This window comes from Lactuca serriola, chromosome 5, assembly GCF_051521515.1.
Source record: "Lactuca serriola cultivar US96UC23 chromosome 5, Lser_US96UC23_V15, whole genome shotgun sequence".
Classification (NCBI taxonomy): domain Eukaryota; kingdom Viridiplantae; phylum Streptophyta; class Magnoliopsida; order Asterales; family Asteraceae; genus Lactuca; species Lactuca serriola.
In genome coordinates this window covers 297,306,935-297,379,023 of record NC_136412.1, presented here as the reverse complement: position 1 = coordinate 297,379,023, position 72,089 = coordinate 297,306,935, and the positions used below count along the sequence as shown (strand labels likewise).

The window sequence follows — 72,089 nt, the reverse complement described above, 5'->3', positions numbered from 1 at the left end:
GTTATGGACATAGACACTAATCCAACAATATAATCATCCGAGTAGAAAACAAGTCAAATCATGCAGAACACTGTTGGATGTGGTACAATCACGTCGAGTTCATCCCTTTGGAACCGGAAGTACTTGAAACCATAAGCATAAAACAGTAAGCGTAAAGCTTAGTGAGTTCCCTAAAATACCCCATACCATACATGATCTTGGGCCCTACCCACCCACCAGACCACACCCAACATAATTTGGGCCCCTCTCAATATACATAAAGGGCCCGCCAAGCATACGTAACAGGCCCCGCACAACATGTAAAACGAGCCCAACCCTACATACAGATGAAGGGCCTATCCCATCATACAAATCCAGGGACCAACCTATCATACATATGCAAAATCACAAAGACATCTAGCATCAAACCTAACACAATCCAACGGGTCGGCACTAGTGTCTTCGACCCACGAGTACAGTGAAGAGACTCACATCGATCGGTAGTTAGATAACCTCACACCCAAGTTGCTGCTACGAAAGCTCCTCACACTTAACATATATAACACAATCCTAATTAGCAATTAAGGTGAATCGAAACATCATTATCTTTGTACGGCTTCTTATGATACAAAGAAACTGAGTGGGTCAGATTGGAAAACCTGGTGAGTACATACGATTTTCAACCTACAATAATATAATTAATATGCTTAGTTATCAAACAGTTAACCGGATTAACCATCCCCATTTTCTTCTACTTTTATTCTTAAGGATCTACCCTAAGGATCAGCATAATCATTGTTGCTGACAATAATGTTTCAGGGATTTCTCCACAATACATATCAGAAAGTTTTTTTTTTATTCATTCTTAAGGATCTATCCTAAGGATCATCAAAATCATTGTTGCTAACAATATTGTTTCAGGGATTTCTCAGCAATACAAGTCAGTAGGAAGTAGAGTACATCAAATGGACACATAGTCTATCGTTTATAGGTTATAAACATGCTTGCGTTCCACGAGAATCTCATCAATTGTCTGGTGGTCGTCATATATATTTTGTTAGATGACTACATCGCTTAGTAAAGCAATACTAGTAAGTTAAGGCTTATTATTATTGTTTTCATCTCTCATCATCCATCTCCCTCATTTTGTTATTCATTCTTCGTTACCCATCACTATCCAATATTATATATATATATATATATATATATATATATATGAAAATACATATATGGTATAAATTGTATAAATTTATCTTTATAATATTTCATCTAACATAGAACATTTTTGCATATAAGCGCATATTTCATTCAATTATCTAAACACTTCATATCTATGTGTAATATGAAAATAATTATCAATTCACTTGTTAAAAAGTGGATGACTGGTGAATTTGGCAGCGCTTTGCCTAACACCTTGACTTTTACTTTGACGTGACCTAAGTATGATTTATACTGGGTCTTAGTCTAATATTTCTATTGACTAATGGTAGTCTAGATTGCTTACTAATCCAAATGTTTGCATCAAGATCTATCAAGTAAGGAACAACTAAGTAGGATCATATTAGAGGTCGGGTCCGTTTGGTATATAGAGTATACTGTTTGGAAATCCCACTTTAAACACCTCATTAAATCCAGCCTAGACATCTTCTCGTAAGTAGATCAATCAGTATAATAACTTGGAATCACTAATAACTCTTATTTATATGTTCATAATAACGATTATGATTATAAAGATATGTTACACTGAAAGTGATACAAGTGTAGCTTAACTTACAGAGATTTTCCTGACAAAAGTCTAGAAACTACAGTGGCAAAACTCCGACTCGAGAGCTTCTATTCGTCGGGCTCTCAGAGACTCTCGATAGTTAAAATACCCTGGAATCTAAAGATAAATCGGACCTAAGGTTGAATACATCTAAGGAAAGGTTATGAAGTGATGTGAGGAGGAATGAGGGCCGAGGTGGGTATATTTAAAGGATGCATCTCGACCTTGCACATCGCGCCTGTAGAGGTGCGCATTACACACTCCATCCACGTCGATCCTCATGATTTGCGACACGTGTCATCTTTCTGTTGGTTCATGCCCACTTTTCAGTGTGCGCCATGCACCGCGCATGCTCAGGCTCACTCGAATAAACTTTGAAAATTGTATCTTCTTCATATAAGCTTCATTTTTGGCGTTCTTTATATCCATGTGCAACTATTGAAGAGACCTACAACTATCATTTAAACTCAGCTAATCCTCACTTTATTTTTAACAGTCTTAGAGTGTTAAAGTCCATATAAAAATCATAAGTCTCTCTTATGATATCTGTTCTCAACTATCTTTATATCGACGAATAGATATTGATGAGATCTTCAACTCTCGTTTAGATTGTTTTGTTGTTGGGTCAAAAATGTGGTTTATACTTTGCTTTTCTAGGAAAATATATTTTTGTGTCTTGGACCGTAAACAGGTTGGTGTTTACGGTCGTATACGTGTTTACGATTGTGTTTACGGCCGTAAACCCATTTACGACCCATGTTCACCAAGCCCATATTCCCGTGTATATATATATATATATATATATATATATATATATATATATATATATATATATATATATATATATATATATATATATATAGGTGTTAGGGTTGAGGAGTAGATTGATGAATATAAGAGAATAGAGGAGCTTATGTGTGTGTGTGTGTGTGAATCTCATGTAAAGGAGCATCATTCCAATCTATTTAATACATTGAAGATTCATATTATTCTTCTTCTTCTTCTCTTCTATTTGATGTGACATCATCCGTTTGATTGGGATTCCGCACCATCAAACGGATCTGATTGATACACAAACAAATTAGGGACTTACATTTGGCTAACAATCAACCACAAAATTTTGGTTTCTGTGTTGCGCACTATTGCGTTGAAACTTCGAAAAAAAATCATAACTTTCTCATATGAAGTCAAATTTGGACGTTCTCTATATGAACGCTCTCGGTTTAACAACTACTATGACTTTCGTTTATAATATTTTCCCTAAATAACCTTCCATTGATAATATCTATTTATCACTGTGACAAACAATTATCCTATTTTTTTTAATCATCTACGCCTATCTCGTGGGCATTGCAAACAATGATTTAGTAATTATTTTGTTCGTTATTTCCTTTAATTGTGAGTAATCAGAAGCGGAAACGATTTTCTAATCTAAGCTTAGTTACGATTAGAACAATCATTGACTTGGTCAATTCGTTGGTTCACTCATTCAATGGAGTTTTCTATTGGTCCCATATGAAACTGATGCAAAACGGTCACCGGGTTCTTACATCAGTCGACACAATCGACAATCCGACAACCACCACTCAATTGATTCAGAAATGTGTATCTCCATCCTCTTAATATGTAGGTGTCAACGTCATCTCTCACGTTGTTGCTCCGATCAACACCTCCTTCTTTCGTCTGTCTCCTCTCACATTCTCTATAGATCACCTCTCTCAGTCAATTGATAAATAATCTATTTACTCAATATCAATTAATGAAAAATAGAACTTCAAAAGTTCAATGATGTTTTTGTGAAACAAATAGGAAAAGAAAATCAATGCATCAACCAAATTCATAAGATTCTTTTAAAGTTTACTTGACAAAAAAAACAAAAAACATAGTTTGTTATATGTAATTGTAGTTAGGATGGATTCTTAATCATAATTTGTTATATGTAATTGTACTTATACTACAAGATTAATAAAGAATCATGGTTCAATTTGGACGCTAAGCTCGATTTTTATGTAAAAATACTTTTATAGTACAAAGATAATTTATGTGAATCGAACAAAAGCATAGTTTTGTTTCTTACATATTCAAATTTTGAGTTGAACAATTTGAAACACCAATGAAAATTTTAGATTCAATTTGCATTTCACAACTAGAATAATATTCATATACAAAGATTGGATTAGGTGTTTATGAGAATCATTCCATGTATTTTAATAAACATACGATTTTTATGTATAAAAAATTTATTAAAAAAAAACTTTTACAGTACAAACCCAGTTTTGTTTCTTCTATATTCAAAATTTGAGCTGACCAACTTAAAACACCAAAAAATAAACTTTAGATTCGATTTGCATTTCAAAAAATGCATTTCTATATTCTCTGTGAAGTATATTATTATTTTTCTATATTTTTCTTAAATTTATAGCCCATATTAGTTGTGCAATGAACACTTGTACAGTTACCTGAAAAGAAGTAATTGTGTGCAAAGTCTATATATCCTTTAGTATGAAATACAAAAATTGTCAGGAAGTTCGCACTTATTGCTTATTTAAAACATATGCACAAATCTCATGAATTTTCTATAATTAAAGTTTGAGCTGAACAATTTGAATAGATACATAATTATGTTTCTTTTATGATCAAAGTTTGGGCCGAACAATTTGAAACATCATATGGCATTTTAGATTCAGTTTTCATTTCATAAATTACACTTCTAAGTTGTTGGCGAAGTATATTATTATATTTGTATATTTTTTTCTTAAGTTTATTTCCCATATTAATTGTACATTGAACATTCACCCAATTAATTAAAAATAAGGTAATTGTAATAATCATGTTTAAAACGTGTGTATGCATATGCATTTGAATATTTAAACATCAATATTTATTTCATATATATTGGTACGCATATTAATTTCAATATGTACATATATGCATATGAGTGTATGTACATATATGTATGCAGTTTATTTCAAAATGTGCAAATGCATATGAATTTTATGCTTACATGTGAATATGCATTTCATACCTACATATGCATATCAATATGTGCATACATACATATGTATATGCATTTTCATATGTGTATGAGGATATATTTCAATATGTAACGACCCAATTTTTACCAAGAAATTTTTCATTTTTAATTAATCAAACAATTCCCATAATCCATAGATTTCCAAACCATTTGTTTTCCAATTCACAATTATTACAATTTCATTGTACTTTTAAAAACATCAGAGAGTCCCAACACACAAAAAGAGAGGTAGACGCCACGTCATCACGCCTTGCCTTTGCCCTTAGGCTCTGAAGTACCTGAAACAATCAACAACCTGTAAGCGAAATGCTTAGTGAGTTTCCCAGAGCATACCACATACACACAAACCACATATCGTATATCCTGTTAGCTATAAAAGCCACACACGTATCATGTAAGCCATGCATACATGAGACCTGCCATGGGCTACCCCACATGGTCTTTTCCTAGGACTGCCATGGGCTCCCCCACATGGTCTTACATCCAATGTCATGGGCTACCCCACATGGTCTTCACCTAGGACTGCCATGGGCTACCCCACATGGTCTTACATCCAATGCCACGGGCTCCCCCCGGGGTCTTCATACAAACATGCAATTACAAAACACAGAATGTCTAACACATATATCGTAATCACATAATGGGTCGGCCTTGGTGCCTTAGACCCTTAGGTATGGTGAGAAGACTCACCTGTCACGAATGCTGAACTGACACTCTGCTACCAAATATACCCACGGGCTGCTCCACGCAACTGCCTAAAAAGTGTCATACAATATCCAGTCATTTCCCCAAAGTCCATCCTAGTCAACTACAGCCAGGGTCAAGTCAGCAGTCCATGTTGACCCTAACTCGCCGAGTACAACTAGTGACTCGCCGAGTTTCCCGGGATAACATTTACTCGCCGAGTCATCGAGGTGACTCGTCGAGTTCATACGGTCTTGATTGATAATCTACGGTCATTCGTCGAGTTCCCTTGCTTGACACTCGACACGTCTATGAACATCCAACAATTGGGGGAATCTTACTCGACTCGCCGAGTTGTTCCTTAAACTCGTCGAGTTCTAGGAAATCTTCATCCGGCTCGCCGAGTTGTTCATCCAACTCGTCAAGTTCATAGCAATATGCATCGGGCTCGCCGAGTTGTTCATCCAACTCGTTGAGTCCATGCCTGCCTTCATATGACTCGCCGAGTCTCCCCCTGCGACTCTTCGAGTCCTAACAGATCTCAATCCATACAGACTTTTTGATCCATGCAATGATTCCAAACTACAGATCTAGGCTCCTGAGGCATGCTTTCCACGTAAAGTTGCAAACTTTACGTGCATGCAAGGCTTTAAGGCCTTAAAATAGCAAATCTAAGCTTGGAATGGAGTCATACACTAGAGGGAAGGCACATGCTAAGCTCAACTGATAACTTTATGCATCTTAAGGCCAAAAGGAGTTCAGTTCTGAAGTTACAACTTCAGATCTTGGCTTAAACACAAAAGCCCTAACTTAGAATTCATGCACAAGAGGGTTTTGGGTGAAATGAGCCAAGAGATAACTTAATACCTTCAGAAAGTGTTCCACAGAAGCAAATCTTGAATCCCCACGAGTCCTTTGCTTCTTCTAGCTTGATTCCTCAAGTGATTCCTTCACCAAATCCCTCCTTCAAGCTTTAAATCACCAAGCAACACACTCACACTCAAAACAGGGTTTTTGGGAGGTAAAGAGTTGTAAAGGGGAGGCTTGGGGAGGCTAATGACCCTTTAAATAGGGTGTAAGGCCCCGAAATCTAAGGTTTCATCTGCCAGCATCTACTCGTTGAGTACCATAATGGACTCGGCGAGTAGATCATTAAACTTCGCGGACAAACCCGCTACTACTCGATGAGTAGGGAGGCCAACTCGCCGAGTAGGCTCTCAAAAATCCAAACCAAAATATCATTATTAATACCTGAGGATCAGGGTGTTACACAATATGTATGACTCCATTGTGCGGACGTGTGGACAGTGCTATTCTGTGAGAATGATAAAGAAAATATGTTGTTTGATAATGTGAATATGTTCAATCTTACATAATTATTGTCCTTATCACGTATTCTCACTAATTAAATCGTTTATAAGGTTATTATAGACTTTTTATTATTATTCTCATTCTAACAGAATTTTTATTGAGTCGTATTCTGTAAGAATGAAAATAAGTGAAAAACGATTCGTGAGAACAAAAATGAATAAGAATTAGTAAGAATCCGTGAAAAATAACAATAGTTATATGAGGTTGAACGTATTCACATTACTAGACAACTTATTCTCTTACAAATTCTCATAGAATAGCATTGTCCACACGTCTGCATAATAGTTGTCCATCTATATTATAACCTAGCCATATATATATATATATATATATATATATATATATATATATATATATATATATATATATATATGTGTGTGTGTGTGTGTGTGTGTGTGTGTGTGTCAAATGCTGAATTTTAAGTCGTACAAACCTTCTTGTGATATGTACAATCAATTTATGCATTAAAAAATAATTAATCTTATATGGTCAACAGGTTATTGAATTAAGCACATTTAGACAGGTCTTCATTCTTATCTTCAAATTGGCTGGTAAAATATGAATGGATATTTCTCATGTTCTTCCAATTGAATCGGTCAAAGTGGGAATGCTCTATAAAGCCACCTTCAAGGCTTCAATTGTCGGTCTTCAAGAAACCCTAAAATACTCTCCCCCAAAACTCAACCTCCACTACCACCATTCACCATCACGACGTCACTGTCACAAACTTCTGTAACCACCACCATGATCTATACCTCATTCACCACCCTAAAGTCAATGGTCCTGAAATCCATCACCCTCTTCACCATGCTCCATAGATACCCTTTTATGTCATAGGCTTTTGACCCAGTTAGCATCTATCTTTTCTCCTTATATCGGCCATTTGGTTGCTACGTTCAATTTTGAATTCCAGCTTCCCAATCTTTGCACCTATATCTCGAATTTCACATCTTTCTCTCACCACCCTTATGCTCCCATGTTCTCCAAAAATTGTTCACTCCACCACCACTAGCACTCAATCCTGCCATCATCACGCATATCAACCCTTCGTAACTTTCATTGCCTCAATTTCTCACCCCTTTTTACTTTAATCCATCTTCTAGCGATATGTCATCACTTCACCTGCATATATGTTGAAGCCATGTGTCGATTGTTTTTCTTCATCTTTTATTCTGAAATTGGGGCTTTATAAGGCTAACCACATCATTTATTGCTAATTTGATATGGTTTGTGAAGAATCAACTACAGACTACTGAGCTGAGCTGGACTTTATTGTTGAATTTATGGGCTTAAGGTGTTCAAAATGGGATGGTAAGTCTTATTAAATGTTGCAAAGTTTTCCCAACGGGTGTTTGTTAAAAGCCCTTATTCAACTTTTTAATGTTTACATGTTCTTTCGTCTATTGGTTTCTGACTAAAACTGGGATGAGACTTGGTTTCTCTTACAGATGATGACAGAGAGGATGATGAAAGCTTTCAGTAACGCATTTGATGAAAACGTGGTTGTATAAAGCTTGTATTAGCCCTTTAGCCTGAGAAGGAAGATGAAAATGAGTATTGATCGACTTTTTCCCATTCATGGTACATAATTTTGTTCTTTTTTCCTTTTCTTTTTTATACTTGCACCAACTTTTGTCATGGATTGATTTTTATTTTGCTTTGTATAATATACAATGATTTTAGAACGTGGCACAACTTGAAGACCTTATCATAATTCCTTATCCTAATTTCAAGGCAAGCAATGGTTCTTGTTTGTTCACTATAAAGATTTTGTTCTAGTGGTTTTGGTTTTGAGTCCTCAACATTATACTTTTAAGTTTGAAGTTTTTGTTAGTTTCTGATAATTAATTTTACGGTGACATGTTGAAAGGAACTATTAGCACCCGTCGCTTTGCGCAAGTAAACGGCTAGTGTGTGTGTGTGTGTGTGTGTATATATATATATATATATATATATATATATATATATATATAGGGTTAGGATTAAATATGAATTACAAGTATTGTGTGAACGTATGACCAAATTGAGGCCATTAAATTAAAATAATGAATGGTTGTGATCGTAAAGTACATGTTATTATCATGTAATAGCATTTACTATAAAATTTGACTTAAATAATTATAATAGCAAACTTGACATTTTATTAAGAAAGAGAAATTTAATATTAGCTACATATTAGGAAACTAATTCATATTAATTAATAAAAAGTAAATGAAATCTTTGATTTTATTCAACATATTAAAATTACATCAAATTTTTTAGAATACAATTTCATTCAACACATTCAAATTTGTTTTCCAATTCATTTCACGTAATTTTCTTTCATTAAAGAGATTTTTTTTAAATCAACATTCTTACAGAATACGAATGAATATTTTCAAGAATAACTGTTTTCATCAAAATAACAAATTACAAATGCAAAAATAGACTTTCTTATAGAATAAATCTCAATTGCATTCATTGTCTCCTAAATTACAACCATCCTTAAAAAAATATAATAAGAATCTGTTAAGAATGAATGAGAACATATGAAAAAAAATTAAGAATTATATATAATTTCACAAATCACATGTATTCTTAAAGAATAATACTAAACAATGAACCATTTTTATAACATAAAACAACCATTTTTGTAGCATAAAACAAGAATATATAAAATATTTTGAAGTAACTACACAACCTTATATTCTACATTCTTTAAGAATTTGTTTGAAATATATACTACATTATTTGTAACATACAATCTATAAGAGAATTGCAGAAACAAAAAGACAGTAACATGATAAAAGAATATGAATTCTTAAAGAATATTGCAGTGTACATTCTAAAAGAATATCATATGCATTCTTAAAGAATATCGATGATAGCTCCTTTCAATTAATGAATTGCGTGTCTTATGGTTCAACTTTAAACATCTGAAAAAATAGATTTGAAAATTTAATTTCATGACATAAAATTAATAAAAACTAGAATTTTAGATTATTGCTAATAATTATCTCACATATAAATTATCTCTATAGTTGAACCATGAAACAAGAATGTTGTGTCAGGGAAACCTCTTACTATAAACTATAAACTGGATTACACCAAAGCTCAACAAAATTATTCTAAATTGAACCCACGGAGGAACGATCCCCACTCTTATTTAGTCTGAACACACATATGTATTACTAAGATTAACCACTTGTTAATGAATTGAAAGCAAACACACATGAATCTTGGTTGTTAATGCTACAACAAATACAAGAACCAAAAGAAATTGCACCTGTTAAGCCCAAACAATAAAGAATACACCCAAAAAATAACCTACACAATGACTACCCTTTATGACAACAATAACCTCACGCTAATACCCACCTTCATCCTGATATGAAACAACTAAAAATCATCATCATTTTGAGAAGACGAGTTGTGCTCGATTTATGATCGACTTTGAGAAGATGAACCAACACCAAAAGGAGTTATGCTTGATTTTAAAAGAAGACGATCCGTGACCGAGACATAAAAGGGGCAGAGAATATCACTATTTTTTTCACAATCTCGGACCTGCATTGAGAAAAAGAATGGGAGAGAGTCGAACCTATGTTCGTATCTTCTACCAACCATCATGAAGGATTAAAAGGTTTTCATGGCTAGGATTATCTGGTGTCGATTCATGAAGGGGTGGGAGGAGAAATCGATAGTCATTGATTTAAGGAAGAAAAAAAAGGTACTGTGATTTCATTATTAAGGTTGTATCTCGATTTTTTGAAGCTTTTCTGGATCGATTCCAAAAGGGGAAAGAAAGAGAACTAAGAAGGAGATATTGTGAGCGTAGGAAAAAAAACACCTGCTGGCTATGTTGGCTATGGATGATCCAGTTGATGTCTAGGTTTTCCAGTCTAGTTTAGATGCCATATAATGGATGTTCAGAAGAATAGTGATGAAGAAGAAACGAGAATAACTCTTCCTATTCCAGTATGATTTTGCGTTTACGATGATGAAAAAGAGAGGCATGGTCGATGATTGGTGATCGCATGTAGATTAATAAGGATTACCACCTAAAATTATGGTATTTAAATCAAATCTATCAATTAAGTTTCCAAATTTAAAAGTATTTAATTTTTATAATAATTAATTTAATTAACCAATTTCCTATAATACATTTATCAAACGAGTGGACGATATTTGGTCATACGTTCACACAATACTTATAGGTTATATATGATCCTAACTATCTCTCTCTCTCTCTCTCTCTCTCTCTCTCTATATATATATATATATATATATATATATATATATATATATATATATATATAATCATCTGAGAAACAAAACTTTCGTGAGAAATGTAAGATAAACAATTTGTTCGTGCTTTGACGGAAAAAAATAAATGAATCATTAGATGATACAAAAATAATATGGGTTAGAAAAATCGGTTGAAAATAACGCATTGATGATTCAGTGACTCAAACTATGATTCTTTTTTTGAATTATTTTAATGATAATCTAAAAAAAATGAATCTAGGAACTGTTTTTTCGGGAATTTTTTTCTAAATCATTTTTTACGATCTAACGATTCATGTCTTTGGTTCGAAAAAAGCATATATTTTATTCATTTCTTACAATTTCTTACAAAAAAATTTGATTCTCATAGGATCCAAATATTTTACTAAGAACGAACAACGTGGAAAGAATATCATGAAGAATGTTATCTTTAATATCAATAAATAAAGTCAAATAATTAGGGTGAAAAATTGTGAAAATATTTTGCAATTATTAAGAAAATGACATATTTATTTAATATTATATATATTGTCAATTTAATATTACATTTCGTGGAACGCCTGACAAAACTATTTAGCACTAGTAATAATTATTAAACATGAATTCCATGAATAAAACAACTTCAGTATATTTATTTGATTAAACACTGTCATTTGTTGTCAAAGATGACTGGGTTTAAAGATGCTGAAAAACGAAATAAAGGAACAGTTAAATAAATCAATGAAAATGGTTCTGACGTTTCGTAAAATATCTATTATAAAGTAGATGTTATTAAGATGTTTGGTTATGGTTATATCTGAACATATTTACTATTTATATATAATTTTTTTATTGTTATTTAGACCAAATAAATCTTTTTATTGTTATTTTGATTGATAGAAAATCCACCTGGTGTTTCTAAAATATTCAACTCATGGATTATTCGTCTCCAAAATAATTATATTAATCAATTATGCGTCTCCAAAATAATAATATTAAGCAATTGTGATAGCAACAAGAATGCGCTATTTGAAACGGTTGGACCCCAATCATGATAAATTGTTTCTTGTCGCAAGTAAGTTATTAAGGCCACGGGGTATGGGTTAGTATTTTTACGCGTAGAGGTTGAGGTGACATGCTTTTTTACGTGTGAACACCGCCCCCTCACCCGTAAATATGGTGTGGATTGACTCGTGTTACGCATTCTTAGGGCATCCACAATATATTGAACTTTATAGAGTTCAATAGAGTGTCACATCATTATTCACTGTTCCATACAACTCTATTCATTTTTATCCCATCATAAATTAAACTCTACAAGTTTAATGGAACATATTAAAAAATATTTATTTAAAGATGTAAAGATTTTCATTTTTCCCATTGAAGAGTTCAATAGTCATTGAACTTCAAATTCATTGAATGTCAAGGTGGCATTTCACAATGATGGAGTTGTATCCAATGAATGACAAGTAGGCATGACACCTAATTCAACTCTTCCATTAAGCCCATCATTGTGGATGCTCTTACGGCCAATAGAATTGCTTTTTACCAAGCGGTCACTTTTTGACCCGTTGCAATGGAAAAAAAAAAGGATTATATTTTTAAACTTAAACAATATAAATACCAACATTTTCATACCATTTCACACCAAAAAACCATTCAAATATCTTCATGTTCTCTCATTTTTTTTTTCTCAAAAACATGGATCAAAATCAAAATACCTCAACCATTCAAAACACCCCAATAACCTCAAACACTACAAATGATCAATATCAAGGTTACATACAAATGTTAACATCCCAATCCACCAACAACCTCTATTTACCAATATTTCATATCAATCAAACTATTTCCAACAACAATGACCACAACAATTCAATTAACCTCACTTCCAAGGTTTTCAACAATTTCAACATCAACAATTCCAAACGCAACCATTTCAACAATTTCAAGCACAATCATCTCAAGTCCCTTTATCTCAATCCTCACCTATAAACTTGGACAATGACGACGACGATCGGGTCGAAGAAACACAACCCTCTAGAAGAAGACAACCAAAAGGAAAAGCTACAAAAAAAGGAACGACTTGTAACTAAGATGAGGAGGAAGTTTTGGCTAAAGCTTGGATTTTTATATCATGTGACTCGAGGACGGGAACACACAAACGGGAAATAGTTTTTGGGTTCATGTTTTAGATCACTTTCACTCGCTTTTGGGAAGACAAACGGGTCGAACGTACGACGCGGTGAATGGAAAATGACGTGAACTACGAGCGGCTTGCACCAAGTTTAACGACATATTTGAAAATCTGAAAAATATGCATAAAAATGGTAGCAACGATTTCAATATTTTATCAACCGTTTGCCAACAGTACAAGGTCACCAACGGCGATAAAGCATTAGGCCACCAAAAAGTGTGAGAAATTTGTCGTTAGGATCCAAAATGGGTCCTTAAACCGAAGACTTCACATTCAGAATCGACCACCGACTCCAAACAAAGGCCAAGAACTTTCGAGTCGGATGTGCATTTTGGTGTTGACCTCAACGAAGATTTTGACGACATCGAAAGGGAGGGTCCACCGGAAGTCCATCTTCATTGACCACCGGGAAGGGACAAAGGGAAAAAGACGGCGCCTTCAAGCTGAAAAGCAAGTAATGAAGACGTATTTGCGGAAAAATTTGACAAAACTCTAAGTTTTTTGCAATATATATATATATATATATATATATATATATATATATATATATATATATATATATATATATGACTCAACGGAGGAGCCTCTTCGTCGGAAACTAGCACTTACCGATCTTCAAATTTTAAACACAACACCGGAATCAAATATCGACCCGAAAAATTTAGCAGCGTTTCTGAAAATCCAAAAACAAATTCGTGATAAGTATGGAAATTAGGTTTTTAACGTTTTATATTTTGTGTTTAATTTTCTATGGTTTTTAAGTCATTTTTAGGTTTAAATTTCTATGGTTTTATGTTTTTTTTAGTAATTTAGGTTTGAAATTTTATGTTTTTTTTAAGTAATTTAAGTTATATAATATGTTTTATGTATTTTTATTTAATTTATAAAAAAAATGAAAAATAATATAAAATGATAACCAAAGTACCGAAGGACACTGTAACTTGTGAGATTTGATTTCTATACATAGTGAATATCTAGTAGATTTGATATTGTATATAGATGAAATCACTTTTTAGTGAACAACTAACCCAATAATAGCCTAAGGGGGAGCCCACATGCATCTTAAAGGTGCCCATAGACACCCCTAGTTTAGGAACTTTTTTTTTATTTAGATTATAGTACACCTATTATAGAATTCAGATGGACACCGTAACTTGTGAGAAGAGCAACAAAAAAATAATAATAAATAAAGTAATAGCTTTGAATTTTTTTTATTCATTAACATGTATATGTATTTTAGTATGGGCTAACAAATAAAAGCTTTTTAGTTATAGATATCATGATTTATATTAGATTAGATCTCTATTCTAATAAAAGAATAATTTTAATATCCTTTTGACATGTGTCATCATATTAGGCTTCTTAATTAATACATATTTAATTTATTTTTTTGTCATGTGTCACCATATTAGGCCATTAATTAATGCATGTCACTTGTCAATCTATTAATTCTTCATTTCAAATTTTAAATTTTAAATTTCTCACTCTAATTAAATTAAATTAATAACATTACAATAAAATTAAAATAAAATTAATAGAAGTTATAGTTGATATAATATTTCATATATTTATTTAAATTAGCGATTATAATTTTATATAACTAAAAAAATATCTTTTAATTAGTAATTTATTTAAAATAATTAATTAATAATTTTTGAACTCTCATTAAGAAAATTTAATTAATTTTATAACCGTGGTTTCCACAGGTTATAAACTAGTTTTTTTAATAAAATAGAGATAAACAAGTTTTTATCTCATGATAATAAATAAAAACATAATGTAGCTTGTTTTCAAAATATGAAAACACGACAACACGTTATTAACAATTGTAAGACGTTACAAGTATTTTCTAAATTATGTGTGTTCTTTTGTATTACAATCAAATTTATAGCTGTCTTAGATGATATTATAATGATTTGACCTGATAACAAAAAATTTCGACCCCTCTAAATAAGATATACGTGAGAATTCACCAATGCAAGAGTGGATTCCAACACTTCATATATTTGCTATTTGGCAAGTTGAAAATTCTATGTTTTATTTGTATAAGCTTATGGCTAAAAAATCTCAATTTAGATTCGTCAACCGATTGTGCTTCTCCGTTTGGCATTTCCTGCTCTTAATATGTAACTTTCACGCTAGTGTCTCGCTAATTTTATAAAATGTTTGCCGTTATACAAAAATGTATATGATATATGACCCATTTAAAAGACATATAACGAGTCCAATCGGGAAATCAAAATCATGTTCCAAAACTGTTCCATTCATCTTTGGCAATATTATATTAATCAAACATGTTGATGGTTGCGGCTGGAAAGAAAGATTGAAATTTAAAAAAAGAAAAAGTTATACAAGGTTAATAAGCTACTAAAAATGCATAAACAAACAAATATAACATTTTTATGGGGGGTTTAAATAAAAAAAGAACAAAAGTCATCATAATCATATTATAGCTTCTTTTAATTCTTTAAATAAAGCACAGCTTTAGTTATAATAAATTTAATCGAGCAAGATTCTAATTTGTATATTTAAAAAACATTTACATGATTGCGTATCAAGATACCCCAAATATATATGTGGAAATCAAAGTACAAATAGTTCCTTTGTCCGGTTGGACAAAAATCCATATAGTATTCATTAAAAAATTATATATATATATATATATATATATATATATATATATATATATATATATATATATATATATATAGGGTAAAGTGAATATACCTAACAACCTTATATAAGCTTAGGTACGTAACTCCATAATACTACATTGGTTTGTATCATATTTACATTGTAATTGCCTAAGGTTCTTAAACTTCAACCAAATAACTTGATTATTTCCATAATCGTTGGACTTTCACCAATATCTTTCTTTTACATCACGTCTTTCTATCGAATACCATCTGATGGGCTTCATATCCTACCGCTACAAACGAAAGGATGTAGGAGAAATAAAATTATGAATTCCTAAATTTTTTTTGAAGTAAATCAAGTTTAGGGGTGAAGTTTAAGAACCTTGGATGATTGCAATTAAAATTTAATGCAAAATGACGTAGTTTGATGAGGTTAGGTACCTAAGCTTATATAAGGTTGTTAGGTATATTCACTTTACCCATATATATATATATATATATATATATATATATATATATATATATATATATATATATGGCTAGGTTCAAATGTTCTTGACATCTATTGTGTGCCCGTAAGCACAAATCTGGACCAACGGATGGAATAGAATCAATAATCTTGATCTGAGGGTCTATGATATTAAAATATGGTAACATGTACCATATAATCACATAAATTTCAACATAAAGGTATTTTGGTCAATTAACCTATATTAAAAAAGGAAATTTCCAGATTTTAAGGGATAATTAATACCCTTATTTTTAAAAATCTGAATTTTTTAAGTTTAATTCGAATATAATTTTTAATAATATCTGATTTCATTCTGTTAGAATGACATAAAAATCAACCATAAACTAGTAAATATATTTTTGATTTTATTCTTGGAGAATATGATTATATTCAATATTTATATATATTAACATGCTTAAAGAATTATAGAACATATTATCAACACTAACATTTTATAAAGAATACATGTCTTCTTGCACTAATAATATATCAAATAATTACATTGTATGATTGTGATACAAAGAGCATTCTTGAATAATAACAAAATTCTGAAAGAATAACAAGTGTAATTCTTTAAAACATAACAAGATTCTTAAAATGTGAGTGTGATCAATCTTTGATTCATTCTTCAAGCATTTCCTATCATGTCTTCAAACCATTCTTCAATCAATTCCTATAAAAAATGCAACAAAAACTAAGAATGGTTAAAAAAATATCGTATTCTTTAAGAATGACTTTACTGAACCTGTTCATTCTGTGGAAAAATATCATAGCAAATCTATTACAAAAAAGGCAAACACAAATTCTGAAAGAATCCTTAACTCTAAAGTGCAATTACCATTACTGCACTACCATTATTCTGACAATATATATATATATATATATATATATATATATATATATATATATATGTCATTTTAAATTTTGGCAGAATGCATACAATATTTTAAATTGGCAATATGGGTTGTAATTCTGATAGAATATAGCAAACATTAAAAAATTATAACTTATTCTAATAGAATGTAATCTTCAAAGTATAAATTTTTATAGAATGTAGTAAACATTAAAAAAAATGTAATTTACTCTAACAAAATGTAATCTTCAAATCAATATATTCTAACAGCAATTCACGTGGATGCCGAATCTGATGGAAATTTTGGAAATTCCATTCCCTTCACTTTTATTCATCCAAACGCCATTTTTAGAGAAATTTAGATTCCAATTCCACCACATTCCTTTAGAATCGGTGAGCCAAACACGCCCTAATTGTTAAATATAACTCAAGTATTCAATTAGAAAGTGATAATGGAAATTCTGATTAGTGATTTCTGTATCTGATAATGATAATTGATATTCAATTACAAACTGATAATTCAACTCAGTTACTCAGTAATCGACATTCTGATTCCGGCATTCAATTACCAACTGATAATTCAACTCAAGTATTCAATTAATCGTCTACTTACCTGATTAGCAGAATAGAAAAGAATAGAATAGCAGGATCGAACACTTCACAAAATCGCTAGTCGTTGCTGCTATTGAAACGTGAATGATCGATAAACCTCTAGCACATCTCCCCTTCTACGGTAGCCCAAAACCTCCGAAACCCCGTTGAATAGCAGGGACCAATGTTGGGAAAACGAGAGGGAGGATAAATCTTTGTAGACGTGATCGGCTAGGGTTTTTTTCAACAGATTTTGACTATATCCCATATTTAAAGGAATAATAAAGAACATATTAATTATCTACCATATTTAAATATTCCAAGATTACTATAATACCCTTAAATGATTTATTTAATAATTAATTATTTCTTGAATTCTTATTGGTGCATACAGGCACACAATAGTTGTCAAAAACATTTGAACATATATATATATATATATATATATATATATATATATATATATATATATCCTCACCTAAGCTTATGTACTAAACCTATCAAATATGTTGTTTTAACTTAATAAATATACCCGATTTGGTTTTCAATTGGTAAATATATCATCCTCGATAACATTTCTTTCTTCCATCATCGTTTTGTCATCCCTATTTTCTTTCCTTCATTATCGTTTATTACATCACCCTAGTGAACATCATTTTTTTCCACTGTTAGGAAATCTAATATAATTAATATTCTTGTCTCCTTATCATAACTATTGCGTCGATCTTGAATCTACATCTTCAATTGTTAATCGTAAATCTCCTAACCGTAATCTTTGTATAGTAAAACAACATATTTTCATGAGGTTTAGTAACTAAGCTTAAGTGGGGCTGTAATATATATTCACTTTTTCCTCTCTCTCTCTCTCTCTCTATATATATATATATATATATATATATATATATATATATATATATATATATATATATATATTAGGAAAGTGAATATACCCTTAAGGGTATATAAGCTTAGGTACCCAAACGCTCATACTACATCGTTTTGTATAATATATATACATTGTAATTGTCCAATATTCTTATAATTCAACTTATAACTTGATTTACTTCCAACATTTTTATAAATTTCACATTTATCTTCCTCTTATATAATTTTCATTTTCAACTATAATATATATAGTCTGGTAGGTGTTCGGAAAAAAGATGTGATGTAAGAGGAAGATAGTAGTGAAATTTTGAAAATCTTGAAAATAAATCAAGTTAGGGATTGAAGTGCGTCCATTGAAAACATTGTGAACCTGTTCAGAATCATATTCTGAACCTGTTCAGATTCACATTGTGAACCTTCTCAGATTCATAGCGTGCATAATAGTAAGTCAGATTCATAATGGAAATCTGAACTGATCGAGCTTTTTCACATTGTGAATGTTAAAAATTGAAATATTTACAGTTTAGATTCACAGTGTGAATCTACACTAATCAAAGTTTTTTTTGTGAACCATTTCAGATTCATAGTGTGCATAATAGCAAGTCAGATTCATAATGTGAATCTGATCTGATCGAGCTTTTTCACATTGTGAATGTCAAAAATTGAAATATTTACAGTTTAGATTCACAGTGTAAATCTACACTGATCAAAAAAATTTTAGTCGGTGTTTGTGTTTATTAATAGAGTACAAAAAAATAATATTTTTAGGTATATAATTAGTTTCTTTTATATAAATAAACTTAAATATTCAAAAAACTAACAAAATGAAGTGAGTTTTTTCGAAACAAAAAAAAAATTGTTTGTCATATATCATCATGGATCTCTATGTGTAAGTCCCCAAAATTTGCTTGTGTATCAATCAGATCCAATTGATGGTGCGGAATCCCAATCAATTGGATGATGTTAGATCAAATAGAAGAGAAGAAGAAGAAGAATTAAGATGAATCTAATGATGTATTCAATAATATGAATGATGCTCCTTACAATAGATTCTCTCACACACACTCTTCTTCTCTCTAGTTTCTCTCTCTAGAACATGTTCCTCCTCTTTTTCTCTCTCTAGTCGTACACTTACATGACTCCTCACCCTATATATATGAGACACCAGCCGTACATGTGTGTACAGCCGCACACCCTGTGTACGGCCGTACACAGGGTGTGCGGCCGTACACACGTGTACGACCGTACACAGCCACAAAATTACATATTACATTATAGAAAAAATATATTTTCCTAGAAAAGCAAAATATAAACCATATTTTTGACCCAACAATCTCCCCTTTGGTTTATAGCTTTCTTTTCTAATTGGCCCAACAAACTCCCCCTCAAAAGTAGCTGACTTTTCTTGTTAATCTTCATTGGGAGCTTGGCTTCAGCATCAATCTTCAAATTTCTTCACAGCATCAAGATGAACATATGAATCTTCAATAATGACTTCATCTTGAGTAGTTGGGATTTCTGCAGATTTTGACATTGAACGCACATTGGGTGAGGAGGCTTCTTGTAGAGATTCATGAAAGATGGCACTTTCAGCTTTAGAATCTTCAGAGAGAACAGAGAGAACGAATTTTCTGGATCACTTCAGCAGGTTTATAGATAGCAGCAGATTCATTGAGGAGGCTTCAATGCAATTTGTCATCTAATCTTCAAACTCAGCTTGACCTTGCTTCTGGGGTTGAAGGATTGAATGTTTAAAGAATAATCTTCATTTCTTGCTCCTTCGAATGAAAATTTTTCGATGCTCGCAGATGAAGCTTCGACTTAGAAATCTCGATACAAACTCCATGAGTCTCATCTACATCTGAATTCATTTTTCAAGACAAAACAAAACTAAAAGAAAAATTAGCACACAAAAAATATTTTTGGATTTTTGATATTTTCCGAAAAAAAAATAAAATAGAAATAACACTAATTTTTTATTTTTAATTTTCTATTTTTTGTTTGATTTTTGAATTTTTTTTAATTCTCCCCTTAAATTTGTGCATAGAGGAAAACTATGAACAAATTTAACAAAAACAAAAAATATTTGGGATCAAAGTTGTGAGACAGCCTGAACTTGTTTACCAGTACCTTCACATTCATGAATAGATCTGGTCAATTGCCGGTATTGTGGTCCACTTAAACACGAAAGATATCGATAAACTTTTCTAAATAAACCATTTAGCTGACAACAACCACGGGTATTGTTGTCCACTTAAATTAAGCAACGAGATCTACATACAACCTCTAAATGGTTACTTGATGTCATAGTTAAAATCATTTATGATTATAACTATGACTATGGTTGCGCAAATGATTAAAATGCCACTTATAATCATTATTATGATAACTATGGGCAACATAAATGATTGGAACACTAGTTTCAATCTTTTATGATTACACAAAAAACATATTTTCACTGTTAATCATTTATTTTAACATTTTGTTGATCTTTTAGTTGTGTTTACATGTTATTGTCATTTTGTAGTGATGCGTTAAATAAATCTACTCATTACACAATAGATATTGTTCGTTTATATTCATTATCATTTTAGAGGAAATGATTAACGCCTGTAGATCAGGGCTAGTCAATTTAGAGACAATAGGCGTCAAAAATGAATTTTTGATGAAATATTATTTAGAATGAATAATATTAATTAAGTTATAGTATATATTACAAGGTTTCCGTGCATATAAAGAACGCCGAAATCCAAGTTATAACGAAGAAGTTATAACCTGTCGAAGTTTCGCGACAAAACCGGCACGACATAGCGCGATGTAAATAGTGAATTTACATTAGAGCGATATTTAGCCTTAGCAATCTAAACAAAAGTCGTAGAGTTCGTTAAACCGTGAACGTGCATAAAAAGAACGTCCAAATCTGACTTCATATGAGGAAGTTATGATTTTTCTAAGTTTCAGCTTAGTAGTATGCAACCCGAATACTCGATTTGAGATTGACCGGTTTTTAGCCGAAACAATCTAAACGAGAATCAAAGATCTCGTTAATAGTAGTAAAACGATAAAAAGATAGGCGAAAACGGACGTCGGATGAAGAAGTTATGAGTTTATAACGGAGTTTTCCTATCCCGGCCTACTAAAAATAAATAATAAAAATAAAGTCAAATTTAGCCAACGGAGTCTAAACGAAAGTTGTAGAGCGTAGTCTCACCTACGCGGGGATATAAAAAACGTCGAAAACGGAGTTCGTATGAGGAAGATATGAATTTTTGAAGTTTATTAAATATTTTCGATATTAAATTTAAATATAAATTTTCGATATTATCCAAGGGGGGAGTCACGGGCTTATCCAGGTTATGCCCAGCGTAATGTGGGTTTCAGCCCCTTATAAAAGGAAATCGAGGCTGCCTTATTCCTTTGCTCATTTCTCTTCTTTCTCTCGCGTTTTTGCATCGTTTTTCGTGCAAGAATTATCCTGAAGCCCCGATATCATTCCCGAGCCCCGAAGCAAGTCCCGAGGCCCCGAAGATCCCAAGAAGTGCGATTCCCGAGCCGAAGCTCTGCCCACGAGGAGCCCAATTTTTGTGAAGATCTTCCAAATCTACCGAAAAATACTACTTCTACAAGTCGTAGTGTTGTTCGATCATCTTCTAATCAAGTGAGTGTGTGGTTACTTTCTTCTAACGCATAATTATGAAGTATTTTATATGAAATACGTGTTATATGTATAATTTTGTTGTTATGTGTGCGAATGTATATTCATTTTCTTCTATCTCATAGATCTGATTTATTCTCTATGAAATACGTGTTATGTGGGTGTGCCTCATCTGTTATGTGGAATATATATTGAATGAGAATGCTATACAGGTTTTAAACTATGTATAAAAATATATATTTTTATCTACTAATATGTTGGGTAGAACATAGGTAGATAGTTGATGTGTGATAAACAGATGAGAGGCCCCGATGTTGTTGTTGTTGATCTAGTTATTCAGCGGAGTATGAATTAGACCAAGAGGTTAGTTTTAGATCCGGGAGTATGGATCAGGTAAAGAGATAAAACTTGTTATTAGTCCGGGAGTATGGATTAAGACTAAATTAATTGTCCCTAGTCCGGGAGTATGGATTGGGCACAGTTATTGATCCGGGAGTATGGATCAGATCAGGATTAGGGTATAGTTAATTGTCCTTATTCCGGGAGTATGGATTGGGTACAATTATTGATCCGGGAGTATGGATCAGATTAGGAGGTTAGTTTTAGATCTGTGAGTATGGATCAGGTATTTTTAGATCCGTGAGTATGGATCAGGTGAAAAAGGTTAGTTTTAGATCCTCAGTATGGATCGGGTGAAGAGGATAGTTTTAGATCCGTGAGTAGGGATCATGTAAAGCCCCGTTTATTTATTAAATTAATAAATAAAATAATGAGCGAATAGTAGCCCTAAAATAAATAATTATATGTCAAAGGTTGGTCTCGAGGAGTTAATTGACACACTTTAAGAGATTGGGGGTTAAAAGAGTAACATATGGACCTTATTTTAAAAGATCTTGAAGAGAAGGGGGCTGTTTGGTAAGTATTATACTCAAATTGTAAGGAATTTTAAGGCTGAGGGCTAAAAGGGTAAATATGGGGTTTATTTCAAAAATATTTCTGGATGGAGGGGATAAACTTGGAATTATGAAAAGAAGTTATGGGGATCGGGGTATATAAACCCGTCACCCCCGGTAACCCTAACCCTAATGCGTTTTCTCTAGGCGTCACCATGGAGCACAGTCGCCGCATTTGCTTTCCTCCTCGCCACCGCTGAAGCCAGTCGCCGGAGTCCATCTCTTCTACATCGGAAAGTGAGTACGGTGGTTGGATGGTCTGTTGCTGTTACGAACCACCGGACCTCAGCCGTCGTTTTTGTTGCTGCTGGAGACGGAGGACGACGATGGAGCATCGTTCAGTCGGAAGCAGCAGGAGACAAGTCGTGGCCACCTACACCGCCTCCTCCTCCTTATCTGTGAAGCCAAAGAAGCGGGACCATCGGTGGAGCTGCAAGATCAATCGACAATGAGGTTGGACGCCGCTAATCTCCATTGTTATGTTGTTTTTGTCGCCGCCGGAGGAGCTTGAGCGTGGCTGTCATCGTCACGGAACCCCCCCTATGCTCGGTTCGTTGCTACTGAACCGCTATCTCTATCCTGCCGGCATGAAACCACCGCTGCCACCGCCATATGCCATTATCGGGTGGTTGGTTTCTCGTTTCGAGCAAAGGACGTGATGGTGTGCGTGTTTTCGTTTATGGGTATGATTTGTTTGACCGGAAATCACAAGAGCCGCCGCTGCCACCACCGGGAGGTGGTGGCTGCCGCCAAGGACCACCGCATGTGTGTGTTGGTATTAGTGTAGTGTGTGTGTTTGTTTTAGGAATTCATTGTAAAAGTTGTAAGAGCCAAAAATAATAAAAGAAATTGAAAACCACCACCTTAGGGTGGTGGCTGCCGCCTCCTGCCACCACCGGCCGCCGTGTCAGGTGGCGGTATGCTTGTCTTGTGAGTTGACTCGTTCGGGGATGCTTGAAACCCTAATGGGCCCAAAGAAGCTCAAATGGGCCCAATGAAGCTTAATGGACTCTAATGGACCCTAATAAAACCCTAATGGGTTTAATAATATTTTAGTGGTCTTAATAGGCCCAATAAAGCCCTAATTGACATAAAAGACCAACAAATTGATAAATGGGCTAATATTTGGATTGGAAAACCCTAATTTGGGGAATTAATCGGGACACACGGGAATTATTTAATAACTTGGAATATTAAATAATAATCACTGGCGAAAATTAATCTAAGCAATATTGGACTTAATGGGTTAAGTACTTAATGGATTAAGTCCTTAATGGGTTAAGTAGGAAACTTAACCCTAATCATCATTTTATGTGAAACCCTAATTTCACTTGGGTTTATTGTTGGGCCTTTCTATTGGGCCTTGATGATTTGGGTTATTAAATAGACTATCCAAGATCAAGTAAATGGTCTAGAGTAATTTAATGGGCCTAGGGTAAGGCCCATGTAAGGGGCTTGGGCCCAATTTGGAAAATTGGGCCATAGATGGGCCAAGGTTTGGGCCTTAATGAGTATATGATGTTGGGCCATAGAATGGGACCATGTATAGGCCTAGGCCCAATTTGGAAAATTGGGCCATGTGTTGGGCTTTGATTCCTAGTTGAATTTGGGCCTACGGATTGGGCCTTGGGCTTGAATAAGCCAAGCTTGGGGTAATGTAATTATCCAAAGTAAGTGTTTATGGTTATGTATTGGGACCCAATTATTAATTGGGTGTTATTTTGGTGTTGACAGTTCGTGAATCTGTCAGCTAGCAGCTGGGGTCAAGTCTGCGGGACTTCAGCAAGTGTGGGATTGTGTCTTCGGGACTTCAGCAGTGTGAGGTGAGTTACCTTCCAGTAGAGGTGGGTCTACGGCCACAATGCCGGCCCACCAGTAGGATTTGTTGTTAGATGATTGTCTTTGTGACAATTGTCTATGTTTGCTACTACATGTTATGTGTATGTGCTAGCATGATATGATGTTATGTGATAATGGTAGTAGGGGGTGAAATAGTCCCTGGTTACTGGTCGATAGGGCCGAAGGGGTAGATTAGTACCCAACTATGCTAGACAGATTATGATATATGTGATATGATGTGGTAGTAGTAGGGGGTGAAATAGTCCCCACTTACCGGTCGACAGAACCGAAGGGGTAGGCCAACACCTAGATATGCTAGGCAGTATATGACTTATGTGTTTATGTTATGCTTTTATGTGGTAGTGTTAGGGGGTGAAATAGTCCCCGGTTACCGGTTGAAAGATACCGAAGGGGAGGCCAGCACCCAGATATGATGGGCAGTATCCGGTCGAGAGGACCGAAGGGGAGCCCAGCACCCAGGTATGCTAGGCAGTATCCGGTCGAGAGGACCGAAGGGGAGCCCAGCACCCAGGTATGCTAGGCAGTATCCGGTCGAGATGACCGAAGGGGAGGCTAGCACCCAGATATGCTAGACAGTATCCGGTCGAGAGGACCGAAGGGGTAGGTCGAGCACCCAGATATGCCTGACAGTATATGTATGTTATATGATTGTGTGGTATGTGGTATGATGGGGGAACTCACTAAGCTTCGTGCTTACGGTTTTCAGTTTTGGTTTCAGGTACTTCGTGTTTAAAGGAAAGGAGTCGGCTTGATCGCAGCGCATCACACTATGGTTTTCCACACATGAGATCCTTGGGATTACACTCTGATATTATTTTATGATAACACATTTGATTATTTCTACTTTGGTTTTGACATGACATGATATTACGGATGTTTTATTACACTGTTGGTTTATAATGACGTATTTAAAAATGAAATTTTTGGCCTGTATTTTTGGGATGTTACAGATCAGGTAAAGAGGAAAATTTTAGATACGAGAGTTTAGATCGTGTCGTTGTGAGGATCGATGGGGTGGGATAAGAGTTGCCTTTATATGGTGAAATTGTAGAAGTTTGAATGTTCTATATTTATAAATATATGATATAACATTGTGGGATGAAAACCCTGGCTATATGCTCACCAGGCTCCCAAGCCTGACTCACTCAATTTTCTTTTATCACAAGTATCGATACGAAGACATATTTCACAGAGAGATTTAAAGGAGATATAAATCATTAGTGTAATTGAATGTAAGTTCTGTTTATGCTTTTATGTCTGTATCGGAACATGACATCCCGAGGTTTTATTATTAAATGAAAATACATTCTCTTTGAGAAATGTTTTGATAGCTATTATCATATCTTGTTTTGGGAACAAATTCCGCAACCGTTTTCTTTAAAAGATTATTCTGATTTTATAAAACAAAGCATAAACAAATCGGTCTTTTCTGGACGTGAAAATGGAGATGTCACGGATGACCAATTCTAAATTATTTGTGGCTATCATTTGATTTGAAAGGAAGAATGGTGGTTGCGATCAATTCAAGAAAATGGTTTGTATATGGATAAATTTTGCAACCTTTTTCCTAACTAGTTTAACTGTTATTAAATATAATCATGTATAAATCTATGAACTTAGTTTTGATATATTCATTTTTGAATATAACTATATACATGTATAACCGGTCTTTAGCAAGTTCATTTATGAATATAACGTTGGTTGATATAATAAAAGTGGAAAATCAAAATACTAAATTATTGATTTTCCATTTGTAAATGATTTTTTTGTCTCTAAATTATGTTTTATTTATTTAGAATTATAAATTTATTTTTTAAGATTACAAATTTATTCTTATAGGATTAACAGTATACCGATGAAATGATAAATTAAAAATAAAAATAATTAAAAAAAAGATTGATTTTTTTTAATTTTGAGATAAAAATTAATAAAATAATAATTTTATCTTCCATAATAATTAAAAATCTATTAAGTTCTTTATTTTAGGTATGTGCAATTTTAATTTCTTATAATTCAAATTAAATATACAATTACTAATTTACCTTAATGAAATGATTGGTCGTGACTTGTTTTCATGTTCTCTATTTTTTTTTATGTTTTTGATATAACCTCTCCACACACACACACACACACACACACACACACACATATATATATATATATATATATATATATATATATATAAGGTACGTTAGAGGGCCGTGCTTAGCGCGAGCCACCCCTTGAAAAATATGGTCAACTCTTTCATACAAAGGGTAAACTGGGTTACTTTCACCAAAATATTGAAAGTACAATGCCATATTTGGATGGTTTTTTCATAATACAATGAGTTAATAAGTGAATTTTGATAGTATATTTATATGTGTTAGTAAAAAGAAATAAGAGTAGGATACTATATTACATCAATAACCTGTCAAACAGTCTTTCATTAAATAAAAACAATATGCAATAATGCAAATGAGCAATTACGTATGAGATATGTGTTCATCTAGAATACAAAATACAAGGAGACACATGCATGTCCAGACAAACTACTGCATGAAACTTTACAAAGAACATAATAGAATATTCATTAAAAATTACTAATTTTCCCTTCCATTCCATAATAGAAAAGCAAGAAAGCACCACGTAGAGGAATTTATAAAAAATAATATTTACATGCTCTTTTTTAACCTTCACATGAAAAAACTTCGAAAATAAATTTGTAAAACGAATATTTACATTCATAAAAAGAAATATTTAAGAAAACTTAGAAAATAAGCCATACTACAATTTTCCATTCCATTCCATAATAGAAAGAATAAGCACCCTTGAATGAATTTATCAATCATATTTGTAAAAACGAATATTTACGTGCTCTTTTATAGTTTTTACATGAATCATCAAAAAAAAAAAAAAAAAAAAAAAAAAAACCAACCTAGAAAATGAATTTGTAAAAAAAAATCTATAAAAACAAAAAATCTTTAAAGTTGTATGTATATAAACTAACATTAAAAAATATTTAGAAAACAATGTTTAAAATCCAAGTTGTAAAAGAACTAATATAACAATAATGAATTTGTACACACATTCTTTTAAAAAATAATAATAATAATAAAATAAATAAATAAATAAGAATTTGAAAAAACAAAGTTGTAAAAGTAAACCAACTAAAAAAACAAGAACAAATTCCAATTCGATACATTTTCAGAGTATAATGCTATAACATGAAGAAACAAAATCATGAGGCAATAATCAACAAACTAAATATGTTATGCTTGTTGCATAGAGCCATTGGGTGACTCAATTCAGCCTTCGGCTATTCTAAATTGAGCAAGAACAAGTGAACAACCACACGTGATATGATTTGCTAGGGACATGAGATGACGTTACATCATCACACCCTTCTCCATATCAACATGGAGTAATTCAACAACTACTTTTGCAACCTGTATTTAACATGAATAAAATGTTCATGACTACATAATAGCACCACTTGTAGCTTCAACATGGTGAAGATCATCTTCAGCAACTGATCACAAAAAACCACTAAGTCGCATGTTGAGTGCAACACAATTGTTTAAAGATGCTGTTACAGCAAGCATATGTTTACTACTTCATACTTACAATTTGTTAACTATGGAAGAATGACTCAAGGACTAAAGGAGTTGAATATATGTTTAGTATTCTAATAGAGGATAATTTGTTGGAGAAGGTTCGAAAAGGGTTACACATTTATATATTTTAGTGGGGAATAATTGACTTCTAGAAGCTTATTGAGGATGGAAAATGCAATCCAATTGTATTTGGTTTTCGAATTTTCTTTTATTATTTTTTTTTTACTATTGTTCATATATGATTATCTTTCTATATATACTCCAATGAATCAGTAAGGGATACCAACAATATGAATTTTTTGTTGTCACAAATCAAAGACTTCTGCAAAAAACGCAATGAAAGTTGGATACTATTATCCATCAATTAAGAAACTAGAATACCCAAGAATAAAAAACTCATTACCCTTTAAAAATAGAATTTGAAAAAGTAAAACTAACTTGTTTGATTGACCTTCGTTATATCAATAGAGTACTAAAAAAATTATATAAATAACATTTCATCTCCAATTATATATCATTTTGTCATTAAAAAGTTACTCTAAATACATTATTTTAAAAGAAAACTATAAATTTGGTTTATATGTTAGTCAAAAGAAAAAAGTTTTTGGTTTTGGTCCAACTCCCTCAAGTTCAAAATTTGCACATAATGCCTTTAAACATTTTTATTGTGGTTTTAGTCCTTACTTTTAAATCATCATCTATAAACATTTTTATTGTGGTTTTAGTTCTTACTTTTAAATCATCATCTAATTTATCAAATGTATGATATGATTTATTTTATCCTCTTTCTATATATAAAAGCAATAACAAAATATAAAAAACTTATTATCTTCTCCATGTTTCTGACATTGAGAATAAAAACTAACATTTATTCCCTTTCATTCTTTTTCAACCACCAACCACGTCACCAGCAACCATCGGCCACCTGTCATTGTTGTGACATTGTCATGACATCACCGTCTCTCTCTCTCTCTCTCTCTCTCTCTCATTGCAAAAAAAAATTATATATATATATATATATATATATATATATATATATATATATATATATATATATATATATACACACACACACACACACACTTTAAAAATTACAACATTTTGATCAGAAGAATACTAAAAATTCGAACAAAAAAAATCGGATACCTATTGGTGCAATAATTTTTTCAGGTAGGTGGAGGATCATCATCGAAGACATGGCCAAGATAGCATCACAAACTGCACATAAAATTTTATGTCGAGACATAAAAATTATCGACAAGTCTAACTTCGATTCCGTGTTGCTTGTTATCGGCTCATAGTACCACAGACAACCAGTTTCTCTATCAAACTTTATGGATGACCTTAAATTAAACCTAAAATTTGTTAAACAAAACATAATCGTTTATCATTTACTATTTGTTTCTAACTTATTAAAATAATGGAGCATCACAACATATATAATGATATGTCCCAAAGGATTTTCATGTTGTCATGTGCATGCCATTCCCAGTTACACCTTGCATCCATGCAATCCCTTAGGTCTCCTTTGTGCACCAAGATGTAGTCAATATGATCATCCATTCATCCCTCTTTCTAAAGGAATTTGTTAGAGTCAAATTGTGTGCAATTGCAAACTCAAGGAACGAGTGTCATACATCAATCCTAAGTCTATAACCTTTTTCAATAATCTCCATGGACAAGAAGAGCAAGAAAAGCTATAAACCCCATTAACACCATGAATGAAAAACACATTTTATTTTATATACATACACGCCTACATAGCTATACATGTTAAATAAACATGGATAAAACAGCTAGTTTGAAAGGAATAGACTTTCCAGGAGTCTTCATTTCATGAAATGAACAGAGGGCTTCACCAGCTACCTTCCATGCAAACCCGCACTTCTTTACATCTCCATAGGTCCGAGCATAATCATAACTTACATGATAAATTGCAAGGGCTTCATTGTAAATATCATCGATCTTCCTACTACTTGTTGCAAAATCCTCAGTCCCATACAACAACTGTTTATATTTTTTAATCACAATATTTGCAGAGTTGAGTTTTGATTCATCTCCTGAATTCATAGCATCAGACATTTCATGCCTGTATGAGCTGTACCATTTCTTCCACAAATCTAAACAACCCTCTGGTATCTCCACATTGAAGCATGGAAGTTTCCAGATTTCTATAAAAATGAAAATATGCTTTAGTGAAATTCCTTAAAAAAAGGGTATGTATAATTTAGATTTTAGACAACATAAAATAAAATCACCTTGTATTGATGCATTATCAGGTAGATATCCCTTTGCAGTATCATAAATTATTCCTAAAACAGAAGAGGATTTATATGTCTTGTCGATTTTCTTTTCAAGAAAATGGGGATATTTTTGTGGCAATAAATATTTAGGAATTTCAACCTGTTTCACAAATGCAACATGTTAAACTTGGTAAAGATGAGAAAATGTAATTAATTTTGTATAAATTCTAACCGTTTTCCCACTTTTTGGTGCATCTAGAGCATCATAATACAAGTCAACTAACTTGAGTAGTTTTTCATTAATCGCATGCTTATTATGAACATCATTTTCTCCCAAACTCAGATATTGATCCATCCATGTAAGCCATGCATCAGCTGCTTTACCAGCTACAATACTGAAAAAAAAAAAAAAAAAAAAAAAAAAAAAAAAAAAAAGGCGAATATTATTTTTATTTAGTGATAAAATGGGGTGTTGTTATTTATTAATATTATGATAAGTAGAAAAATGTTGGAATGTACCTCTGTTTTTGTGAAGCAAAAAGTTGAGTAAAAAGCTCAGTCTCCAATTCCTCATATGAGAGGTCACTGGGTTTTTTGCTGGGCCCACTTGGTGTTGAGTGAAGCCTTTCCCATGGCTTGCTTACTTGGAAGTAATGCAACAGCTGAGAGTGTACAGTTTGTTTGGTATGATGGAATGGAATCAACAATGTAATAGAAAGAGCAAGGTAATGGAAGGAATGGAATATGACATTCCGTTGTCATGTTGTTTGGGTTGAAGGAATGGAATGAGTCAAGTCAATCAAGCATTTAGTTTATTATGCGTAATTAGAAAACTAAATAAAACAAAATATATTATTTCATAGAAAAAAAATTAACCAAATAAAGATATATCAATGAAAAAATTGCATATAAAACATATTTCATGTCGTTTAATAGATATACTATATGTATTTCCAATAGTCAAAAAAAATTATTTATCATTTAAACAAAATTGTTCGCAAAAAGAAAAAAATAAATACTTTGAAACTTTAAAATAAAATTTATTTTTAGTTCTTTTTGGAAAACTTCAAAATCTATATATATATATATATATATATATATAATTTAACTGAAGTTCTGAGATTTTTAATGCTCAATTCCATTCCCTCTTCGATACCCTTCATTTTTTTAGTAAAATACACTTTTGGTCCCTGTGGTATATCAATTTCTCTACAAAGTCCAAAAAAACAACCTTTTTGCATTTTTTGTCCCTGTTTCACTTTCTCTTAACATTTTAGTCCTCGAATTACAAGCCATTCAGAGATGGGTTATAATTATAAATATAATAAAGGGGTGGAAAATGTCGGTGTTCAAATTTGTGGGTGTAACAGTGACATTTTTTTATAAAGTAGGTAGGTTGAAAATGGCAGGGGGTGGAAAGTGCGAACGTATGAAAGTCTAGGGACCAAATCTGCCAACAAAAGAAAGTTTTGTGGCCAAAGTTTAAAATAAGAAACTTTGTTAGCCAAAGTCTAAAACCCTAAAACTTTTTGTGGGCAGAGTCTAAAATAAGAAACTTTTGTGGCCAAAGTCTAAAACCATAAAACTATACTATTCCTAAGCCGTATTTGTTTTAATATTTAATAATAATAATAATAATAATAATAATTACCTGTGGGCTTTTAGAGACCCAATAAAGATCTCCATCAAAGTCACCATTAGCAATTTCACTTCCCACTGATCTCTTACCCTTGGTGGAAAAGAAAATACCATATTTAGCATTTCCAACAAATTCTTCCAATTCCGCTACATATCTTGCATTTAAAATGTGTATATCCCCAAAATGAAGCCCTGGATTTCTATACACCAACACTTTTCCTGATATCTGACCATTTTCACTGTCAAAAAAAAAAATCATAATTATCAAAATCTAATAACATGAGAATAACTTATTAAAGTAGAAAATTAATGCATACAGAATAATGCAGACTTCATCACTATTCAAGATTCCTGTAGGGTCAGCTGTCCCTATAAGATAAAAGCTTTCATTCACTGGAAGCTTTCCACCACAAAGACCTTTTCTTTCTTCATTTGCTAAAATTGACAAACGATATTGAAGATAGGGTTCATCAAGTGGAATTCCAGATCCAATCATTGCTACAGAAGTTGCGGAATCATCCATTTGTCCATAGTTAAGTCCAACTAGAAAAACAAGATTACTATGTCAATCAATATATTAAGAAATAAGAATAATTGCAAATTCTATATTGATTAAAAAAGAAAAAAGTTACCTCTAACTGCTGCACGCATACTTGAGGATACTTTTTGAGCTTCTTGTAATGTAGTTTCAAGTAAACCTAAAAAGTATTCTTTAGGAACACCTCCTACACTTAGAAGTGCAATCAAGTTCTTTGATAGATTAGCTTTCCTTGGTCTTCGACTGAAAATAAATAAATAAAATATGAAGATCATATTGTGAAATGTGATAAAAGCAAATGAAACATTACCTTATGGAAACTATCTCTAAAGAACTGAATGAATCTGAATCTGAAAGCCTAGAATCTTTCTCAACTTTTATCATTGAAGGTCTGACTTGAATTGTTCGGGGTTTAAGCTTTAAAGAAATATTCAAGAAAAGGAATTAAATTTAAATTATTTCAGCATATACAAAAGGTAAAAAAGGTAAGTGATGTCAATCTGTTATTATGAGCAATGTGTTTTACCTTTTTGTTTACAAGAAGTGTTCCTTTGACAGCATAACCTTCTTTAAACAATCGGCATTGGACAAGTAAAGGCTAGTAATACAAAAGGTAATAACATTATGGAAGATTCTAGAAGATTCTACAAATTAAGAAATAATTTTGTTTACCGATTCTCTAATGCAAGTTTCTGTGCCTTTCGATCCCAATGATTCTTCCTCGAGCTTAAGAAGATCAACAAACTTGTAATAAATTGGAAAAACAATAATTAGATAAAAGTTTGTATTTTGTGCAGTTTTGTGGTTTAATCCAATCAAACCATAAAAGATTCAGACATTTTCCAAAATAACCATTTCAACCTTTACATCAGGTTTCACCAGTAATTCTGTAATCAAAACTGCCCACAATATAATGTTTTTTTGTGTGATTTGCCCTAGATCAAAAAACCAAGTTAAAGACCCAAAAGGATAACAATCGGACAAAAATATCAGTGGTGAAAGACTTGAACTCTGAAAGCAAGAAGTGTGACTCTTTCTTTATAGATGAATAATGGAAGTAATGTAAATGTGAAAATATTCACCTCAAAACTTCCATCATGTTTGCCCTTTGCTTCAATGAAATCTTTTGCACACAACATTGCCAAATCTTCTGAAATAAACCCTGTCCCATCTGTATGTATGAGTGGTTCACCATCTTTATCACAAACAACATGCCCATATTCATCCTGTAATCCAGAAAAACTCATTATAATTTATAAACACAGTTTATAGAACAAATTAAGATATAAAAAAAAAGGATATAGAAGTATAGATATACACACACGACAAGGGATATCTGGAATTCTTTCAACATGCACAGAAGAAAGATCAACACGAAGCTTTATTGTATTTGATAGAGCAAGTGAACATCTGCAGCCAAACAGAATGAATGAAACAGTGAATAAGTGAATAAGAAAATGGAATAAATAGAGTTTGTTTAAGACTCACCTAGAGATGTATTTAGCCATGTTTGAGACCATATGCACATGCATGAATAAACATCTTGCTTCATGGTTTGTCTTTTTGAACAAAATGTAAGGGTCATTTTTGTCTTTCCATGGTGCATGAATGGATTCTTTTCTAACAAAATAGCATTTTACAGCCCATGAAGACACTTGTTTCTTCTTACTGTATGCTTTAGGATTCTTGTTATCTCCTCTACCATCTTTAAATGCTGATAAGATAAAGATAGCATGGGGTAAAAAGTAAAAACTAATGCATTGTAGAATGAAGTTACAAAAGAAGGGTAAATCCGTAAATAGCTCACCGAAAAGACGATAATGGCGCAAGCCAATAGAAATCCCTCCAGAAATCCTCTGATAAGCTGCAATCCAGTTACAATAATTGGATGGTGTGTCAGATGTCTCAGGGTCATCTGTAAATTGGACAATCAATACATTGTCATCTCCTAATACCCTTTGGAGATGAGTTCTTCTAGTATTAAGATATGGTCCCTGAAATAAGGAATAGCATCATATTGAAGTAACACAAAACTAATGATAGGTTTTGTTATAGTAATCAGAAAACAAGGTATCATATAGACCTAAGAAGATAAGTCAAGAACCCAAGCTATTTAAAAAAGATAAAGAACAAAATACAAACCTTGAATTGGTAATTTCCATCAGCACCCACATAACAATGATAAAGATATGTCTTTCCAGAATCCCAATCAAGATGCTGCAAAAAGAAAGATAATCAAAATGGTTTAGCATGCCAATATGAAAGAAAGTTATCTGAGTATAGAAAGTTGAAGTAAAAGGGCAACTATACATTACTAATACAAGTTATCCTTTTTTTTTGATAAAATGACCTTTTTTGATGCCTAGATTAATAACTAACAATAATTGTAATGGAAAGTCATGAAATGTCTTACATACCATTGCCCTATCACAGGGTTCACAATATGTCCGACCATATTTGGCCCAGAGTTTAGCCTCAAAATCAATCATCGACAAATTTTTCATTTTTTTTATTTCAACAGCATCTTCATCAGAGACAACATCTTCAAGCTTTTTCCTGTGCAAAACTTTAGCTAAATTATAAGTAAGTGAAAATGAAAGCATTAGAATTCACAAGTGTACTAACCTCCCAAGATAACTATGAACCATGAACAGTTTCCTGAATTCAAGTTCATCAAGGACCAATGACTGTAGGCTAATTGCAAGACTACTTGTATGGTCTGAATGGTTTGAAGTTGATAAAATATTGCCAGGAGTGGGCCCTCCAAAAGTACCCTTTGAACTAGAACACTGCAACAGTGTTTGCTGGTTTTGGACTGAAGGAGAATGATAGATGACGTTTGGAGTGTCATAAAACTGCTGTTTTCCCTTATTAGAATTAGCACCATCCAAAGTACAATTAGGTGAGAATGCAAGTCGTTTGTTTACAGTAGATCTAAGAACATTGGGATTTGAAGGGTTTGAATCTTTTAAACTAGAGCATGGTGAGAATGTAAGTTGTTTTTGGGCTGAAACAATATGAGTGGCATTTGATGATTCAGCCAAGTGATAAGTAGTGGTGTTAGGAGTTGCATCCTTCAAACATGTAATTTGCTTTGAAAGTGAAGAGCTACAGTCATCATGTGGAGATCTAGGGAAGTACTGAGGAATGGTTCTGGTCTTGGAACTAGAAAAAGGCGAGTCTACAGGCTCCTTGGAATTTGGAGAAACATGGCGTGCATATTCTGCACATAAAGATGAACACAAGTTAGCATTGCAACATATACAAGATTTCCTCACTACAATTCCACTCTATATCAGAATGAAACTTATTTGATTGAATTAAGGTGTGCTATTAGAGCTTTTTGGAAATTGACACTGAGGTCTTGATATGAAAAAGGTTAAACCAGATACAGATTACAGAATCATCCGAACTCAAGGGATGATATTAATTTCTTTGCATTTTGAACACCAAAATCTATTCATTGTACTACTGATATCCTCCATCGTACAAGAAGTAACTTTATTCGAACTGTGTGCATTACCAAATATACTGTCCATTAATCCGAATATTCCAAATACTTTAGAGACTCCTCTCAAACAAAATTATTCATATGAATGTATACAGGAAATTGAAGATGCATAAACCTTAAATCACAACAGAAACACAAAGAAAAACAAACGCAACACTCATGATATGAGAGATCACTACGATCTAAAACAAGGATCGTAACGAAAGACAAAAGTGATAATCATGACACTTCGAAATTCTTTGAAGAGAAAGAATAATTACTGTTTGGACTTCCGGAAGCGGAAGAAGAAGAAGGAGATCGTTTATGTGGTGAACTACAAACGCCGTTAGGGGAAGAAACCCCAGCTGAACTCGCCTTTACCACCATATGAATAATGAAACCAGAAAACGTACGGATATTGCTCGAAGCAGCAATTTTATTTAAAATTTCGATTGCTGAGGCTTCAGTGATCGTTGAGAGTAACCGCCGGGCAGAAACATCGGGAGGCGTTATGCGTTTCTCTACGGATATCTTCTTGATCAGTTCCTCGACTGAAGGTTGTAGAGGAACTTCAGTTGAAGAATCTAACATTCCAATAAACGAAGAAAAATGTAATAATCTGAAGTATATAACTATTTTTTATTGTTCTACTAAAGTTTTGATCGCCGGCAACAGTGTATTGTCGTCGTCGGTGAAAACTCCTGCTCGGACAGGGTTTTGTGAAGCTGTAGCAAGAAGAGATTTTTCTTATTAGAACATTCTCAACGGACAATTTACATTTTAATTTCATATTCATGTTTTTATACCGTATAGCAAAAGTGTCCCCGATCCCTATAGCAAGATAGTCAAGTTTGTCGTTTACCAAAATTATGTATACTACGGTACTACCATTAGTGCTTATATATAAAAGAATATTCATCAAATCTTGAATGTGAAATTTAATAAATACAAATAAATAAGCTATGTATACAACTTATTGATGCATAAATGAATATAATTTTATCACATGTCAATCTTTAATAAGATTGACACTTATTATTTTGTGATAATTTTTTAATAAATAATATCTATATATCAATTTATGGTTTTTTCTAATTTTCAAAATTAAAAAGTCATATAATATTTATAGTTATATATATAAAGTATCAAATGTAATAAATACTACTAAATTGCAATTAATATGTTTCTTCATTCTTTATTTCAAAATTTTATTTTAAAAATTACTTATTATTTACATTTTAATATTTTTTTAATCAACCCGTGTAGTACACGGGTTTTACACCTAGTACAGAAATAAATTATAATAAGATTGGTGATCACCCTTCCCCTCACCTCCCACCACAATCGGTAACCAATCTTCCATTTACCTCCTACACTCGATAACCACGATTTTCCCATACCTCTCACTTTTTTTTATTTTTACTGTGTCCTTGAGTTTTTTTTTAAGAGAGAAATCGAAGGAAATGAGAGGACCAAAAGGGAGAAAAATGTTCTTGAGTTTTTTTTAAGGGGAGGAGAGGATTGTGAGGGGGAGGGAAGAAGAAAAGAGGCAAACTCTATTTCCGCTCAAATTTAGGCAGATTGAGAAGGAAATAAGAAAATGATTGATTTTACTCGAGTTGGTTCCATCTTTTCCATTAAGCACTTAATCCCTTAAGGATTTTTCACCCAAACTCATATCTAGCCTCAAAACATTGTCTTCAGTCATAAAGTTTCCACCTTTATGACTTTCCATGGCTAGGAAAGGTCCAAAAGCTAAAACCCTAACTTATTAATCCATTAAGACATCACAACTCTTGCATGGAAGGGATAGAAGGTCCAAGATCATATTTTTATGGTTCCTAATAGCTCTATAATGGATCAAGTTTCCAACTTTATCTATTAGAATGGTCCTAACAAACAAGATCTAGTCTTTAAGTCTCAAAGGGACCAAAAGTGTATCCTTTTCAACTTAGTCCATTAAGTCCAAGTCTCCAACCTTCATATCTGAATCAATATGATGTTTAGATGGATAAAGTTTCTAACTTTATCGATAACAAGGTAACAAACTTTCAAGATCTAAACTTTATGCACTTAAAGTGACCAAAAGCTCACAACACCTAAAACTAGCTAGATCTAATAATTTCATAATCAATATCCAAACTTTATACCTCTAGAAGAAAGATCAAGGTGAACAAGGTCTAGATCTACAAACTTCAATGCAACCAACGCTTCTTCAATGAGTTCCTTCTTCTCCAAGGCACACCAAGAACACTCCAAAGCACTTAAAAACACCTTATGTTTCCTCACAATGCTCAAACTAGAGTTAGGGTTTCAAGAGAGGGTGTTGAGAGGTGGAGGTTGAGAATGGAGTGTGTTTGGGGAAGTTAAAGAGCTTAAATAGGGCTCAAACCATGAAAATAGAGTTTGGGCACTGATCGCATAAGCCCAGCGTACTAGGAGTGCCTTAGTAAGCCCAACGTACGCGGCTAACCCAAAAATCGTCATAACTTCAAACGGTTATAACTTCTTCAATCCAACTCCATTTTCAACGTTCTTTGTATCCACGGAAAGTTGTTGAAGAGATCTACAATATTATCTAAATATATAGGGCTAAAAACTTCTTGAACAAAAAATCATATTTTATGCAAGAACCCGGCTTATGACTTTTCCCTTCTTACCCTTCGGTCCAAAACACAATTCAAGGGTTAGATCTCTCAACCATCATTACCTCTTTCCACAAGGTCTAATATCTACCTCCTTAAGGCCCAAAGTTTTTACACAATTGACTTCTGGCCCACGACCCTGAAATAAGAAATGACGGAAAACAAGATGTTTACAGTCGGCACATGAAAAATAAGAACAATAATGAATTTTTTGAGTATTTTTTTTAAATCAATGATAATATATATCTCCCTATCTAATAAAAGAATGGTTTTATTCTTTTTTTGACATGTGTCATCTTATTAGGCCTTCTAATTAATGCATATTTTATTCTCCTTTTGCCATATATCACCATATTATATCTCTTAATTAATACATGTCATTTGTAAACCTATTAATTATCCATTTCAAATTTCAAATTTTAAATTTACCACTCTAATTACATTAAATTTATAACATTAGAATAAAAATTAAAATAAACTTAATACAAATTATAAAATGATATAATTTCACATATTTATTTAAATCAATGATTAAAATTTATATAACTAAAAAAATCTCTTAATTAATAATTTATTTAAAATAATTGATTAATAATTTTTAGCTTTTATTTTAAAAGTTTAATTAATTGTATAACTGTGGTTCCCACGGGTTATAAACTAGTATATATATATATATATATATATATATATATATATAGAGAGAGAGAGAGAGAGCCAGGTTCTTTTGAGAACCAAAAGATTTGTGAGAACTTGCGAACTTATAATTAGCTCATCATTTTTCAACACAAAAAACATCAATCTTCTCCAAATGGTGCGTCAAAGCCATATATAGGCTCAAAAAAAAGATTTGACGATTTTTTTGTATGACTGCTAATGAGCACAATCAGCAGTCCATAGGACCGCTGATGAGCACAATCAGCAGTCACATGGATTGCTTATTGCTCATTCATTGGATTTCTTTGATTGATTTCAACCCTTAGATCGTTCTTAATATTTCTGGTGATGTCATCCTAACAAAACAATTTACTATTTATTTCTGTCTATCATAACTACTTCCCATATTCAAATCGAAAAATCAGCCACTAAAGATGGGAACTTAACAAACCTTTGTTATATGTAGGTGCTTGAAGACGAAGAAAGAAAAGAAATCCAGATTGTTATCGGTTGATAAGATTGTTATCGGTTGATAATAAATAGTGGTATAATATGGAATCCCTAACACCCAACAATATGTGGATTTCAATTTCATGTAGTATAAGAAATCGTCTTAATTTCATTCTTCATATCAGTGGGTCGATTATTTGGTTGAATTTGAAAATACAAAAGCATCATCAACCTATTCATTTATCTAGACAAGGTTAGTAATTCCACTTTTTTATGTTTACAACATCAATTTTGTTTACTTTAGACTTGAACATGTGGTGTAGTTTTATGCTTTTCATTATGCCCACCGCATGTTCGATGTAATGCCAATGTGGTGCTAAGCTCTTTTAAGGTGCTTCAATCGGTCGAAACTTGTCGCCACTTCCATCACAGGAACCACTTCGATTAGGGTTTAATTCCCCCAATTTCGCCTTCGGTTCCTTGCCTTTGGTGGTCAAAGCCTTCTGTTTCAAGTGAGGAACAACCAAAGATAGCTATGATTGTTCTGGGTTTTAGCATCGTTGTGAAAAGTCGCTACTTATGGAGACTTGGCCGAGGCTGCTCAAGAAGGAATTGAAGATGCTTCTGCGATGGGAAACTATATTATTATTTCGTCTTCTTTTACGGGTGGCGGCTGTTACATACAACAGAATTACTTAGACACAATGACTTTGGTTAAGTGGTTTGGTTATCCTGATCTTTTTTAACCATTACATGTAATCCTAAATGGCTAGAGGTAATTAGATTCGTTGAATTTGAAAATCTTAAACCCGAAGACAGGCCCTATATTTTGACAAGAATATTCATAATAAAACTTGATTCACTAATCATTAGACTCAAGGAAGAATTTTTTTTGGGTGAAGTCGATGGAGGTATAAATCTAAAATCTCATTATTCATTTTATTTTATTTTGATTTTATAATATCATGCGTTAACCAGGGTACATATTTGCATCATACAGTTATATACAATCGAGTTTAAAAAAAGGGGTCTTCTACATTGTTACATATGCCTATTTTTAAGAAAAAAAAGTCTAAACTTCCAAATCCCGAAGACATATATCGCGTTATATGTGATGAATTGCCAGACAAGGAACTTGAACCAGATCTGTATCAAATTGTTTCTGACAACATCATACATGGACCTTGCGGCAATGATTTTCCATTTATGCCATGTATGAAAAATGGCAAATGTTCTAAAGGATTTCCAAAAGACTTTACAAATGACACATATATCGATGATGATGGTTATCCAGTTTACCAAAGACGCGACAACGGAAACAATGTCGTGAAAAACGGAGTTTCTTTGGACAATAGGTATAAAAATTAAATTTTTATCTATGTAAACATTTATTTCTTTATAAATGTTATCTTTTATAGGAAAGATATGTCAAATGATCTTAATTTTCTTTATGACATTTTGTTTCTTTTTTCAGATATGTTGTTCCATATAACAAGACACTTTTGAAGCAATACCAAACCCATATGAATCTTGAGTGGTGTAATCAGCTTGGATCAATAAAGTACCTTTTTAAGTATATTAACAAAGGTCCAGACAGGATCACGGCGTCTTTTTACGACGGCAAAAATAACAAAAAACAACATAAAGAAAATAACGATCGTGATGAAATTGTTGAGTATTACAATTGTCGTTATATTTCTGCTTGTGAGGCATGTCCAAGACTTTTTAGGTATGACATTCATTATAGAACACCACCTGTTGAAAGGTTGTCGTTTCACCTACAAGACAAACAACCTGTTGTGTTAAACCATCCCAATGTGTTACTGATGTTGTTTCTAAACCAACTATTGCTGCTTCTTAATTTTGGGTCTGGATGGAATGTAATAGCTACGACGAAAAGGCAAGGGAGTTATCCTATGTTGAATTCCCAACTCAATATGTTTGGAATAAACCAGATAAAGTATGGACAAGAAGAAAAACAAAGACAAAGACACTTGGCAAAATTAATCATGTGTCTCCCAAGTCTGGTGATGTTTATTACTTGCGCATTTTGCTCAACAAAGTAAAAGGTCCTACGCTCTTGTTCTATTAGACGATGATAGAGCGTACATATCTTCTCTACAAGAAACACATCATTGGGCCAGCACTTCTTTTTGCAGGTCTCTATTCGTTATGTTGATTACCTCAGATAGTCTATCCCGAACTCATCATGTTTTTAAAGAGACATATAATTGTCTTTCTGATGATGTCGTTCACGTTCGTGAACAAGAAATAGGCATGAAAGGTACATTCACACAAAAAAACGTTCCCACTTTAATTGATATTATAAATAAATTATTTCATTACTTTTTAATGTTTTCAGGCTTGAAGCTAAACCGGTAGCAATTTACCACCTAATGTTGTCGTACATAGAAATCTTTATTAAGTTGTGGAGAGAGTCTTAAGCAAATACCCAATATGTCATTACCTGATTACAAATATATTCAAGATTCTTGCAATATGTTAATTCAAGATGAGCTTAATTATGATCCGTCCGGTCTTGAATCTGAACATCAACAATTGCATTCAAAATTAAATGTAGAACAAAAAAATGTTTATGATATAATTATGAATTTAGTTAACAACAAAAAAGTTGGTGTCTTTTTCCTCTATGGTTACGGAGGAACAGGAAAAACATTTGTTTGGAAGACATTGTCTGCTGCTATTAGATCTAAAGGTGAAGTAGTTATTAATGTTGCTTCAATCAGAATTGCAACATCTTGCTTTCTGGTGGTAGGACAACGCATTCAAGATTTCATATACCAATTAACTTGAATGAGAATTTGGTTTGTTTTATTACGCCAGGTAACGATGTAGCTGCCCTGTTGAACAAAGTGAGCCTTATAATTTGGGATGAATCCCCAATGATGCATTGTCATTTTTTTCGAAGCAGTTGATAGGACACTTAGAGATATTATCCTTCCTAAGAACAATGATAAACCATTTGGAGGAAAGACCATTGTATTTGGAGGTGACTTCCGACAAATTCTTCCAGTAATATAAAGAGGAAATCGTTCAGATATTGTGCATGCATCATTGCATTCATCAAGATTATGATGTGAATGTACAGTTTTACGTTTGACTGTAAACATGAGGCTTCAGTTCAGTTGTCCAAACAATGATTTCAAAGAGACAAAATCATTTGCTGATTGGATTCTTAAAATTGGTAAAGGTACTATCAGTGGTCCTAATGATGGCGAAGTTGAAGTTGAATTTCCAGAAGATGTGATTGTTCCCTCTACGGGTGACCATATTCATTCAATTGTATCCTGCATTTATTCATCTTTTCAGAACCATCTTGATGATCCATCGTATTTTCAAGATAAAACTATTTTTGTCCCTACTAATGAAGAAGTTGATGCTATCAACGACTACATGTTAGAATTGATGAAAGATGAAGGGAAAACATATATGAGTTTAGATTCCTTATGTGAGACTGAGGCAGAAGATGTTGGATTAGGTGTCTAAGCCCATAACTATAATTGATATGTACTTGAATTGATAGCAGCACAGTCCTTTTGGGTTGCCCTCAAACCTAGCAACCGGACAAGGAAATTATGAAAGGAGAAATATTAATTTATTATGAGATTAATAAATTAATATAAATGATTTATTAATATGTTATGAAAATAATATATTGATTAGAAATCATAAGATTTAATTAGTTAGCCAGAAATTAATCAGAATTAATTTTGGGGCTAAAAGTATTAATTATGAAGTGCAGGGACTAGTTTGCAATTATCAGATAGTTGAGTGGAAGGCTCCAGAACCTCCTTGGAAGGAGGTGGACGAAATCTATAGGGGAAACCCTAAGGATTTCGTCCAAGGGGCTTGGATAAGGCCCTTGAGTTTGCTTAGGCCCTAAGCAAAGGAACATTAGGGTTTTCCCTAAACCCTAGATCCCTCAGCTATATAAGGAGCCTCCTGGTTCACATTTTGGCCACTCCTTCTTTTGGAAGAAACCCTAGGGCCGAAATAGTATACTCCCTCTCTCTCTCTCTCTCTCTCTCCCCCCTTCTAGTTTCCTTCTTGCTAGTTTGGGTGTGATTCCATTTGAGGCATTACACTTGTGGTGCTAAGCTTCCAAGAAGATCAAGATCAAGATCAAGGGAATTATCAATTGTTTACTATAACAATTGAAAGGTATGTAATTCCTAAACCCTAGTTTGTAAATTTTGAAAATAGCCTCTCTCCTCTAGGATTCTTGTTTTGCAATTCAAAGTTGTATGTTCAATAGTTAAAACATAGATCCAAAGTAGGTTGCATGTGAACTTAGGAATTGTTTTCTAGTTTATTTGCTTTACCTAAAACCCATCAGTGGTATCAGAGCCATTGTTGTTTTAAATTGAATTGCTATAATAGTTGAATTGCAAATTAGGGTTTATAGCTATTAAACCCTAAAGGCCAAAATTTTCGATTTTAGGGTTTTGGTTCAAAGGGTTTTCGAAAACCCTAGCCTCCATAAACCCTAGTCAAAATTAGGGTTAGGGTTTCCAAAACCCTAGCCTCCTCCCCTTGAAATTTCAAAATATGCTATAAAGATTAGGGTTTCTTTGTTTTGGATAATAGTTGCCTTATTGGATAAATGAGAAAAATAAGGAAATTATCCTATCTCCATATGTTCGAAATCTATAAGGAATATGGATTAGGATTAAGTTAATTGTTTAATTTAATTAGATAATCCCTACTAGATTTAATAAATTAGTTAATAGTTAATTAATAGATAAATATTAAATCTAGTTATTTGGTTGAGAAAAATAAGGAAATTATCCTATCCCCATATTTTTTAATCTAGAAGGGATATGGATTAGGATTAAATTAATTGTTTAATTTAATTATATAATCCTTGCAAGATTTAATAAATTAATTAAAAGTTAATTAATAGATAAATATTAAATCTAATTAATTGGTTTATTTAAATTTAAAATTTAATAGTTTAAATTTCGAAAATTTATATAAACCCTTGGATTTTAAAATGTTTTAAAACACACCTTATATATATATTATAATTAAAAGTTAAATATTATATATGTATAAGACTATGGTCAGTCAAATCGCTAGTATGCCTCATTCACGAAGCTAGTCTATAAGGGGGGTATAAGGAAACTGCCTATAAAATAGTAGTTGAATGGGTGTCCACTCTCACCCACCGCTTCCTTGATTAGTGGAGGGTCGTTAGCAGAACGGATTTGATAGGACAACTACATCTCATTAAAAGTATAATGTTATTAAAGAAAGTACTAGAACATTATTTTACAAAAATCCCAACTCTAGTTACTTTAGGAAAAATGTGAAAAGTATGCTAATCCATGAAATTGCACATTATACTTTATTGGTCGTTAGTGGAGCGTGTGTGGTTAACTGACACACTAAAAGGCACTAATAAAGAGTAGTAATGGGTATCTCATAATTGTCATTTTGATGGAGCGTGTGTGGTTTACCAGCACATCAATAGTTAATGATAAAGACAATGAGGTTACCAAGCACATTTGTATGGTTATTCACATCTTGTTTGTGATCCTCGGCATCCCAGTCACAAATAGAAGAGCATAATCCGAGATTAAAACATGTCATTGAATAGTTTCAATGTATCTCAAAGGATCTAGGAGTTTCCAATACATTTAAAACTTAACCTTCTTTTTCGTTTTTCATGGTGGAAATTGGTAAATCGTCATTTACCTACCTTCAAATATTCTGCAAATTAGATTACGGCATCCCTCTTCCAATTTGTGGAATGTTGTGTTGGATCCTAGCCTCGATGTTTATTTTGGGTGTTACATCAAGGATTCTTATCAACTAACTTGAATTTTCTCCCGTTTTGGTAGATGTCTGAATCTAACCATGGTCTTCCCGAATCTAAAGATAAGGTAATCCTGCTCAAAGTCTGTTCCACTATGAAGGTGAAAGATCAATCCCTGCCATGTGGACTAGCTTGATTTCAATTCCTCCACCTCCTCCCATTGTTCTCCCAAACCCACAAGACCGAAGGATTGAAAAGTTCAATATCACTCAAGCCCTTTTGGCAAGTAAACACGAAGATGGGAAACATGTGTGTGCACACGTCTTAGAGATGAAGTCACACATTGATAGGTTAAGCATGTTTGGTGTCGGGATTTCAAGTGAGTCGGATGTTGACTGGGTTCTTCAGTCACTTCCTGAATCATATAGTGAGTTCGTTAGAGAATACTATATGATGGATCACGACGTGACCCTCATTGATCTCACCTATTTGCTTATAGTTGCTGAATCAGCAATGATTTGGCATGCTGATCAAGCAAATTTGTCTAGTGAATCTAACTCCCAAACTTCAATGGACATTGAAAATGATGACATTGGAGATCCAGAAAAGGTAAACTCTGAGATAGTTCCTTGTGTCATTCCAAAAGAGTCCATCTGCTTTTATTGCCAAGAGAAGGGGCATTAGAGACAAAGCTGCCCTATCTACCTGAGAGATCTAAGAGATGGGAGAGTCTAGTGTTATGACTCCTCCTCAGGTATGAAATCCACTATCTAACTCCATTAAGTTCCTATTCATTGATTCTTAATACATAATGTGATAAGATTACATTTGAATGTTTTGCAGGATCAGAGAAAAGAGAGGAAGCTTGGTGGAAAAGCAAGATGAGTCTGATCACGAAGAAATGGATCACCATCGCATGGATTCGAAGATCAGATTTTGAGCTTAGAAAGTTATGATAGATTTGTTAGGAATAAATACATAGTTTTTCAGTTGATTTTGCATTGTAAGGACAAGTTTTCCGCTGCTTTTATGAATAAAAGGAATTTTTGTTTGAATAATTATATATATATATATATATATATATATATATATATATATCCTTGCAATGAAATCGTTGTGAAAAATTGATGTTTTTGTATTACTACAATGAACGGATTTGATTCTTAATTATGTTATTTGTGGAAACGTCGAGAATTTGCTAAATGAGGAAAGATTCTCATCGCCCAAGTTTCAATTGGACAAAAACTTGAAATCATACAACTAGGTTGCATGATGAATGAGAAACTTCATATTTGGAAATTAGACTAATTCTTTGGCAAAGTGTCAAGAGAAGGACTAGGAGATCAAGTACACTAGGTTGTGCGTTGATCAAGTCCACCACAAGAGTGATAAAGATATTCATCATGATTTACTAAAGTTTAGTAAATATGATTATACTTATAAGATTAAGTATAATTCTGAGTTGATCGAAAGAGTTTCAATCAATAGCAGAACGAATAAGAAGAATCAAGAAGGCAGAAAGATAAAAGTTTCTCTATTCTAAGAAGAAGGGAGGGTACCTTTTATTTTGTTTTATGATAAGTCTTAGTGATCAGGAACCATACCTCAATTGATCCTCTAAGTGAGTCTTAGTGCATTTTCATGTCTAAGAAGAGGAATCGAGAATTGTGGAAATGGTTAAAATCAAGAAGTCAATCATACTTTGTTCCAACATCAAGTCTTAGAGTTATACTCCAAGATTGTGAATTGAGTGACAAGTCTCGAGAAGGTTTATAACACTCATCAAATGTGGAATTTTGAAAAGTTTTCTTATTCTTGCACATTTGAAATTAGTAAGTTGTGATGTCTTGGATAAGACAAAGACCAACTAGGAGAAATTTTGTGAAGTGTTTTGTCTTGATAAGAACTACGCTAACTCTTGAATATTTGTTTTGTCTAGGAAAGTATCCTGACAAGAGAATCATATATGTAAAGAGGTCAGTGGGAGTTTTAATGATCTTGAAAAGGATTTCAAGAACAAATCAAGAATAAACCTTATCAATCATCACTAGCACACGACTTGAGGTTTACAACCTATCGTGGATGACATACTCCTTTTCTGTGCCATTCCAATTGAGTTAATTATGCATGTGAGTTCTATGAGCTCTCATGTGAATGCATAAAGACAAAGCACCTTGATCAATGGAAAGTACATTGATAAGGATGAGTTGCTAAACTGCTTGGAAGACATCGTGGGCACTCGTGTTACCATAAGGCAAGAAATCAAGATTAAGAAAGTTCAGTCCATATGAGTTTGGATTTGTCACAAACTTTGGTTTTGACAAATTCACATGGATAGGAACTTATACACCACATAATCTAAGTGTCATAAGATTACCTCCTTCATAAAAATGACTGTGAGGAAATGCTTTCACTAAGAGAGATTTTAAGAAGATAGCGATTGTGGAAATTGTATTCTCAAATTCGATTATGGTTACGACATCCCTTTCCATAGTTCGAATTGTGAGATTTGGCAATTAGTCTGAGCATTTGGGACTTAGTGACATAAGTTCTGAATTTGTCTAAACACACATATGAGCTTTCTAAGGCAAAGGTGTATGAGTTTAAGAAGCTTTGATAAAGGCTTATCAAAGCATTAGGTATTAGAAATATGAACTTAAGGAATTCAATAAGCATTGTTCTCTGGAAGTTTAATTGTTTTCTGAATACATGTCAAAGCTAGTGGGAGCATAAGTGTTATGCTGGTAAGAAAATAATCATCATGTTAGTGGGAGCATGATTATTATGCTAAAGTATTGCAAGTTAGTAATATTATATTATAGAAAACAAAGATTCACTTTGCAAAGTTGCAATGGTTGAAAAGTTGTTTTTTGCTATAATTAAGGGAGAGAATATTATACTAATTTCAAAATTCTAAAGCTTAGATCGAGAAATGTTAATAAATTTAGTCAAGGATATATAGTGCATTCTTAAATTCGATTATGATCACGACATCCCTCTTCATAGATCGAATTGTGGGAACAGGACACATAAAATATTATAGCAGAAGGATGATAAAGTATCACGTCTTTATGTGAGACATTATGCATCATGTCCAATATGCTTCGGGTATAGGACCGATTGCATATGCTGTAATATTTGACCATTCTAAAATTTTCCAAATGCCTAGGGCATTAAGAGGGAAAAAGGAACTAGAATCGGTTTTGACTAAAATAATTAAACAACTATCAAAGGAAAATCTGAGGTTCACTGAGGATTTGTCGCTTGTGAGTAGTTGGACGTATAGTACTGAATGGGCTATATTGACATTATTATGAATAGATAAGATTCTATTAAGAATGAGTTGTCATATGGCAAATATGGAAATGTTTCCATTAATGGGAGTTGGATATTAAGAAATATGTCTAGATTAGAAACTTTTATGCGAGAAGAATGTTCAAAGGAATGTACTTTGAATGTGAGGCTTCACGTCTATGGAATTGTCTTGTAACAATTTCCGATAGAATACCTTGTAATTTCATTAGTCGAGTCTTGGTGACTTTTGTGCTATGACATTACGAAAGAATTATTGCATAAAATGTTAGAATCTAACATATTCTAGAAGTGGTAAGAATTTGGTATTCTTATACTAATAATAAGGATTGGGGATTGTGAGATGAAATTTTTTTCAATTGATCTATTTCACAAAGTATGGACTATAGGAAACCAAAGTGTGCATGCTTGGAGCATGCGACAATTGTGGTTATAATTTGAGTAATAAGTTGATTTTCTGAAACTGTAAGCAATGAATAATGAGTAATCAATATGGTGTTTAAATAAAAGTGTTTTTATTTACGCTCAAAAGCTTTGGGGCCATATAGGATTAATATTATTATTACGTTTCACTTTGCATGTTTTTTGACTTCCTGAATAATAAGATTATGCAAACTCCACAGTCGCTCGTACTTTTGGAAGTAAGTAGTGAATCAAGACTGTCATGAATGGATTGCAGATTGTCTAAGGATAGGCATAGCAATAGAATTGCTGCAATGTTCATGAGTACTCAGAGAGTGAGATTTGAGTATTGGATAAACCCACGCTCAAAGTATTACTTCATGGAATTCATCATGAGTAATACTGAGACGATAATATCTATGATCTTGAAACAGAGATATATGAGTTGTAATTTGCAAGTCGGCTATACATTGGTGATACGAAAACGTATCAGTAACTTGGTGTTATAAAACGTATTGTCATGTATGGTTTGATGAGTAAAAGATACAAGCATATGAGTCAATGTTTATTCATTCCTTTTGCCCTAACGGGAAAAGCGATATCTGTGGGCCCCTCGATGATTTGGTGTTGACTTTTGTGCTAGGCCCAGCCAGGACTAAATTGATGTGTTCGATTAGAAGTCCTATATCATCACAAATTAGAAATCGGGAAACATAGATTCTGGACAAAAAGATTGATTGTATTCCATGTCTTATGTCTGGGGATATCTTGCAAAACGAAGGATTATATGATCACTTATCTAAGGACACGTAACTGACTGGGTCAGAGTTCGGCAGCAGCTTTTGGAAGCTACAATTTGCTGGTCAAATTTAGAAGTCATACTAGCAATTATAGTTACAGACTTATCCAAGTGGGAGACTGTTGGATTAGGTGTCTAAGCCCATAACTATAATCGGTATGTACTTGAATTGATAGCAGCACAGTCCTTTTGGGTTGCCCTCAAACCTAGCAACCGGACAAAGAAATTATGAAAGGAGAGATATTAATTTATTATGAGATTAATAAATTAATATAAATGATTTATTAATATGTTATGAAAATAATATATTGATTAGAAATCATAAGATTTAATTAGTTAGCCAGAAATTAATCAGAATTAATTTTGGGGTTAAAAGTATTAATTATGAAGTGCAGGGACTAGTTTGCAATTATCAGATAGTTGAGTGGAAGGCTCCAGAACCTCCTTGGAAGGAGGTGGACGAAATCTATAGGGGAAACCCTAAGGATTTCGTCCAAGGGGGCTTGGATAAGGCCCTTGGGTTTGCTTAGGCCCTAAGCAAAGGAGCATTAGGGTTTTCCCTAAACCCTAGATCCCTCAGCTATATAAGGAGCCTCCTGGTTCACATTTTGGCCACTCTTTCTTTTAGAAGAAACCCTAGGGCCGAAATGGCATACTCCCTCTCTCTCTCTCTCTTTCTCTCTCTCTCTCTCTCTCTCTCTCTCTCTCTCTCTCCTTCTAGTTTCCTTCTTGCTAGTTTGGGTGTGATTCCATTTGAGGCATTACACTTGTGGTGCTAAGCTTCCAAGAAGATCAAGATCAAGATCAAGGGAATTATCAATTGTTTACTATAACAATTGAAAGGTATGCAATTCCTAAACCCTAGTTTGTAAATTTCGAAAATAGCCTCTCTCCTCTAGGGTTCTTGTTTTGCAATTCAAAATTGTATGTTCAATAGTTAAAACATAGATCCAAAGTAGGTTGCATGTGAACTTAGAAATTGTTTTCTAGTTTATTTGTTTTACCTAAAACCCATCAGAAGATTCTTTTGAGGAATCAGTATACTCTCCAAATGTGTTGAACGCTTTTAAGGCCTCCGGAATTCCCAACCATAAACTTATACTAAAAAAAAGTGTTTCGATCATGTTGCTTCGTAATATCGACCAAACCAGAGGACTATGTAATTGTACTAGATTACAAATTGTTAGGCTTGGAAGACACGTCATTGAAGCACGAATCATATCTGGTAGATTTTTCAACGAGACTACTTATATAACTCGCATGAAGTTGACCCCATCCGATAAAAAAATTCAATTCCGTTTTCAACGTAGGCAATTCCCAATAGCAGTTTGTTTCGCTATGACCATCAACAAAAGTCAAGAACAATCATTATCAAATGTTGGATTATACTTGCATAGACTTGTCTTCACCCATGGTCAGTTATATGTAGTTGTTTCTCGTGTAACAAGCAAAAAAGGTTTGAAGGTACTCATATGTGTCGAGGAGGGCCGTTCAACTAATAAAACAAAAAATGTTGTCTACAAAGAGGTCCTGCAACATTTATAGTTATTTATCAATTTCAGTGTTTCTTCTTTACCTTTCAATAATAACAATAGCCATAATTTTTTTTTATAATTATTAAGCAATATATACAAATGTTTTGATAATTTTTTTAGTACGTTCTCCCACCTTTAACGTGAATTATAATCTAGTATGATTGATTATTGAAAGATAACGAGATTATGTAAAAATGAACAATTAACAAAACATATTGCTCGGCAATTAGGTAACGTGTTTTTGAACGTTCAAGATTGTTTAGTGCTCAAATGACATTGTTCTATGTTTTTCTGATTTTGATAATTTTTATTATCTATGGTTAATTTTGATAATTATTTAGAAATTTTATCATAATAAATTTCAATTTACTAGGATTATGAAATAGAATTTCTCTTCTTCCTCTATAAGTATTTGTTATTTATATTATCAGAAAATTAAACTTGGTTAATAAAAATCAGGATTGTAATTCTTTCACTTTGTTATTTGTCAATCAAAATCGTTTGGGTATCAACTTGATGTTTTGAAATGGATAAATTTGCATCTTTTATTTTGTTTAAATTTTAAGGTTTTTGTGAGGGTGAGGGTCATCTAAAAAATAATTTCTAATAAGTAATGATTCTACAGTGGATCTATTATAAATTTGACGGATTACAAAAAAATAAAAATAAATAATAACTATTCTATTCGAAGACTTTCTCATATAGGTTATTTTTATGTTTTTTTAATTAAAATTCACAAATAAAACTTGGAAGCTAAGTAAATTCTGAAACGTGATGGGATAGAACATAAGGTTGGTGTAGATTCTATGTACTTTTGACTATTTAAAAAGATTTTGGCTTTGATTAATGTCGTGGAAATCATGGTGATAGCTAGCTTTTGCTTTTGTTTGTACTTTTTTTTTGTTATATATATATATATATATATATATATATATATATATATATATATATATATATATATATATATATTTTTTTTTTTTTTCTTATTTTAAAGTTGTACATTAAAAAATAATTTTTGTTTACGCTTTAATATTTAATCTTTTTTAAATCAACCCATATAATACATGGGTCACACACACACACACACACACACACACACACACACACACATATATATATATATATATATATATATATATATATATATATATATATATACACATACATAATGAGTTTTAATAGAGAATCATAATTAACCAAAAAACCAATCGTGAGTGTCAGAAATCATAACGATCAACGGCCAAAAAAAATAATTGTATACTTTACATTGGACGCACATGCACAGATTATACCAAAAAATCAACCTTTTACAAAAAAACCCACCACTTTTTTTCGTTTAAATTTTTTTTACCCCGTGTTTTTTATCGAAAAAAAAAACAGAATATATTGTTGTTCACGATTTTTCGTCCTCTTTCCATAAAGATCCATGATGATATATAAAAAACGAACTTTTTTTTCGAAAAAAACTCACTTTAATTTCTTTGATGAAAAAAATTCAGGTCCATTTTTTTATAGAAAAAAATTAATAAATATATCAAAATACATATTTTTTGTATTTTTTAAACATAAATTCGTATTCATCTTTAAAAAACGATATTTCAGTTCAGATTCATATTGTAAACTTGTTCATATTCACATTGTGAACCTCCTCAGATTTAAAGTGTGCATAATAATAAGTCAGATTCACAGTGTAAATCTGAACTGATCGGAGCTTTTTCACATTGTGAATGTTAAAATTTGAAATATTTACAGTTTAGATTCACAGTGTGAATCTACACTGATTGAGGTTTATTTATTTATTTATTTTTGAACCTTCTCAGATTATCAGTGTGCATAATAGTAATTCAGATTCATAATTGTGAATCTGAACTGTTCGAGATTTTTCATATTGTGAATGTTAAAAATTGAAATATTCACATTTTAGATTCACAGTGTGAATCTATATTGTTCGAGGTTTTTTTTTTTTTTTTTTTTAATAGTCGGTGTTGATGTTTATTAATAGAGTACAAAAAATTAATATTTTTGATATAATTAGTTTTTTTTTGATAAAAATAAACTTAAATATTGAAAAAACTAAGAAAATTAAGTGGGCTTTTTTTCGAAAAAAAAATTCGTTTTTTATATATCATCATGAATCTCTATGGAAAGAGGACGAAGAAATCATGAACAACGGTATATTCAGTTTTTTTTTCGATAAAAAACTTGGCCTAAAAAAAATTAAATGTAAAAAAAGAATTGGGTTTTGTTATAATCCGGTACATGTGCATCAATTATAAAAGTTTACAACCCTTCCTTTTGCCGTTGATCGCTTTAAATTCCGACGTTTTGGATTGGTTCCTTGGTTCCTTGATCAATAATGATTTTCTATTGAACTTTTCGCTATGTGTGTGTGTGTGTGTGTATATATATATATATATATATATATATATATATATATATATATATATATATGGGTGAGATCCGTTGAGTACTCATTATTTTCCGAGAACCTGAGAACTAAAAGTGGATCGTTAGATCAAAATTAACTCATTAACGGCATGATCGTCATTTTACCAAATCTTATTTAATGTTTAATTTTTTTTTTTGTTTTTGGAAATATTAATAAAAAGTTCTAAAAATTAACATAATAAATCAAATTTTGGATTTTTTTTTTTAAATTCGACTTTTTTTTAAATAATATGAATATTTTTTTATTTTTTTTATGAAAACATGAATTTAAAAAAAAATGAAAAAATTTATTTTTATTATAAAAACTGCAATTTTTAAAATAAAAAAAAAACTGCATTTTTCTAAAAAAAACTGCAATTAAAAAAAACCGAATTTTTTTTAAGAAAACTACATTTTTTTAAAAAAGTAAATTTTTGAAAATCAGTAAATTTAAAAAAAAAAACTAGAATATTTAATAAAAACTCTAATTTTTTTAACAAAAAAAAATCAACGGTACATATATGAATATTTTTTCAAATGCATATATGTATATTTCTTATATTATAATATTTATAAGTAAATCATAAAAAAAATTCATTTTTATTAATGAATCTATAAACATAATACTGCAACTATTTTATTCGATACAAAATAAAAATAAAAAAATAAATAAATAATAAATAATAAAAAAAACTACAAAAATTTACAATGTTATCATTTCTTCATATCAAGATTTTCATATATCTTCAATTTATCAGTTTTCACCTCTTTAATATTTTCCACAAATTCTTCAAAATTTACAAGAAAATTAAAAAAAATGATCAATGCAAGAACACTCACAAAAATTCATATGTATATATCATGTATGATTCACGTGTGATTATATAATGTGGTATTCACATGTGATTGTATCTCTTAAGATTAAAATGTGAAATTCACAAGAAAATTTTAAAACATAATTAACGATGAACACTCACACAAAATACATATGTGCATATAGACATAATTCATATGTGATTCATTTGTGATTCACATGTAAATCATATGCGATTCACTTGTGATTTACATGTGATTAATATGTGAATTACATATGATTTACATGTGAATCACATATAATTCATGAGTAAATTACACGAATGGTCCCTATATTTTAGGGTAATTTATGCGTTTGGTCCCTAACTTAATTTTCTAACTTGGAAGGTCCCTACTGTTTGTTTTTGTTACACGCTTGGTCCCTGTTTTATCTAAAAAGACTTTGTTGGCCTTTATTTTTTAAATTATTTAAACAAACACACCTTCAACCCCACCCTCTCACCTTAACTTACTTACCCCATAATTTTTTTCTATTTAAATAATAGTCTTTTTAGGTAAGACAGGGACCAAGCACGCAATAAAAACAAATAATAGGGACCAAACATGTAATAAAAGTAAACAAAAGGGACCTTCCGAGTTAAAAAAATAAATTAGGGACCAAACGTGCAAATTACCTTAAACCATAGGGACCATTCGTGTAATTTACTTATAATTCATATGTGATTCACTTGTGAATCACATGTAATTCATATGTGACTCACTTGTGAATCATATGTGATTCACAAGTGATTCACTTGTAATTTATATGTGAATCACAAAATTATACGTGAATTACATGTGATTTACATGTGAATCACATGTGATTCATATGTGAATTACATGTGAATCACATGTGAATTACATGTGAATCACATGTCATTCATATGTGATTCACTTGTGATTTACATATGAATCATTTGTGATTTATATGTCAATCACATGTAATTCATATGTGATTCACTTGTGATTTACATGTGAATCATATGTGAATTACATGTGAATCACATGTAATTCATATGTGATTCACTGTCAACATCATGAAGCTTAACCTGATCAAACATACATATAAACACAATATTATGCCACAAGTATCAAGGATTCAATTATTCCGATCGAATTACATAAATGTTATATAATTTTTTAATGATTAAATCACATCTCAATTTCTCAATGCTTGAAAGTTGAAAACATACCTCTTTTTATACCATGTTGCTCAGAGAATGCTCTTGCCTGCACATGGTGAATAAAACACTTGTCATGAACGCTAAATTAAATTAACATGATCAACACATACACACACAAAAAAAAATCAATTCAATAAAACTCACAACCAAACATATATACCTCTATTTGAAACACTTGCTTCTTTTTTTTCTCTTTGATTTTGGTTTTGATTTTGATCATCCTTTGTATTATACTCATCATGCTCTTCTTCCTTGTCAAGTACTAGTTTTATACTCTCCCCTGTTCTCGGGATATATCCAAATGCCCCACATACAAACCCTGATACAGTTTCATATTGATGACCATGTTATTGTTAAACACACAATTCACAAATCTTATCAATTAAATTATATGCATACATACAATTCACAATTATAAAAAGTAACAATACCTATGGTATCTTTATGTTGAGATCTTTAGAAGGTTGGTCAATGGATGTATTTGCATCCACATCATAAATTTCTTCAGCCCTCATCACAATATATCCAGTCTTTTTCTATGTTTTCTCCTACATACGTATATAACACTTGGCTTTCAATCAGTCATATTGTCATAACGTAACATCTAATAGCCTAATACAAATGTTAAGGGATTAAAGGCCTACTTTTGAGTCATTTTCATCAAAAATTTCACCAACAATTTCTTCAACCACATCTTCTAGATCCAAGGTACGCCCAACGTACCGAGGCCTCGCAGGCTATAAAAGGAGGCCGAGGGCTGCCATATTTCTTCACCAATTTACCACTCCTTTCTCTCTCTACTCTCTCTCACTACCTCCCTAACCCCCTCCTAAGCCTAAGTAAACCTCCTAGCACTAGAAGAAAGCCTCGGAGAGCCCGGAGTCTCTGAGACAAAGAGTTTTTCGGTCTGAAACTCTGCCCGCACAAAGCTCGGTTTTCAAGCAAACTTCCCGATTTTGTCAAAGAAGGTTATTTTTAGAAGCGAGGTGTTGTCCAAATCACTCCGTATCAGGTGAGTGTATAGTCACTTTCATCTTACACATAGATATGAAGTATTTTATATAAATTATGTGCTATGTGTATAAATATGTTATTTGTTTACCTGAGATGTTTGCTGGATGAAAGATCTATACTTCTTTCTTTCAGATTTGAAACTTTTTCCTTCAGATCTACACTTTCTCATCTCATATCTAAGATTTTTCTTCAGATCTAAACTGTGTTGTGACATCCCCATTTTCACGGCCAGAAAAGACCGGTTTTGTTTATGCTTTATAAAAATCAAAGTACCTCTTTTAATAAAAATGTTGCGGAATTTGTTCCCTTTAAAACATGATAAATACGTTTTCAAAGCATATCTGAAGAAAAGTATTTTTATTCATTTTAAAACATTTGGGATGTCATCGTCAATACAGAAACATAAGCATAAACAAAACTTACATTCATTATCACTAGTGATTTATATCTCCTTAATTTCTCAGTGTAATGTGACTTCATATCAACACCTGTGATATAAATAAACTGAGTGAGTCAGGTTGGGAAACCTGGTGAGTACATAGGGTTTTCAACCCACAATAAATAAGTTTATTAACTTTATCAAACCAAACAAACCCGATTAGCCGCTCCCGTTATCCTCACTTTACGTCCCTAAAACATCTAACACAAGGGACCTAGTCTAAGGACTTTCATCGGGGATGGACACTACTGCTAAGGGGATTCCTCAGCAATAAATGTCTTTAAGGCAACCATGTGGGGGATGGAGTACACCTGGTGAGCACACAGTTCAAATAAACACAGTTCAAATAAACATCTACAGGTTGCGAGTCTGCTAGCGTTCCACTGGACTGTCTAGAATAGTCTGTGGTTGTCATCTATACTCCGCTAGATGACTGGATCATCAATAACATCTATAACGACGCCTCTCATTATTTTATTTTGTCACACAACAACTATTACATCTACCCATGTTTTACCCAACACATTTTGTAGATATAAAATACATATACAGTTTATATCATTTAAAAAAAATTATAAAATCGTTCATCCAGCATAGATAGCAAGTATATAGATAATATGCACACACAACACGTAATTTATATAAAATACTTCATATCTATGTGTAAACTGAAAGTAACTATGCACTCACTTGAAAAGGTGGTGATTCCGAACTCAGACAACGCTTCACTTCTTGAAAAAAAAAATTTCTTTCGACGAAACCTAGTATTATTACCACTAGAGTTTAGTCTATTATTCGCCGAGACTAATTAATAGTCTAGTTATTATTACTATTATATAAGCGTTAAATAATACTTATATAACCCATAATAATAGCCCAATTACTTATTATATGTTCTTAATAACGTTACCATAATTAAATAAAAGCTATATTAAAAATAGTGTAGGCGTAGCTCACTTACAGCGAGTTTTATAGAAAACCAGGCTTTGCTTGGAGCAGCATTCCCGTGCGGAAAAGCTCTTCTTCTCGGAGCCGTCGAGCACTCCGGGGCTTCCGCCTCATGCTAGGGAGGTTCCCTAGGCTTTTCGGGGGGAGGGGGTTTCGGGGCTAGAGAGAGGTTCTAGAGAGAGAGTAAAAAGAAGAAAGAATGGGAAATGTGTGAAGAAAATGAGGGTGGGAGAGGTTCTATTTATAGGGTGAAAATGGCTGAACTTGGTGCCACATGTCACCATCTAGTGGCAAAACTTGGGGAGAAAGCAATGGCCAAGATTGTGCCACATCACCCATTTTCGCACAACACACTCCCGACTTTTAAAATCCGTAACTTTCACATACGACCTCCGTTTTTGACGTTCTTTATATCCACGCTTAGGTAAAAATAATATCTACAACTTTCATTTTGACTCCGTCGGCTAATTCTCAACTGATCTTAAATTTAATAGTACGAGGAGATTATACTGTTAAATGTCCGCGTAAAATTCATAACTTCTACATACGGACTCTGTTTTCGTCCGTCTTTTTACCGTTGAGTTCCTATTAATGAGATCTTCAATTCTCATTTAGGTCGCGTAGGCCAAAAACCGCTCGATCTAAATTTGAGTTTCCAGCTGGGCACTGCTAAGCCAAATCTTAGAAAATTCATAACTTCCTCATACGAAGTCTGATTTGGGCGTGGACGCTCTCAGGTTAACATATTCTACGACTTTTGTTTAGATTACTAAGGCCAAAAAGTCCTCTATCGTAAATTCACTATTTATGTCTCCCGGTGTCGTGTCGGTTTTGCCGTAAAACTTCGACGAACCATAAGTTCTTCGTTATAACTCGGATTTTGGCGTTCTTTATATGTATGGAATCCTTGAGAAATATTCTACATCTTGGTTAAGATTATTTATTCTAAATAATATTTTGTCAAAAAGTCGTTTTCGACTCCTGTTATCTCTAAATTGATTAGCTCGGATCTACGGGCGTTACATGTGCACTTTGAGATCTATGTTGGATGAAAGATCTGAACTTCTTTTCCTTCAGATCTGAACTTTTTCTTCAGATGTAGACCGTATATGTATTTTATGCTTTGAAAGTTATGTTGGATAAAAGATGTAAGCTTTGTTTACAGATCTAGACCATGTATGTATTTTATATCTACAAATATGTTGGGTAGAACATGGGTAGATAATATAGTTGGTGTGTGGTGAAATAAAATGATGAGAGGCCTCAATTTTGACATTGTTCCACTCATATAGCGGAGTACGGATGACGACCACATACTTTTCTAGGAAGTCCAGTGGAACGGTAGCAGACTCACAACCTGTAGATGTTTATGAACGAAGTGTTCACCGGTGTACTCCATCTCCCCATGGTTGCCATACGGACACTTATGGCTGAGGAATCCCCTTAGCAGTAGTGTCCATCCCGATGAAATTCCTTAGGATATGCCCTTTATGATAGATGCTTTAGGGACGTAAGGTGAGGATAACGGGAACGGGTAATCGGGTTTAATGATTGTTGACAATAATAAACTTAATTATTGCGGGTTGAAAACCCTATATGCTCACCAGGCTCCCCAACCTGACCTACTCAGTTTTCTTGTATTACAAGTAGTGGCAAAAACATAGTTGGATGACTTGACGAGAGATTATGGAATTGAGGCCAGATTATGTTTTGTGGCCTAAGATGTTTATTTCTTTTTGGTTTATGCTTATGGTCTGTATCGATGATTGACATCCCGAGTGTTTGTAATGTAATGAAAATACATTTCTTTGAGAAATGCTTTGATAAAATTTATATCATATTTTGTTTTGGGAACAAATTCCACAATACTTTTCTTAAGAAGTTACTCTGATTTTTATTAAAAAGAATAAACGAAATCGGTCTTTTCTGGCCGTAAAAAAATGGGGATGTCACAGTTGGTATCAGAGCATTAGTTTAAGCGAACTAGGAATTTGTAGGATTTCTAGACTTAAACTTAGAATGCTAAGTGATGATCGTGAGATGAGTGTGTTCCATATTTTAGACATGAGCACTAGTTTATTTTAGGAAAGATGCCTAAAATGCTTTTATGTGCTAAATGCTTATTGCTTTCCTTATGTGCTGTTATTGTTTGGATCTGTGGTCTGTTGCTGATCGGATCCGAAAACCTTATGTGTTTAGGATTCTAAGCGTTCCATTACGATATTAGAACTAGCATGTAACGTTTCAGAATGATAAGGGAATCTAAACGTCTATCGTGAATAAAGATCTAATTTCACCTAATTTGGTGTATAGATTGAGATGGCAAGAACCCGAAGTGGAGCTGGAAATGCAAATGGAAACAGGAATCAGCAGCGTCGTCCCGAAGTGATTGAGCAGGTGCCGATAGTCGAGGTTGCACCCGAACCAGTCACAATGGATGGAGTTCAAGCCATGATTCGGGCTACGATGGATGAACAGAGAAGAAATGAGACAACTGTTGAAGAATAACATAAATGAACCTTCAATGCTTGTTGAACAACTAGAACCGAATGACGGAGAGTTTGAAAAAGGAAATAACAGTCGCACTGTCAGCCAAATGGAACCCTAGTGGTGAGAAGGAATGACTCGGAGAGGGAAATTAACCGAGATGGACGTATGTATAAGAACTTCTTGGGTGCCAAACCACCAATTCTTTATGGAAACCCAAAACTTGTGGAGATTATGGACTGGATCTCTGAAATGGAGATGGTATTTGCAAGCTGCAACTGTAGTGATAAGCAGAAAACCGTCTTTGCGGTTCGACAACTGAAGACCGGAGTCTTGAGCTGGTAGAAATTGCTGGTGGATACGATGCCACGAGGAGAAGCTTTGAAGATGTCTTGGGAAGCGTTCCTGGAGCAGTTGAAGATGCAGTACTGCTCCGAGATAGATCTGATCGATCTAAACAATGAGCTCCAAAAATTGAAAAAGGGGAAAATGAGCATTGATGATTATGCTACTGCGTTTATGGAGAAGATGAAGCTATTTCCTTACTTGGTGCTGACTGAGCTCGCAAAGATAGATAAATTTGCTAACGGATTGCCGTCAGACTTTGTCCCAACAGTCAAAATGGCAAGCACATTGAAGGCGGCCGTTAGAGCAACCAAGAATGTTGAGACCCAGTTAAAGAAAAGGGGTCTGGAAAGAACTGAGGTGGGTGAGAAGAGGAAGTTCGAGGGATCTTCGAGATCCAACAAAAAAAGTAAATCCTCGAACTCTGGTTCGAGAGGAGGAGGAGGCGAAGCGAAATGGTGCGAAAAGTGCAAAAAGAAATATCATGGGAAATGTGACGAGGAAGTCACTTGTTTTAAATATGGGAAGCTTGGGCACTATGACAACGAGTGTATGTTCAACAAGAAAGTTTGTTATTGTTGTAACGAGGAAGGGCACCTTTTGAGGAACTGCCCGAAGAAGAAGGAGGCAGCAAGGCCTAATGTCCCATCGAAGCCAAAAGCCAGAGCTTTCTAGATGACACTCGAAGCCGCGAAGGAAGCAACATACGTCGCTTCAGGTATCTTTCTTGTAAATGGATTGCCTGCCAATATATTGTTTGATTCTGGAGCAAATTACTCCTTTATATCACATAAATTTGGTGGAAGACTAGCATTGCCTATAGAAAAACTTGATGATGCCCTATTTGTAGAAGTTGCAAGTGGCAAATTCATACCTGTTAGTGATTGTATTAGGAATATCTTCATCGACTTGAACGAAAATGAATTCCACGAGGAGTTGTTGCCTATAGAGCTGAATGGTTTCGATATCGTACTGGGAATGGATTGTCTTAGCGCCAATGATGTCGAGATACTGTGCAAGAAGAAGATAGTAAGAGTGAACCCTCCTGGGAAAGAGTCTTTTGTGGTTTATGGGGAAAAACATAGAGTGAATTCTGGAATCATTTCCCTAATGAAAGCCATAAAATGTTTGTCCAAAGGATGCACATCATACTTTGCATTTGTGATCGATGCTAAGAAAGAAAAGAAGGAGATGCAAAATATACTAGTGGTGTGTGACTATCCGAAAGTCTTTCCTGAAGATCTTCCCGGATTACCGTCTGATAAACAAGTGGAGTTCTGAATAGACTTGTTACCATGAACAACACCAATAGCAAAAGCACCATACCAATTAGCACTGACGGAGATGAAGGAACTTATGACGCAACTTCAGGAGTTGTTAGACAACGGTTTCATTAGACCTAGTTCATCACCCTGGGGAGCTCCGGTGTTATTCGTGAAGAAGAAAGATGGAAGCACGAGGATGTGCATAGATTACAGAGAGCTGAACAAGGCAACGGTGAAGAATAAATACCCATTGTCGAGGATTGATGACCTAGTTCATCACCCTGGGGAAGTATGTGCACCAAAACCGTTCGTCTAGCTTGAGGGACGTCATGGTCCATTCGTATGTATCGATGTCGCTATCTAGGTCGGTAGTGTGATCATATGTCTTAAGGTGGGGTAGTTTGGCGGTGTTAGGGATTTCGTATTCCAGGAGCTCTTTGACGAACAACGATGTGACACTTCGTGATAGGCAATCTTGGTTTGGGGTTCGCTGAGTGAAGGGATACCCTGGCTGTTGTATTGCCAAAAAGGGTTGTACCAACATGTTGTTATAGGTTGTAAGGTCTGGCGTTACTGAGTCGTAGAAGTTTGATGACTGAAATGGAGTATGGAAGGTGTGAGTCATTGGTATTTGCTATTGGGCTATAGATATTTGTTGTTGGGCCATGGGTATTTGTTGTTGGGCCATGGGTATCTGCTGTTGGGCCATGGGTATCTGCTGCTGGGTCATGGGTATCTGCTGGTGGGCCATGGGTATTTGCTAGTAAAGCGCGAGTGGTGATGTTGACGCGGTGCCCGCCATCAATGACGGGTGGTTCTGCGATTGTGGTGTAACATTTGGGCCAGTTATAGTGTTGTTCGCATGTAAGCTGTTCACGAAAGGCTTTATGGGTGTTGTTTGAGGGTTGCTAGGACCAGTGGTGTTAGGGAAAAATGGCAACAAAGGGGGTACAATTTATTGGTTAGGTACATCGCTATTTGGGAATGGTGGGGTGTGACGTGAGTCAGGGTGGATGGCGGCGTTTGAGTTTGGGTTAAGACTGACTGCATGATTGCTGCAACGGACGATGACGAGTCATCTGGAGGTGGTGGCGTCGTGGGGTATGGTGGCGGACCTCCGGATGATGGTGCTGGCACAAGAGGTGGTGGCAGGCCACCGGATGATGGTGCTCGCTCAAAAGACAGTGGCAGTCCATCAGGTGATGACGTTGCTTCAAGAGATGGTGGCGGGCTGCCGGAGGGTGGCGCTGCTTCAAGAGATGGTGGCGGGCCGCCGGATGGTGGCACTGCTGGAGTGTTGGTTGCTTCCAACGACGCCATCAGGTGTATCGGGATATGCGGTGGTTCTGATGGCTCACCCGTCATCTTCTTCGTCATGCATGGTTAGGTTGAAGAGAAACAGAAAAAAGGGTTTGTGTATCTATTGTCACACAGACGAATGTCGCCAAATGATACGACCTAGCTCCAAACCACCTTGGCTGCTGAGAGATGGTTGTCGGAATAGAACTCGAGAGGTCACAAAGAAAGAAGAAGCGTTAGCTGCTCTCCGGGAGGAGGTCCCGAAAAGACGCTCTGACGATCAAGTTAGTGAAATGAATCTGAAGTGTGAAGGTGAATGATCAGGGAAGAGAATAACTTACCTCTCAAGGAAGAGTGACTGACCTTTTATACTGAGGATTTTCCTCGATCCGTACGAGGGACAAAGACTACGGCCCCGACAGGATCCGTCGTCCTTATTGGAGGACCATGCTCCACGTTCGTGTCCGGTCCAACGATTGGTCCATGTAACAATTCTCTGGCCATAATCTTTGTCGTCTGGAGCTGTTATCTTTGGACTGTAGCTGAGGACAACCCTTGGCGAGGGCAGACTTCCCACACGGTCGCCTCGCAAGGGTCCAGGGTTGCCAGAGCGGCCGAGTCGCCATCCCGGGCTTCGCTGGGAACTCCTCGCCGAGGGGTTCACTTGTTTGTGGCCCGTTCTTGGGGTGCATCATCAGTATGCATATATAGTTAAGCTACCTTCTTTTATAATGACAAAATAGAAGATTCACGACTATGATTAATACCATCAAAGATTTGTAATACTGACAATTGGAAAATACGTTACTTTGCTTAAAACAAGAAAAGAGAAAATTGTAATTTTTATGAAACCCATAATTCAATTTTTGGTCCAATCCCATGTACAATTTTAATCATTTTGGCATGTTATTTCCCTATTTTTCGCCTTCATTAGTGTGACCAAAAGATTTAAAATAACAAAAGGGTGTATGAAATTGAATTAATATGCATATTAACATTTAACCAAAGCTAAAGTATCATTTAAACTACCAAAAAAACGAATGTATATTGTTCATAAGCAACATAGAAAACATTATAATATGAATATGCATGGCCAAGAAGGGCAATAACATTATCATGGTCTCCATCTAACAAAAATTACTTCACAATCACAAGCATATAACTTTTTAATGCATCAAACCTTTTGAAGACACCAAAAATCTTTACACTGAATATATCAGAAGCAACAAATATGAAGTTATATTTTCTTAATGTTGAAACTTTAATAATATGTTCAATTACCTGCAAAGAAGAATAGTGAAGAATTTTTATATGTTCTAAACTCATGATGATATCAGCATAATGCTACTAAAATTTATTATTTATACCTTCTTCTTTTTGTCTTTTTCTAAAGGAAACACACATTTAAATACTCGCCTATATGACCCATCATCACATGCCACCTATGTTGTTCTAAGCATAGATATAATAGCCCTTACTAGCTGTCAATTTTCCATCAGTAACTAAAGGTAAAACGGTAGAGTATCAAGATCAGCTTCATCAAGTTTAGTTGATCTACCTAAAAGATCTATCATACATGAAAATTGTTCTTCTTGTGGTTTAATGTTAAACTTTTTGATCATTAAACTGAAGTATTTTCATCCATCTTTGACTTTTCCTATGTGTGCACATGTTGATAAGATGGATATGAGGGTTTTACTTGTAGGGGATATGTTTGTGTTAAGCATGTGTTGGAAAAGATCTAATGCTTCTATTTGAAACCCATGATTTGAGTAGCCTATGATCAGGGATTTAAGTGTGACTGTATTGTGCTTTGGCATTTTGTCGAACAGTTGGTGTGCGTCCTGTAAGTTTCCACATTTTGAGTACATGGTGATTAGTGAATTGTGTATAGAGACTTTTTTTGATGGGATGTTTTGCCTTGAGATGGATTGGGAGATGGGAATAGAAACATTAGAACTAAAGAAAATAAGATGAATACAATGAAATTACAGAGACGGAAAAAGATAAAACCCACATTCTTTCTAATTTCTAAAGAAATAAAAATAAAGGATTTGAATTTGGGGAGAAAAGAAATTCGAAAAATAACAGGTAAAGAACCCTATGAACTAGAACGAGATACAGATTTGAGAAAATCAAGTTGGGGACTATTTTCTTAGAGAAAATCTCAATTTCGTTTCAGATTAAATTAATCAGATAGATGAATGTTGATACTGATACAACTAGAGAAAAACTCAATTTCCATTGATTACACAAACAAAGGAGAGATGGCATTGATATTGATACAACCAGAGCTACAGGAGGCAACTTTTCAATCAATAATGAAAGCTTGAAAAATATAAAATTGTATGCATCTAATAGATGCATTACTTTTTTTTTTCTTGTTTTAAGTATGAAGTTATTTGATGGCAATTTGAAAATCAATTGACTTTCTCTAATTAGGGTAAAATTTATGTGTTTTGTTGAACACCAGAAGCAAGTATAACAAAATTAGAACCCAAATTTTTTAGAAACATATACCTGAAAAACAAGAGTGTCTCTCAAACGGGTGTGCTGATCGAATTTGATGGGCGTTTGAGTGATGTAGCGTCCTTGGAACAAACAAATGTGTTGTAGACGGAAGCAGATAATAAAAGTTTATATAGAAGATGAAGCGTTGAAGGAGAAACGACATTACGAAAGATTGAATCGACGTAGTGGGGGTTGGGATAATTGGGATCGATTGGAGGGTTTGGGAGAGAAGGAAGAGAATAATTAGGATCGATTGGAGATGATGTGATCGATTAGAGATACTGAGAAAAGAGGGATAGAACCTCCTATGATCTTTGAGGAAGAAGAGGCTGGGGTGTATCGATAGAAGCAAGGAAAGTGATTCAAAGAGAAGGAAAGAAATATACAATTCGTTGGTTTGCTCCTCCAAAATAAGTTCGCTGCTGATTTCTCTTTCGTTCTTTCTTTCTTTCTTTCTTTCTCTCTTTCTCTCTCTCTCTCTCTCTCTCTATATATATATATATATATATATATATATATATATATATATAGGTCTGAGTTATTGTGAGAACTATAAAAAGCATGTGAACTTGCGAACTCATAATCAACTCATCATTTTTCAAAACCAAAAAACATCAATATTCTCCAAATGGAGCATAGCCATATCTAGGCTAAAAAAAGATTTGAAAAATTCTTGTTATTTATTTTGGAAATTTACATGTATACACAATTAGCAGCCAAATAAATTGTTGATGGTGCTCATCAGCAGTCCATATGACTGCTGGTTGTGCTCATGAACATTCATATGAATTTTGATTGTGCTCATCACCAGTCCAAATGACTAGTAATTTTGCTTATCAATAGTCATACAAAAAAAATTAAAAGAATTCGTCAAATATTTTTTTAGCCTAAATATGGCTTAGACACACCATTTGGAGAAGATTCATGTTTTTTTTTTGTGTTGAAAAATGATGAGCTAATTATAAGTTCACAAGTTCTCACAAATCTTTTGGTTTTCAAAAGAGTCTGACTCTCTCTATCTCTCTCTCTCTCTCTCTCTATATATATATATATATATATATATATATATATTATTAAACTTATAATATTATAAAGTATAAGGGTTGAATTTTAACATTTAAAATTCTAGGGGTTGGAATTAAAGTTAATTAGGTGACTTTACAAGTTCCAAAACTTGAGGGAAAGTTTTGTAACTTAACAAAACTCTTCAATTCATAACTTATGAGATTAATTGGTTCATTAAAATGAGTGTCTCTTCATTTTATGTAACCTATGTGTTTCTTTAATGGAAATTCAAAGATAAAATTTTTGGTAATCCATAACTTGAGGACAAATTATGGATTCCATTAAAACACATAATGATCAAGAATTAAAACTAGCAAGAAGTTACACATAATTCCTATGATCATCTAAACTCATAAGAACATGAATATGAATATCAAAATTTCAAGAACACATAAAATCATGGAATTTTGATATTAGCCATTGTAAATGGATTAGAACTACCATTACACCATCTAAAACAATTTTAATAACACCAAAACAGTTTAGGGTAATGTTTCTAGTCCATTTCCAGCAGCAAAAGTCGAAAAACTGCATTCTGAGGCTCCTACTCGTCGAGTGCACGAACCTACTCGACGAGTAGGATGAGTTTTCACATGAACTCGGCGAGTCCCCCCATGGACTCGGCGAGTTCATCATGAAGACAACAAAAAATCGACTTTTTCACTATTTTGCATCAAGTATCAAACAAGCAAGCCTAGGCTCTAATACCACTGATGGGTTTTGAGCAATTCTAACACTCCTAAGTGTACATGCAACCCTAGAAAACCTTGGATCTATGTTTGTCTAAGATACATGCAAAATACTTTTTCCAAGGTTCATAAACCTATCTAGCATACATGGGGAACTTTATAATTTAAAGGATAGCTAGAAATACATACCTTGTTGTTGTTATGATTCCTTGAAACCTTGAGAGCCTAGCACCCCAAGTGTGATGCCTCAAATGCTTCACATAACACCAAATGCTTTGGAATAACTTTGAGAGAATGTGTAACACTCTAAAAATTGGTCAAGCCCTCTTGTCACTATGTGTAGCCGATTTTGGTGAGTATGATGTTCTTTATATAGTGTGTCACATCTAGGGTTACACCATGTAAACCCTAATGTGACATGACTCTTCATTTCCATGACCCATGGGTTTGTAACTCCCATGGAGCCTCCATGGAGCATCTAATGGGTTTAACCCAACTTGATTATCCATGGAGCCTTTTAGCCCACTATATAAGTTATGGATGATTTACATAATCAACCTATATATTTAATTAGTCACCATTTGATCACTTAATTAATTCTTGATTAATTCTTGATCAATACTAATTAAATAATACTATTGATATATTAGAACTTAGAATATATTAATAAACAATAAGTGTTAGTTCTCTCATTTAGTTTATCCAAATGCATGATGCCATGCAACCCAAATGGACCATGCCAGTTTGGGTCAAGTACATAACGTAAATAGTTATGGACTTAGACACCTTATCCAACAAGAGTTGCAGGTGGGGGATCTAGTGCTCCTGAAGGTATCACCCTGGAAGGGTGTTAGCCACTTCAAGAAGCGGGGCAAGCTGGGCCCCGGGTTCATTGGCCCTTTTTGATTTTTGGCCCGTGTGGGCAAGGTGCTTATTGGTTGGAGCTACCGGAGGAGCTGAGTCAGATCCATGATACCTTCCATGTTTCCCAGTTGAGGAAGTGTATAACCGATGAGGTGGTTGTGGTTCCCTTGGAGGACATTCAGGTCGATGATCGCCTGAATTATGTGGAGAAGCCTGTAGCCATTTTGGATTGGAGAGTGAAAACCTTGAGGAAAAAGGTTTTGAACTTGGTTGAAGTTTAGTGGTAGCACCATAGAGGTTTGGAGTGGACGTAGGAACCTGAGTCTGAGATGCGTGATCAATACCTTGAGCTATTTCCGGAGGACGACTTCGAGGGCGAATTCTAATTTTAGTGGAGGAGAATTGTAACATCCCGAAATAAGGTACATTTTACCATTCTTTGAATCTTTATCAAAAGTGTCACATTTCGTCCCTAATAGAAAACGTTTGCAAAAGAGGTTGTACGCGAGGCGTATATATGAGTACGCTTAGCGTAATCATGCATCATGCATGGTTGCAAAGATCCAACTAGTACGTTGGGCGTACATGTGGTAAGTTGGGCGTACTAGCTCAGATGTAAAACCTTAATTTTAAGAGTTGCCCTTATTTAAGGAGCATTATGGCTTCATTCCTAGCCACCCTTATCAACCTCCAACCCTCCCATAAACCCTAATCTAGTGTGTGTGTGTGTGTGTGTTATTGCAAGTTTTGAGTGTTCTTGGCTCTTTTAGTTGAAGAAGGAGGTTAGAGAAGAAGAAGGTGCTAACAAGCTTGAAGATCCAGAAACTTCCCACCTTTGTGCATCATTTTTAGGTATAAAGCTTATACCTTGGCAAGTGTTCTTCTAGATCTCTTTGGTTTAAGATTTATGAGCTAAAAGTCCCAAAGTTTGGACATTTTTGAGTTTGGAACTCTCTAGAGGGTTTAAGCTGTCCTTTCATGCATATTAGGACATTTAGATTTATAAAAATGCTTGCTTGATTTTCCCCTTTGGCGCATACATGAGTAAAGTAGGTTAGAATGGATGAAGTGATTCTTTAAGCCTTTCCTAGCCATGGAATGGCTTACAGCCCACGACTTTATGGATCAAGAGGCCTTAAATTGATCAGATATGTAATTGGGTTGGTTGTCTTAAAGGATTAAGACACCAACTTAGTGGATTTGGAGACTGATGGAGTACGCTAGGCATACTCTTGGCTACGTGTAGCGTAGCCTGATTCCTCCTCGTTACATGTTGACCTAGTTATACGCCTAACGTATGGAGTAGTATGCTCAACGTACGTGTTAAGTGTTGACTTTCGTTGACTTTGACCTTTGGTCAAGTTTTAGGGTTTTGGACCATGGGAGGGCAAAAATGGTCCTTTTGCCCTTAGAAGGTTTAGCTGTGGGATTTAGACTCACGAGTGAGTCTTGAACCTTAAATATTAATTGGGGTTAATTATTTTGTTGACTAGGAGGAGTCTAGATCCGACAGTTCGGGTGCTAGGTTTTTCGTGTCATCAGTATCAGGTGAGTCTCCTCACTTACTCTTACCTGTATGATAGGATAATTGTATTTATGATGACCAACTAGGTCTAGATGTTTTGTTATGTAATATTATGGTAATTATATGTATCTGAGGTTGCTGATAGCCAACTAGGGTCGCTGATAACCCATCGGGCGTGCTGTTAGCTCACTGGGACTGCTGATAGTCCCCAGGGTTGCGGATAACCTATAGTTTTATTTATTTATTTATGTAGTGTTATATGTGGTATTTTTGGGAACTCACTAAGCTTTGTGCTTACAATTGTTGATTTATATGTGGTAGGTACTTCGCAGGACTGCAGGAAGGCGAAGGTCTGATTGTACCCACACGCTCGGGAATTTACTACTGGGACATGTTTATGAACTCTGATAATTATGATACTTGTTGTTTTGGGATAATCATGTAATTGATAACTTGGTTGTGAAACTATGGTTTTTGGTAATTTAAAAATGAAAATTTTGGTCTAAAATTTAAGGTGTTACAGAAGTTGGATTGGTGATCCGTCTGTTCCAGTCAAGGGTTATAGTTCTTTGTCATGAGCTGAAGTAACTTAAGGATTTGGAGTTGTATCATGGGATGTACTTTGGATTATTATGCTCGTTGAGAGTTCGGGAAGTGTACCTCTGGTTTTGGAATGTGTGTGATCGCTAAAGATTGGTTAGTAATGGAATGCTAGTTCTTGAGAGCACAGGTTGTTGACAGTTTGAATTGTAAGGTTGTGAGATGGATTAGGAATCCATAAATTTTGTGGATCGGAAGAGCGCATTCGAATGAAAGTGGGGTGAATCATTTGGTCTAAGGGTTGTGTTAGGGCCTCTCTTCCTATTCTTGTCTGA

At 33.6% G+C, this 72,089-nt stretch overlaps 3 protein-coding genes across 4 annotated transcripts; 2 read left to right on the top strand and 1 right to left on the bottom strand.

Moving 5' to 3' along the window:
- Nucleotides 1–30,524: 30,524 nt before the first annotated feature.
- Nucleotides 30,525–37,505, bottom strand: LOC145054740 (putative RNA-dependent RNA polymerase 5). 2 transcript variants are annotated; one of them, XM_079002991.1, is made up of 18 exons: nt 37,006–37,505; nt 35,860–36,457; nt 35,652–35,790; nt 35,377–35,451; nt 35,042–35,228; nt 34,723–34,948; nt 34,557–34,644; nt 34,317–34,460; nt 33,907–33,978; nt 33,761–33,832; nt 33,545–33,651; nt 33,329–33,477; nt 33,014–33,239; nt 32,710–32,935; nt 31,578–31,720; nt 31,291–31,453; nt 31,074–31,218; nt 30,525–30,986 (listed from the first exon to the last, which is right to left on the bottom strand). In XM_079002991.1, the coding sequence occupies exons 1-18, from the start codon at nt 37,313–37,315 to the stop codon at nt 30,589–30,591; spliced, it is 3,468 nt and encodes a 1,155-aa protein (XP_078859117.1). In that variant the 5' UTR covers nt 37,316–37,505; the 3' UTR covers nt 30,525–30,588. The 2 variants fall into 2 exon arrangements, with proteins under 2 accessions (XP_078859117.1, XP_078859118.1); XM_079002992.1 differs by lacking the exon at nt 30,525–30,986 and having other exon boundaries at nt 31,083–31,218; nt 31,302–31,453.
- Nucleotides 37,506–41,520: 4,015 nt separating this feature from the next.
- LOC145050663 (uncharacterized) lies at nt 41,521–42,855 on the top strand. The gene is made up of 5 exons (XM_078998877.1): nt 41,521–41,828; nt 41,948–42,238; nt 42,361–42,542; nt 42,662–42,757; nt 42,836–42,855. The coding sequence occupies exons 1-5, from the start codon at nt 41,521–41,523 to the stop codon at nt 42,853–42,855; spliced, it is 897 nt and encodes a 298-aa protein (XP_078855003.1).
- Nucleotides 42,856–43,602: 747 nt separating this feature from the next.
- On the top strand, nt 43,603–43,980 carry LOC145050662 (uncharacterized). The gene has a single exon (XM_078998876.1). The coding sequence runs from the start codon at nt 43,603–43,605 to the stop codon at nt 43,978–43,980; it is 378 nt and encodes a 125-aa protein (XP_078855002.1).
- Nucleotides 43,981–72,089: the final 28,109 nt, after the last annotated feature.

Coding starts and splice junctions, on each gene's coding strand:
- LOC145054740 (XM_079002991.1), bottom strand. CDS start 37,315: ATGTTAGATTCTTCAACTGAAGTTCCTCTACAACCTTCAGTCGAGGAA. Junction 31,454..31,577: donor TTTGCTTCACAAAAACAGAG/GTACATTCCAAC, acceptor TTTTTTTTTCAG/TATTGTAGCTGGTAAAGCAG. Junction 30,987..31,073: donor TGATAATGCATCAATACAAG/GTGATTTTATTT, acceptor TCATTTTTATAG/AAATCTGGAAACTTCCATGC.
- LOC145050662 (XM_078998876.1), top strand. CDS start 43,603: ATGAGGCTTCAGTTCAGTTGTCCAAACAATGATTTCAAAGAGACAAAA.
- LOC145050663 (XM_078998877.1), top strand. CDS start 41,521: ATGCCTATTTTTAAGAAAAAAAAGTCTAAACTTCCAAATCCCGAAGAC. Junction 41,829..41,947: donor GGAGTTTCTTTGGACAATAG/GTATAAAAATTA, acceptor TTCTTTTTTCAG/ATATGTTGTTCCATATAACA. Junction 42,758..42,835: donor ACAAGAAATAGGCATGAAAG/GTACATTCACAC, acceptor TAATGTTTTCAG/GCTTGAAGCTAAACCGGTAG.